We start from the raw sequence: 72,089 nt of genomic DNA on the forward strand, positions 1-72,089 counted from the left end.
TGTGAAAAATGGGTAGCACCTGTGTTGATTTTTTATGAAGGATGGAAGAATCCGTAGCAAGCATTTCTCCAAGTGCCTGAACTTGGAGCACCCTCTGGTTTTCTGATGAGTAAAACATGACTTTTCTTTTTGTTCAAGATAAAGTGAAAAGAGATTAAATAGCATGGTGATGGAAAGCTGATAACAAAGGCAAAGTGTCAAAATGTTTAAGCTATGATCATTCATATGGACAGCACACAAAAGAAAAGCAACAGAAATAACTCCTGAAGGCTTGCTTTCTTTAATATATATAAAACAATGTGAAGATAGTGCGTAGGGATATGAAAACTCATGACAAACTCCTTCCACCCAATGAGCTAACAGTCCAGACATAAATCTAAAACTAAAATGATCCAACTGTATATTGTTTTAACCATCTTAAATGGTTAAAATAAAGTTTGGTTAAAGATATGTGGTTATCCCAAGAAATGCAAATGCTGAATTTTTTCTTGGAAAATTTGAAGTAGAAAGTGTAAAATGAAAGATAAAATGTTTAGTTTATGTTAAGTACGAGTGACTGAAATTTTTTGAGATTCCAAGATATTTTTCTTGAAAACAAGATAGCTTTCTGGTTAGACATAGAAATGCAGGCAAAGAATAGTGATAGGATATTTTTACAATTTTATAATTAGTACTTGAATAGTGAAATTATTTAAAAATAAAGGTTTTCTGGTTGTGTTATAGGTAATCTATATATTCATAACTACAAAATGGCATCTGATACACTTGGAGAAAAAAATTCGTCTAGCTTCCGATATAGGATAAATAAAATTGCAATATTTAGTTAATATATGCCTTATTCTTAAATCATATCACAAACTGAATTAATAAAATATTTAATTATTAAACACATAGCATCGACAAAAATTACAACATACAGTAACTTTTATATTATGACTTTGTAATTGGAGAAATATTTGCTGTTCCATCATAAGAGAACTTAATATTTTAACTTTGTCAAGCTACCTAAAGATATTTTCCAGATAGATCAAACAAGCTTCTTAAGCTATTTTTTTTTGCTGAAATTTATGTGGAATTGAAAAGGGCCAAGAATACTCCAAGCAATAACAGAAAAACAGAGATAAATATAAGAATAAAGTTTAATCATCAGAGTAGAACTCATATAAAAATGAAATAGTAAGATGGTCGGGGGTTGTTGGGCATGAGGATTAAGATCTACTTGAGACACACACAGCATTTGTTGAGGGGCCTGGTTTCAAGTCCCAGCTTCCAGAGAATTCACCTGCTTGGAGACAGACAGCGGAGACTCGGATAGTCGGGTTCTTACCATCCACATGTAGGGCATAGGTTGACTTTCCAGCTTCTGTCTGGCTGGTCCAGTCCCAGCTGGACCAGGCATCAAGGTAGGTTGCCAACAGCTAAGAGCTCTTCTTGTCTCTGTATTTAGTATGGAGACACCTATCCCTGAGGGACCATGCTTACAAAAGATATGGCATGGAAGATAACAGAGCAAAGGTGTGACTGCGACATTAGGAAATCTGGGAATGTTGTATTATTTAAATAGCAAACAAGAAAATAATAATAAGCAAAATAATCATAAATTCAGCTAAATAGAAGTCAGCATTTTGGCTCGTAAATGCGTTTAACAGAAGGTAAAAATACAGAAAGTAAATTGGCATAAATATCTACAACATACATAGACAACAAAACATTTTTTTCATTAATATATAAGAAGTGCAAAGCAATAAACAAAAGAAGCATTATTTGATCAATAACAAATATTTTGCAATAAACTAATACAGTTTTTTTTTAAAAATGTAAAGATGAGTTGAATTTCATGAGGAATCACAAAAGCATATTCATAACGTAATAATACATTTTCATTCAATTCTGAACAATCAGTTTAGAAGGATGAGTACCAAAGTGGATATTTTAGCTGGTAAAAAAAAAAATTTTAATTCTTTGACTCTACAGTTCAACTACTAAATATGTAATCAACAGATATGATTTCAAAATATGCCATGCTCAGTGACATAAATTATCAAAAGTCTTAAAAATAGGATGCAATTAACAATGTATTCATCAGAGAGAATATACAGAGATGAATATACTGATACTCATTTGATTTTAAATCATATGCTCCACTTTTATATGCTCATTATATTATTTAATTGTAAGAAAATAAAAGGACTTCAAATATTATGATAATAATGTTTTCTGAATTAATGAGTTTGGCTAGTTTAAACTCAGCCCCCTAGAACCTTTTATCACAAAGTACTGTTCCTGGAGGAAACTGAAGATTTAAACTGACCCATTTACTAAAACCTGCCTATCAACATTGCGTTTTGAAACTACTCTTACTCTTGATCAGATTCAAAAAGTCCAGAATTCAACTATGCTATTTAAAATAGAATACAAAAAGTGCCTTTTTGAAAAACAAATGCAAAAGCAGAAAGCAGTAAGTGATGCTACAGAAGCAGAAAATAAACTAACTTTATTCAAATTCTATATTGTGGACTACCCACATAGACACACAGCACACAACATATACTTCCACGCATTAGAAAGAACAGAAAACATTAAAATACATACATGTAACAAAAAGGTATGTGTTTATAAATTAAAAAATAAATGCAATTACTGCTTGGATTACTATTTAAAAATATTGGTGATATGGACACATATCTGGAAAAATATAGTGTCTGTCCTGTCTAAAGAAATTACCGATTAACTCTAGAATTACATTCTGTAACTGTTTTCTTAAGATGATTACTTTGTGATTCATGACATGCTTAGAGAGTAAATCATAAATTTCTCACTTTTTCTAGCTAATAACATTCATCATTATGGAAAAATGGAATTATAGTAAGAAACTCATTGTCCAAACATATAACTGATAAAACGGTTCTTTGTTCTAAAAATTGAAGGTGAATGCTTTTGTGATCTCTTTGTGAAAATAAATTCCAGCTGTTTTAAAGCCCCACAGTCAAAAAATGAAAATGTGAAAATAAAACAATAAAATGTAGGTAAATATTGATTTTACCTATGGATAGCCATAAAGTGAAATAATAAAATATAAATATATTACACAACAGAAAGAAAGAAATTTAAAGAACCCTTTCTAAAATTTAGGTGCAAATGAAAAGCTAGAAAAATTAGGAGAAATAAAACTACTGATTTTAGGGGCTTAGATTTTTGCTTTCTTATCTGCAATTTCAAAATTTTGAAGTATTATTAAATGGATTTTGCATTCCTGCTTGTTGTCTAAAATTTTTATAAAACAGGTCTTTCTTGGTTTGTTCTGTTTTGTTTACTATTATTATTTTTCATGATACAGTGTTCTAGGAATAAGGGTCCCCCCCGCTTCCTCTTCCTCCCTCAATCTCCCCATCATCTTTCTCTCCCCATATTACTGCAATGGTGCAGTCTGTTAATGCAGCTGGGAAATGCAGCATGGCTGAGGTGCGGCTGCTGCCGTCCCAACAAGGGAGATCCACAGATCCAGAAGTTCCTGGATTTTGCCTTTGGCGTGTCTCAACTTTGGACATTGTGGCCACTTAGGAGTGAACCGACAGAGAGAAGATATCTCTCTCTTAAATTCTGCTCTTCAAATAAATAAAATACCATTTAAAAATGTACTTTGAAGGAGAATTATGAACAGTGATACAAATAATAAAATTCTGATTATTTTCTGAAGGAAATGCGTACTTGGAATAGTAAAAAAATTTAGCAGTTTCTTGTATCATGGGCTTATTGACTTTTTTATTCTATAGGCTCACATTTTAACCTATTTTAACCTTTTAAAATTAATTGTTAACCTGTTTAAACCTATAGGTTCAAATTTTAACCTATTCTATAGGTTATACGATTTTATTTTATTTTATTTTATTTTTAATATATATTTTTATTATATTGTTTATGTATCTGAGGTGAAGGGGGATATTGAGGGAGAATCCCCACCCAGTCTCCCACCCGCCCAAGGTCCCAGATGTGGGGCATGCTGAGATACTTGCTCAAGTGGTCTTAATAGTCTTCCAGTTATGGATCGCTGCCAGTCACATCCCTCCCAGCTCGATTAGGTCATTGAAGAAGCCACTGATTGTCACAGTCCATCATAGAGTGTTTGCCCAGTATTTCGCTGCCCAACGTTTAGCTGAGGTGGTTGATTGACCTGTTCCGTCCTCCGTCCTCTCTTAGCCAGGGCTCTGAGTCCAGCAGTTCGATTGGGGAGATCACCAAAAAGAGACTTAGAGGTATTCCCAGATCAGATTCCCGCATGTTCCAGCTAGCACCGGTTCCGGCACAGTCCATCGCCACAATCAGTTGGTGGTTGCAATAACTGGGCTGGCTCCGTTCTCAGTCCCGACTTGCACTGGAACCAAGGGTGTTGCAGTCCAGCCTGGTTCTGTCCAGCATGCACTCGACTCTTTCATCAACCAGTGGGGTCTGCAGCCCAGTCGGGGCGACCCACAATAACCGCCACCAGGCCCGCCCCTCACCCTGGCCTGCCAGTATACATAGCAGACTAGTCCAGTCTGTCCCGCTTCCCATATTATACAATTTTAAACTCTATCATATTTATTTGCTTGTATTAAAAGACAACTTGAGAAAGAGAGAATATGCCCAATCCTTGTTTTATTCCACAAATGCCTGTGACATTCAGGGCTGGCCCAGGTCAGAGTTGGAATCCAGGAATTCAGTCTGAGTCTCCCAGGCAGGTGCCAAGAACTGTCACTTGAACCAACACCTGTTGCTTCCTAAGATCTGTCCTAACTGATGACTGGGCTGAAAGTATGGTCAAGACTTGAACCCACACACTCTGAAGAGGGACATGGGTGTCCTAAGGGCTAGACCAAATGCCATCTCCCCTGTCCTTGTTTTTAATTTTTTTTTAAAAAACTTTTGTTTGTTTTTAATTACGTTGTACAGTTATCTGTTATCTTTTAGTTTTTAGGAAAAAATAAAAAGGAAAAATAGTGTGGAAATACACAAAAAGCCTCAATTGTATAGAAACTCAATTAAAAATAGTATTTTACAAGATTGCCTATGTATTGTATGTTAGTATGCAAAATGTTGATAGACCGATGGAATCCTCTTCTGTAAGTGGTAGTAAGATGCAATGAAAAGGAAGCTTACGCGTAGAATGCCACACCTCTCTGCGTGGGGACAGAGAGCTTGGTCTTCAAGTGATTTTTATGAAATCAAAATTGTTTCAAAAGCAGGAGTTTGGCACAGGAGTTAAGTTGCTTGATGCACCCTCATGCCATACTGGAGTGAATGTCTGGGTTGCAGCCCCGGCTCCATTCCTGAGTCTGCCTTTCTGCTCATGCATGCCCTGAAAGTCAGCAGGTGATGGCTCACATAACTGAGCCCCCCCAACCATGCAGGAGACCCAGATGGAGACACTGGCTCTGATTGTTGTGGGCATTTGGGGACATAATCAGTCACTGTGAGAGTCCCTTTCTTTCTAAAAACAAATAAAGTACATATAAAAAAGTTAAAAAAATTGTTTCGGTTATGAATCTAACACCTCTGTCAGTGGAACTAGATTCTAGCAATTCCCCCCCATCGCCGGAGCATGTTGGAGCGCACTCGTTCTGTCTCACTTGGTCTCTTTAGCAACGGGAGTTAGCAGGCTTCTGCCGTCTGTACACCAGTCCCACTTCAACATCCACTTTGGAATTGGTGTATTATTATTATCTCTTTTTAAAATTTAACAATCAAAATAAATACAACTACCTCCTTTTCTCACAATTTTAAAGGAAAGACCATATTACTCCAAAATAACCGGGAATGTCTATAGTTAGAAACACACGAGGTATTTTTGATATTTGGTTAAAATTGTTGGAAACAGGATACTTTGTGGATCCCTGAGAAATTCAGAAGATCGAATTTTCAGTATTCTATAGTGACGGACTGACATGCGACTAGCAGGAGGTTTATGAGTTACATCATCGTTGCTGGAATACAGAGTAATTCGGACTGATTATAGAATTATGGCCCCAGCAGCACAGGGGCTTTGAAGCACATTGCTGTAATGTGAGCTCTGTGACATACAGCACAGCCTCTTTACAAGAGAAGGTGACATGTGCACATCTTCATTTAATCACAAACATCCTTTTCCCCCGATGCATCACAGAGGCTCATGGGAGTGCACAAATCCACATTCAGGATGCACAGTGGACCAGTGCAGTCCAAGAGACAAGGTGGAAGAGCTCCCTGCAGCCAAATTGCTTTGTTTCACTATGGAGTGAAATTTAAGGCTGGACTATTTCACTCTGGATTGCTTTTTGCAACCTCATAATCTTTTTAATGGGAGTGATTTGTTAATAAAACAGTGGTAATGAAACAGAAGTATCTGTTTACAGCAGCTGCCTTGTATTTCCCGTGCTGATGCCTGCTTTCATCATTCATGGGGAAAGGTGTACAATTTGGTCTGGCATATATCAGTAACAGAAAAGCACCTACAGGAAGACACAGAAAGGCCTCATCCGTAGAGTCTAATGTCTATATCTGGAACCCTTATGACCCCCTTTGGAGTATTTCCTCAAGCTAAAGGCAATAGTTCTTGAAGCCAGCTAAATGCTACAATAAAAACATATTTTATCTTTAGCCCTTTAAACAATAATATCTCATTGATCTAAACGGTCTCTCTGCTTCAGCAATTACCACTTACGTTTTTCTCGTTTCTTGACTCGGGAGCATATATTCCAGGCTGAGCCACTGATAAAATTCTTGAAACAAAACTCCCACTTCATGAAAGATAGGTTCTTTTCCTCATTTATCTACAGAAGCTTATTTTCTATGCTGTTTGTGCCTACTTATTGATAAAATCTTTGACTTATTTGTGTAATTTGCCTAAAGTATTGAAGGCTTTCAAGGAAAACATGAAGAAAATAAACAATCACAACCTTCCCAGTTAAATGACAATACAAAAATGTATTGAAAAAGTAACACTTTAGATAATCCGAGTAAATGTTGTATTTTTTCCTGTTCTGAACAATCCATTTTCTTGTTTGTTAGCATTAACAAGTGAGCCATAAACAGTATCTTTTTCTTAAAAAGACATTCACTGTTTAAAAAATATTTTTCAGTTGGTAAAATTGTTGAAAAGGTATGACAAAGAATACTGTATGAGAAAACACACAGAATTCAATTTCTCAGATACATGGTGATGGATACACAATCATCCTCATATAACACTGAATATATACAATTCTCATTTGCCCTTTCACTTCAACAAAGCTTGAAAAATGATTCTTGTGTATGTCACTGGATGTATTCTTTTAAAGGATCAATAGAAGTTTTGCTTTTAACATCATATCCTGAACTAAAATTAATATGCAGTTTCAGTTTTTGAATGACAGGCAACCCAAGAACTTTCCAGGGCCTAGCTCAGGGCCCTCTATGTATTCTTGAGCCTAGGGGCTGTGGGTTGCCTGGGAAGGGGATTTGGGGATTTTGGGGAGGGGGGACCCCTGAGGGAGTACTTTACAGAGGAGGAATGACTTCTGGGGAACTTCCATGGAGGGAATCACTGTACTCACAGGTAAATGACGGGGCTGAGACCAGGTGGTATGGAGAGAGGAAACACGAGAACCTGTCTGGGTTGGACCAAGACATCTGCCAATGTGGGAAACCTGGGCTGAGCTAGTTGGCATAGACCACTTCCCACTGGCACACACAGAAGCTACAACTGAGAGGCTTGGCTGGCAGTGCCAAAGACCAGAGTCTACCAAGCTCTACATTCCTTTGCCCGAGTAGAGATTTCAGGAGGCAGAAAACTCACCAGTTATGATGGTAAACACTGCACTGTGATATCAAATAAAACTCAGATAGGAGATTTTTGCATGTGTGATAGAATGACCTTTTCTGTGATTGGTTCTAGAAAGGAAGAAAGACAGATTTGCAAATATACACATAGGATGGGAAAGGGATCCATTCACGTATGGGAAACGGTTGGGTTGGTCTTGGGAACAAATGCAGAATCTGCCCAATGCATGTGAATGGCTTTCGCTAATTAAGCCTCTACCAAGAGCTTGGCACAAAAACCACTACATGCTTGTGGGGTTCAGCACAAAATGGCAAAGCAGAGCTCCCATTTTAAACAGCAGGAAGTGGGAAAGATTAAGGTGATGAAATATAAAACTGAAACAAATACACATCTTGGTCTCCTCTTTCTCTACTTAGTGATTTGCATTATACGATGAAATAGTCTGTTATGCCCTATTATGTTTCCTTGGGCTTGAGGATAGCCCCTCCCTGAATCATTGCAGGTCCTCTAAGGTGACAATGCAGTGCCTGGTGCATAGCCCACCAGCTGCTGGATCCTTCACCCAGCAGCCACTAAACCAACACATTGTACTTCATAGTGAAATATTCATTTGAATTCCCAAGCCTGGAGAGCCCTAGCTTCCCAGATCAGAGGTGGCTGACAGCTCTTTCCTAAAAGTTTACAGGGGAAGGTGCCAAGGTGTTGCCCATTCGGGGTAAGATGACTACGACCCATTCGTACTATGCCTCATGGTGACTCCATGGGGTTAGCTCACCTAATTCCCACCAGTAGGGCTCTAGTCTAGGGGCGTGGAGGCAGATGAAACTGTGGCTGCTGAGCAGGGCTTGGCCCATATTCTTCCTTTGAAAAGCACAAATGTGAAGCTATAGAGAGAAAGCGGAAGAAGAGAATGGGGCGGCGGGATAGGAAATCGAAGAGGGAGAGTGGCAGAGAGGGCGGGGGAAGAGAGTGAGATCTGTAGCCCCGGGCAGTGTAAGCAGTGGATACGTGTAGCATTTGGAATGTGCCTCCCTGGAATGCAGAACTAAGATGATGCTATTTCATTCCAATTCAAATAAGATCTTTTTAAAAGCACCTGGAGTTAAAATAAACATATCATCTAAACAAGGATTCTTTCATTGAGTTACTTAGGAGCTGCGTGCAGGCCTGACAGGAAACCGATTTCGTGAGAGTTTTAACAGTATTTGGAAGATAGACCCACGGGGAGATCTGTACTTGTCCCCCCCACTGCTTTCCCTAACTGCCATTTCCCTACCCTCACTGACTAACTTGACTAAACACCTTCCCTCTTGTTTCTGTAGATAGTCTATTAGGGCTCTCTGTGTGACTTAATTAAAGAAGATATTCCCCAGAATCTAAAGTCAGAAAATGCCTATTTGCAATGGAAACAATTAGGTATTTGGGTAAAATATGTGAAATTAGGTGGAAAGATCGCAAGGACTCCTTTCTATTCCTTTGCAGAGAAATCTATTTCTTCTCTCATTCTGCTTGCGTTTACTATTGGGGTGAGGATAAACTTGTATGTTATCACACTCTTGGCCAACAGGTTTCAGCTTGGAATGCTCAGGAGATTGTTTTGTCATATTCTGCATAGCTCTTGGCTTGCATGTTATTGCTATTTTTGAGAATTTGCAACAAATTTAGGTCTTGATCCTTATATGGGAGTAAATTACTTGGGGATCCTTAAGAGCCATTTACAGGATGAATCTATATTTTAGCCATTTGATTTTTCAGAGTGAGGCCATATACTCACCATCCTTCATCATCAATCCATACCCAAGGTTATATCTCACAGCCAGTTATCACTGAAATCCCAGAGTTCATCCCTCCACTCACAAAATGTCTAATTTCTCTGAATTCTTTGAAGCTACTTGTTTTCATTGCCACACTCATCGCAATATGTAAGATCGTGCCTCTTGTCTTTGGGATCACTGAACCTCAAGGTCTTCGCTTTCTCTTTTTTTGCCTTCGGCTCCTTGGGTTGTCAACTCTATTTTCCCTGTTGGCTCTGTCATGACAGAGACCTTACAAATCTCCCTTTGATTCAATTCATAGCATTTTCTCTGTTTCTGTGGCTCAAAAATGACATAATGAAGCAGAACAACTTGTCATTGAGACTTATTTCAAATTTACTTCTTCAAATATTTTGCCAGCCAGACCTTATTCCTAGACATTTACTATTTGGGCTCATTCAGGTATTTATCCATTTTGCAGGTTTAGATTTTCACATTAAAAAAAAAAAAGATTGATTTATTTTTCCTTGAAAGAGTTAAAGAGGGATAGAAGAAGAAATGGAGAAAAGGAGAGAGGGAGAGACAGAGAGATCTTCCATCTGCTGGCTCATGTTCCAGGTGCCCGCAATGGCCATAGCTGGGACAGTCTGAAGACCTGAGCTGAGGAGTTTCCTCTGGATCTCTCACTCGGGCACAAAGCCCCAAGGACTTCAGCCAGCCTCTGCTGCCTTCCCAGGCTTTTGGTAGGAAGTGGAGGAGCCTAGACTTGAGCCAGCACCCGTATGGGATGTTGGTACTGCAAGCAATGGATTAGTGCTATGCCACCGCTCTGGACCCTAGAGTTCACATTTTAAAAGTTACATTTGCCAAGCACTCAATTCTGTCACCTTTATTTCCTTCATCCTGTAATTTACCTGCCTTACAGAAAATCTGGAAACTTTTTTTTTTTGAAGCTGAAGTTGTGTGTATTTATCTTCCTCTGGAAACTAAACAGATAAGCATTATTCAAGCCAAATTCCACTGGCCCTTTTCAAACTCCCGGGGCATGAACAACCATGCTGTCTAGTGTCTTAAAGAAATGTGTATCATGGATCATCCCTTCTGCTTCTTCCTTCAACAGTATTTATTCTTTGCCCACTCCTTATGCATATAAAAATTGGCAGTATCCCATATGTAAAATAAGAACTTAAGTTTCACCCTGTTTACGGCCAATGCTCTCTGTTCCATTTGTAGATTAATGGTTTTGAAAAGATGTTTCTTACTGATGGTCACAGGTGACTGTGCCGCTGTTACTAGCAAATGTTCACTCCACTTTGTTACCAAACACAACTATAACATGGCACTGGAAGGTCACCTAAACTATTTCCTTTTCCTGTGCTGTTCTTTACCTGTCCAACATGCTCAGCATCATTTTTTACCCCTACGTTTCTGATCCTGTTTTTAGCACCTGATGGTTGCCCTCCTCCTCCTCCTCCTCCTCCTCCTTCTTCTTTGTTTTTGTCCGTTCCCTTTCATCATAGAGGTGGCTTAGCTGTTTTGTAATTGTATCCATCTTTTCTTTTCCAGTTTCAGTCTAGGGGAACCCAGGCTGTCATTTTGATCCCATTTTTCTTGCTTATATGGTTGAAATGATCTAAAACAAAAGAGTTCTCACATTTAAGGAAGACGGGACAAAGGGCCTGGAATGATGCCTCAGTTGGGTAATCCTCCCATTGCTAGCGCCAGGATCCTATATGGGTGCCAGTTCATGTCCCCTCAGCTCCTCTTCCCATCCAGTTCCCTGCTTATGGCCTGGGAAAGCAGTAGAGGATGGCCTAAAGCTTTGTCACCTGTACCAACATGGGAAACCTGGAATTTCCAATTGCTAGTCTATTTTAGCATGCGGTTTTTCACATAAAAATTCAGTTTCATAATACTCACCAAGAGGATGTGTTCTATGGAAATAAGTAATAAATATTTAGAAATCATCAATTCACTTAAATACTTCTTGTGTTTTTAATCTTCTAATTAAGTATGATGCAGAAATGGAAAAAGCAAAGAAAAGAGGTAAAGCAAATGGAAATGAACGCGAGTGTTAAAGGTGACATCTGCTGACTATGAACTCTGGGTCACTCCTGTATATGTCCATCCCTGCATTCATTCAATCAGAATTCATATCACACATTTACTGAAAATTTTGCTGTTTTGTGCATACTGTTTCACGCTGAGATGTAATTTATTAATAAGGCTTATTTATTGGAGAGGGCCTTCATCACAACTCTCAAAAATTCATTTTCTTATGGTTTTAAAAACACAACCAGGGGAGCAAGCACTGTGGCCTAGCAGGGGAAGTCCTCGCCTTGAGTGTGCCAGGATCCCATATGGGCACCAATTCTGATCCTGGCAGCTCTGCTTCCCATCCAGCTCCCTGCCTGTGGCCTGGGAAGGCAGTCAAGGATAGCCCAAAGTCTTGTGGGAGACCCGAAAGCAGCTCCAGGCTCCTGGCTTCGGTTCAGTGCAGCTCCAGCCATTGCGGCTGCTTGGGGAGTGAATCATTGGATGGAAGATCTTTCTCTCTGTATCTTCTCCTCTCTGTATATCTGCCTTTCCAAAATAAAATAAAAATAAATCTTTAACAACACACAAAAAAAACAAAGCAAAATAAAAACAAACCCATGAGAATAATTTTTCCAAATTCTTTTATCTCACCAACAAATTGCAAATGTTCTATTGTATGCATTCGTCTCCAATTATAAAAACTGATTTCATTTGGGGAATGATACTGAGATTACATAATATAAAAAATTACACAAAATGCTATTACAGTATGCTGTTTCATATTTATCTAGAAACCTTTTCCTAAATAATAGAAACAGTCATGAAATGAAGAAAACATTATTTATTTCATGCGATTATTAAATAACACAGCACATAATTTAATTCATTCCCGAGGCATTTATTTTTGACTGTGAAAGCCTCTGAATTTCACTTTTGGGGGATAAGTTGTTCTTATAAAATAAAGATTAAAAGAGGCTAGATTTCCCTTCTTCAAATTGTTCTTGGTTTGTGTTATTCAATGGCACAATTCAATTGCAAGACAAGCAATTACTGCTGTTTTAATCTGGCAGCTAGCCACTATTTTTAAATTGAAACGGTATTTTGCAAAGTAAGGCTCATGAAGTTACAGGGAGTGTTGTTGATGTGTTAACAGGAGTGAGTTATAAGGAAAGACGATTGCATATTTTATTGTGCCAAAATAACTTTTCAAATTAGCAGTAAGTGAAACTACTGTTACCCAGAATTCAATTTGATATGTATCAGCAATACATATGTATTGAGCAAATGTGAGAAACATGAGATTAAAAAAAATTAAAAATTGTTGTAACAAGATTTAACATAAGATTGAGCCTTATCAATTTCAAAATATATCACATATGTTTCTATTAAGGCATAAGAAATTCAGAATCACTGCACATTCTGAAAAAAGTAAAACTCTTAATAATATGATACATGATGTTTGCAGCATCATTAACATACATTTTATTTCCACTTCTCCATGACCTTTTCAAAGTATTCTCAAAGTATCTTTGATATTTTTCCATTCCTGTTACAAATATTGTGTGTTACCAAAAACGATCATATGACACCTGTTCTTATTGACTGAATAACAATGCAATTAAGACAATTCACCTGAATGCTCACAGATCGTAGAAAGTCTGGGAATACAGACTCGTGAATATCATCAGGATTAGGACCCTCATGATACAGAATACAATGGTGCATCCTAGGCTCAAGTTTCTCTCCAGATGTCCAGGCAAACTCTAAATATTCAATAATCTGAAGAGATGGAAAAGATAAACAAGATGGCCAATAAGCACTACAAAATGACTCCCTTCTTGATTCACAAAACTACTGCAAGGATAGACTTATTGTTGCCACTTGCTGAATTTTCAAATGACAACAAAGCAAAGAATGATTATATTGTCTAAAAGATTAACTTTCAGATTTCTCTTTCTTGTCCTCTCAGATATTTTGATCATTTTGTTCCAAATAAGATATCAATTATGACTTTAATGAAAAATGTTACTGATGGGCTTCACGTGCAGCCTTTAAATTAAAGGTTAATATTAGTCATTTACCATACCTTTATGAACTTGCAGCCTTAAGGAGATGGTATACCATTTTCTTATCATTGAAAATTCAGGAGATGACAAAGTCCATGGCAAATTGCCCAAGACTGTGCGTCTCAAACCAGGTCCTCAATGGCATTGAGTGTCTGCCAGAGACCAAGGGATGATTGGTGGGTGACATTGGAATGCTTTCCCATATTTCACTATTGTAATAAGGGAAATTTCTGAGATCTTTGCACACACACGCTTATTTGGCTAGAATTAACATCCTCCACTCATGCCTTGTGGTGATTTCGATAGATTCATTTGAAATATATAAAAAGGGATTAATTCAATCTGAGGCAAATCCACACTTTGAAGTGTGAATATGATCTGTAGGGGATTATAAAGCTTATGAAGCATCATGTCTTGTTTACTCAGTCTCAAAAATTTTCAGAGCTCCAGCACAATGCAGTAGCCTGGTGGCTAAATCCTCACCTTGCAAACCCTGCAATCCCATATGAGCACCAGTTCATGTCTCAGCTGCTCCACTGCCATCCAGCTCCCTGTTTGTGATCTGGGAAAGCAGGTGAGGATGGCCCAAAATCTTAGGACCCTGCACCCATGTGGGAGATCCTGAAGAGGCTTCTGGCTCCTGGTTTCGGATTGGCTTAGCTCTGGCTGTTGCAGTTGCTTGGGAAAAGTAAGCCAGTGAATGGAAGATCTTTCTCTCTGTAACTCCTTCTCTCTGTAAATCTGCCTTTCTGATAATAAATAACTCAATCTTTACATTTTTTAGGAGTTCTTAGATATCGAGCCTGGTGCCGTGGCCTAGTGGCTGAAGTCCTCGCCTTGAATGCCCAGGGTCCCATATGGGTGTCGGTTCTAATCCTGGTAGCTCCACTTCCCATCCAGCTTCCTGCTTTTGGCCTGGGAAAGCAGTTGAGGACGGCCCAAGGCTTTAGGGCCCTGCATCCGTGTGGGAGATCTGGAGGAAGCTCCTGGCTCCTGGCTTCAGATCAGTGCAACACCGGCCATTGTGGTCACTTGGGGAGTGAATCATTGGATGGAAAATTTTCCTGTCTCTCCTCCTCTCTGTATATCTGACTTTGTAATAAAAATAGATAAATCATTAAAAAGAGTTCTAAGATATTATTTATTAATGTTTGATAATTCAAGATCACACCAGGAAAAATAAAAACAGTTGAGCAATAAATGAAATTTACTTTGTATTGAATGTTAAAATATGAATCATACTTATTGGAATAGGAATTATGCTTTGTATGATTCTAAAAGGCATCTACAGATTTGCTCATTGATGGCTGTGTTTTCTAGACATGTTGAGAAAGTCTTCATACCTTGTTATACCTTGTTCACATTGATTTCTAGAATTGCTCATTACTAGACCAAACTCGTATCTTATTATGTCAACTTATTTTCCAAAGGTAGATACCTGTGGCTGCAGAGCTGGGTAGGGAGAGTTTTGGAGACAGAGCCCAGGATGCATCCTGATGTGGCAAGTTATGTAATCGGAAATCTCAAGCCATTGCTTTCATCTCTCGTTTAAGCTTCAGCTACTTCTGTGGTTAGAAACATAGTTTTTGGGAGATTGGACTTTATCCAAAAATCAATTTACAACCATCACAATTTTTTAAAGCCTTCACAGAGTGAGACAAGCACTTGACACCTCTATTAGAGCAGAACTTCCAAGAATATCAGGAATCGACACACCAGTTTAATAAAGAGTGAAAAAAAAATCAATGCAACAACAAGGTCAAAGTTTAGGATGAAATAATATAAGTGAGGATATTCTTTCAGAACACTAATAGCAACATAATGTGAATTCATGGGATATTGACATGAATTAGAATCTGGATTAAACAGGAGAATCGGGGACATAAATAAAATAAAAAAGAGATCAAGTCTACTTTCAGACTTTCTGAGGTAAAAGAGTAGAGATAGAAACACTGGAAGTCATTGAAGCTCCTGACATCTAAGGCTTGAGGAAAGGACGGTGGGCTAGATGGGGTTCCAGCTCCTATGGAGAAGGTCACACACACGGAGCTGCAGTACCACCTGTGCAATACGAATGCTTTCAGTTGTCTCGATGATCACTAGGTGTCTGTGACCACAATGAAAACAATCCTGTTACACATCCAACCATTCCAGTGGCCTTGGGTGTGTTTTAAAAATGGGAATAGAGTCTAAATTTCAATCTCCAGGCTGCCTTTCATATTACACGATCCTTAGGGATTTGATTCCAAACGAAAATCCTACAAGCTAGAAAAGAACATTTCAGGTTAATTATATGTGACATTGATGAAATTGGTGTTTTGTTTTAAAGCAACACATTAGGTGGTGCTTGGAGGATTCTGTAATAGTTTAAAACAGTAAATAACAGAAGGGGGGTTCTGAACTTCTTTTTTAAAGAAAATAATGATTGTGGGTTTACTATTTTCATGAAAGAAAGTTAAGAAAGACATTTAAGGTATTCATTTAGTTATAAATTATAAATTATATTATGGATCTAAAAAAAACCCCACTCATTCTGGTTTCAGTAATTAAAAGACATTCTTTATAAGGTTCATAAAACACTTTCCTTAATGAGTCATTGCTTAACTGTCACTGATTTAAGAATCGTATGCTTCAGTTCCATAAAAACTGTCATCATGCTTATCTGGATATTCCGACTGTGTTCTAAATGGAATTTTTAAGCTTTTATGACTATCCTTAATTTGGGGTCATTATTCTTCTGACTTCATGACTTTAGCAGGTGCTATGCCCAAGGTTTGGCTAGTCCATATTTCTCAGGACAGATTCTCAGAAGCAGGAAAAAATATGTAATGGCTAAAATATAGGCCAGGCACCTGCTGACAAACAGAATTGACATGGTATCAATCATCTCAACTTCAGAGTCAGACCTTGAACATACCCACAGATTGTCTGCAGAGCATAGCACAGCACCTGAGATACCATTATGGGGTTGCTTTGGCAAACGATACTGTTGCTCCTTGATATCAGATGCCAAAGCATGTATGTCCTACTGGGGGGCTTGTAAGACTTAGTTTGAGTACTGGCTCGTATGATCGTGATAACGTTTATTATACTGCTATTTTATCTTGCCCACTATTTCACATTTTCTTTTAAGAGATGTTTTCAGTTGTAAATTTACATAGAAAGAGAGAGATTTCATAGGCTTGTTCACTTCCCACATTTCTGCAGCAGTCTGGTTTGGGCCAGGCTGAAGCCATGAGCCAGAAACTCCATTCTATTTTTTCACACACTGCTAGGGGCAACAGACTTGTGCTTCCAGGACATTGGTTGAATTTCAGCAAGCATTCTGAGGTGGGATTCTGGCATTGCAAGTGGTGGCTTAACTCACTACACAAACAACTCTGACTCCTGCCATGAATATTTTGTAGGATCTTTGTAGAAATTTTAAGTAATAAATATACCTCAGTAGGTAAGGAAAATCCAAGCAAAGCACAGACACAGAACTTCTTCTTGCAGGCGATTTGGTCCCAAATTAATAATAGTGTTTTTAAAAATCCATTTAGAACTCCACGCAAAGAATAAACTACAAAAGATGATTGAAGAAAACACAATTTTTGAAAAGTATGTCTCTTTGAGGGATATGGTTGTCGGGTTAGCCAGTGATATTAATACACAGGCTAATTCAAAGGAAAAATACACTGAGTGAAAAAATAAGAGGCATTCCCACGCAAATCAATGACTTGAGTGCAAGGTGTGGGGCTCCATTCCTGCTAAGAAAGTGTTTCATGATTAAGACCCATTCATAACACTTAAGACTGTTTCAAAGAGTGCACATCCGAGTCTTTTCTCAAAAAAACAAAGACTCAATGATGTAGGGAATTCTTAATCTTTCCCTATAGCAGAAGATTCTACAAGATTCTACACTTAAGATACTATGTCCTAAACATGGTGGAGTAAAGTACAAGACAAGGTTGTAAACAGTCAATTCTTCACTGACATCTTCACAAGACACACACACACACACACACACACACACACACAGTTGTCCCACAATGGGATCTTCTGTGAGATTAAGCATAGTTCACAGATATTTTGAAATTACCATAATCCTTCTAGAAAGTTAATCTCAGAGAGCCCAGCATGATAACATAATGACTAAAGCGCCTTGCCTTGCCCTCATAAGGATCCCATATGAGCACCAGTTCACGTCCTGGAGACCCTACTTTCCATCCAGCTCCCTGCTTGTGTCCTGGGAAAGCAGTCAAGGACAGCCCAATGCATTGGGACCCTGCATCTGCATGGGAGACTCAGAAGAGGCTGCTGGTTCTGGCTTTGAATCAGCGCTGCTCCGACCGTTGAGGCCATTTGGAGAGTGAATTAGCAGACACAAGATCTTCCTCTCTGTCTCTCCTCCTCTCTGTGTATCTGATTTGTAGTCATTCTTTGTGACATAGAATGTCTACAATTTTTAATCTAAGGCAGTTCCATGATAGTCTATGTGGACATTTAACTTCATTTTTACTTTACAGGTCACAAAAGGAAAGGGATGGTGACCTAGAATGGATTATAAGTGGTGCTGGATTCACACTAGTTCAGTTTGTATTTCAGCTTAGGACATATAGCTTGAGATGAAGCGCTGCTAGGTTCAGGCAAACAATGCTTTGCCATGAGATTCTTCGGAGGCTTAGAGAGGGATAAGGCTTTCTGCATTTGGAAGGCACATGAATCTCCCTGCAACCAGAAGACAGTCATGTTAGGCACTTTTAATCTGGACTCCAAAGTTCTGGAACCTGGGATATAAACACTTTCTTAATTAAGCACACCTACATTCATCTTGTGTTCAATCACACACTTACCTAGCTCCTGCTGTGAAGGGATTTTTCTGACATCCTTAAATCTCAAAATAATTTTCCCTTAAAGTAAATGGCAAAAAAGTGTTTTCTCAAAAAAAAAAGTTAGTAATTGCATTTAAGTTGCTATCAATAATGAAACCAGGTAATTTATATAAACTGTCCTCAGAATTATTGCATAAACTATCTCACTTTATGACAATTCCTTAATTTGTCAATTGATGAAATGTTTGCTCCTCTGATTATTCTTTCTCTGAATGGTCTGCTTTTTCTTCCTCTTGCTTCCAGGCACCCCAAAAACATTGTTTTCTTCCTCCCCCTCGTCGTCATCTTCTATTTTTTTTTTCTTTTCCACTTCTTTTGCAATTCTATGTATTTCACTTTTGTATTCACTTTGAGGTTAGACTTCTTGTAAATCTCCAGTTTTGGAAAACAATGTTGTTATACTTTGTCACATTTTATTTTGAACAATTTCATTGTGTGTATTTCTTTTTAAGACTTATTTTTACTGGAAGCAGATATTTGCAGAAACAAGGAGACACAGAGAGAAAGATTTTCTATCTGCTGGTTCACTGCCCACATGGTCACAAAGGCCAGAGCTGAGCTGATCTGAAGCCAGGAGCCAGGAGCTTCTTCTGAGTCTCCCAATCCAGTGCAGGAGCCCAAGGCCTTCAGCCATCCTCTGCTAACTTCGCAGGTTACAAACAGGGAGCTGGATGGGAAGCGAGCAGCTGGGATGTGAACTGGTGCCCATATGGGATCCAGGTGATTGTAAGGCGAGGATTCATGGAGCCATCACATGGGCCGCTTGTATTTGGTTTCTTATTAAGATGAATAACAGACATGTTTTTATTTTAGGCAGTCTTTGGTGTCTCAGAACTTTTGAGGGTTCATTAGAATTGATGCATTCTCTTTGTTTCTGTATTTGTAAGGGGCAGTGCCAATTAAAAGGACGCTCGGGCAATGAATGTTTGAGCTAAATATCATGGAGTCCCAAAGTCTGTGTCTTTTGTAAGCATCGTTCCAGCCAAGGAATCAGGGCTTATTTTCCTGAAATGAAACATGAAGTGAGTTACTACATAAATTGGCTTCCTAAAATGCCTCTGCTGAAGGACCCGTGGATGGATTGGGTTTGAACTAGCAATACTGATCTGATTCTAGAGAGAAATGAGAGGATAGGAAGAGAAATCTAGCGAGGGTGTCTGTAAACGCCTAAGCCAATGGTTCACGCTTGGGACAATGGTTCAGATTGCTGGAGGCTGGCTGGACTGATGACTGGGAACTCTGCTTCAGCTCAGAGATATTCCTCAAAATGATAAGATGAAGTACATTTTCCAGATGAAGCCCACCCAAAGAGGGCTATTACTCCAAGCTAATCTTGAGTTCACTCTGTGAAACTGAAGTTGTTGAAACTTCTCTGCAATGTTGATGTTAATTACTCAGTAACTCTACACTGGATTCAGTTCGTCTAGTGATACCTCTTGTGGAATAACATTGATTTTTCCCAGCAATGTGAATGCAGTATTGGCAGATTCTGAGTAGGGAAAAATTTTGGTATTGAGGGCTTGAGTGAGAGAGAAAGTTCTTAACAGTGTCTAGCAAATACTTCTTTATAACCAAGGTCAATTAGAAGAATTTGACTAAATGAGCATTTTCTTAATTTTACAGATTTTTACTTTCACAATTAATGCTCTTTGTTTTGGATAAATTATTTCCTTGTTATTAGCTGTCCTTACACATACAGCATTTACATGGATACACATACATGACTGCCCATGCTATTTATCACACAAACCCTGGGAAGTAGCTCTCTAAATATCAGCAGATCCTCTGGAGGCAGAACGAGAACCCTATTTCAATTTCAAACTAAACTAATTCTGTTTAAAGCCAAACTTATTCTCATATTTATTATAGCAACCTGGTCTGAGTGAAAAATTGCAGGTTTTTATTAAAAGCATTTCCATTCCTTTCCTTCCATTCCCACATACTCATAAATCAATTTCTGTCAGCCATCACAAATTTATCAGCTTTTATGAATCCAAGTGACAGTTGAACACTATTGAAATCTATAAAGCTATGTCCCTGTAAGTGGGCTAAATACAACATTGGCCTTCACCATGTCCTCTTTGTTTTTCAGAGTTTATTTTTTTCTCAGCTCATGTAAGACATCTGAACACACCTTACCTAAATACAACATCTTTCATCTATCAGAACCAAGGACAAAATCAAGGATATATATGCATATTATATGTATTCACATACATATTCCAGAAAACAGGAAAATTGAATTAAAGGAATAAGGAAACAAAATATTTATCCAATCGATCTTTAAAAGGAGAAAAATTTGAAAACTATACATGTGCATTATAATGTAGATACAAGTGTATATATCTTTGAAACGTACATTTCAGATCCTTAGCATCTTTGCATACATATGGTAAACATTAATTTTTGGGTAATAAAAGTGTGATTTAAGACCACATTCACAGCCTATGCATATTCTAAAAGTCTCAGCAGACTAATTAGAGGTATCACATTTTACGAAATGAGCATGCCTACTTATTTTCTTGCTCTCTAACTACAGTGTAAAATTTAAATAAATGAGCTATTTCTATAGCAGAAAGAGAAAGGTGAAGAAAATGGTAAAGAGAGCTGCGGTCTGACTAATAAGGTGCATGTTTTGGGTCTGTAATTTTTATGCCAACAATAGTTCTTTTGAAGGGTCACAGCAAGAAAGCAGTGATTGTCAGACTAGTAATATATGTGAAACTTCACAGAATTTATGACACCACCCCCGGCAGTCACTACTCAACTCAGCTGAGAAGATGTTAAGACATAGTCAATAGCACTCATTTGTGTCTATTATTTCTTACTGCCAGTCATGGAGCTCTGCAATTGAAATGCTCGGCAACAGTTTTCTCCTTAAATTCTAACGACGCCCTTTATAATTCTTGTTTTAATGCAGTTCTTGAACTTTAGAAAGGTTGTTCACTGCCGAATGTCAGTTCGTTAGGAAGTGCTACATTGAAAAGCCTCTTGCTTCAGGAAAGGATGTAGTACCATACATTACTCCTGCCAAGAATCGCACTGTCCAGTCATGTGCTTAAACGGTTGATCAATTATTTATCAAAGATTATTGAATGTTAACAGGTGGTTTTACAATATAGCAAATGTGTACAAGCATATCTATAAAGAATACTTTAAATGTTATGTGCAGTGATTAAATGATGCAATACTATTATAAGCAGCAATTTAAAAAGATGTATTTTTATTTGCAGTGAATGAATGGAAACATGCACGAGTTTGCACCTTGAGTGAGCACAAGGGCTGGAGTTGGACTGGTCTGAAATCAGGAGCTTGGAGATTCTTCCAGGTCTCCTACATGAGTGCAGGGGTTCGAGGATTTGAGCCACACTGCTGCTTTTCCAGGCACATTAGAAGTGGATTGGATCAGAAAAGGAACAGCTGGAACACAAAGTTATACCCATCTTGGGTGCTGGTACTGTAGAAGGCTTAACCTTCTATGCCACAACACTTGCTCCTGTAAGCAGTAATTTTATCGCCGTTTAATTACATGGCTCCAGTGAAGAACTATTTTCATAGCATTTGCTATTAAAGTTGTCAGGTAAAATTTATTTACAGTTTCTACACCACAATAACATCTGGGAATACATTTCTTCCCTTCTGTGTTTTGGAATCAAAGACTCTTAAAGCCATCTGTTTGGGTCCTATACTGTGGCCTAGTGGCTAAAGTCCTCACCTTGAATGTGCTGGGATCCTATAAGGGTAATTGTTCTAGTGCCAGTGGCCCCACTTCTGACCCAGATCCCTGCTTGTGGCCTGGGAAAGCAGTCAAGGACAGCCCAAGGCCTTGGGACCATGCACCCATGGGGGAGACCCAGAGGGAAAAACTCCAGGTTCCTGACTTCGATTTGGTGCAGCTCCGGCCGTTGTGGTCACTTGAGGAGTGAATCTTTGGATGAAAGATCTTCCTCTCTGTCTCTCCTCCTCTCAGTATATCTGACTTTGTAATAAAAATAAAATAAATCTAAAAAAAAAAATCTGCTTTTCCCATCTACTGTGAACAAGTATGTGAACCTATAAGTCCTAAAGGCATATACAGGTTAATAACTAAGTTTAGTGTACTAAATGGAACAACAAGAACAAAAATTACCAAGGATCTGGTGTTATGGCACTGCGGCTTCAACTGTGCATGCAATGTTTGTAACCGTTATCTGGGTGCTGTTTCAAGTTCTGACAGCTCCACTTCTGATTCACCTTCCTGATGGGGCACCTGGAAAGCAACAGATGGTGGCTCCCGTACTTAGAAACCTGGAACCCAGAGGAGACACCTGCATGGAGTTATCGGCTTCTGACTAGAGCTTGGCAGTGTCCAAACTCTTGTGAACATTAAGAAATGAAATAGAATGGAAGATTTTTCTTTCTCTTTCATTCTTTTCCCTTTCTCTTCCCTATCCCTTTCTATTTCTTTTGTTCCACCAATGTAATATTTGAAAGAAAATATATCTTAAAAATACCAAAAGGAGTTTTCCAATTGAACTATCATTGTTAGTTTACTATTTAAAAAATGGTTGGCAAGTGAGTACTTTCATAACCTAGATCTTGCAAAGAAAATACAGTTCTGATTTAGTTGGAGAGACTAACATATTTTGAACATCTGGATTTAATATCCCTAAATCTGGTGAATTAAAGCTAAAAGTCAACCAATTTTTTTTTACTTCATTTACTGATGTCTACTTATAAACTTATTGCACCCAACTCGGTTTCTCCTTGGGATGCAGAGCTTTGGAGAGTTTGAGATTTTGAGCATGCATTCCTCGTGGAGATCTGTCAGAGTCGTTTATGGGACAAATTATTCTGATTAGGACGAGCTGGCTTCTCAGGATTGCCATAAAATAAATCTCCATGTCTCAGCTGGGTTTCTGGTCCAGCAACACCCTCATTAAAGAAACACCACACAACGGCTACATTGGCAGCTTTGATTTTAAACACCAGTGTAGGCTGTGTGGAAACAGAATAAATCGCCTTCTTATTCCTCTAAAAGTGCAAAGAACTGGTAATTTAGGATTGAGAGGCACTCTGAGAACAATGTCCAGGATCTTGAACTACTTCTCCCCCAGGAGCAAGATACCTGTGAAACAGAGGCTATTAATGAAAAGTCTCCATTTCTCATGTTTGACAGGCAAAGCCAAATATTTTAGGAATTATGTCACCACCCTTAATAGGTAGTAAGTGAAAATACTCCTGAGTTAAATTTCATTTCCCAGTTTCAGACGACTTCATTATCCTCGCTAAACCACTCATTGAAATCTGAGAGGGAAATGGAAAAATAAAATCTCGATTTTGCAAGTTCAGGTCATTAAAAAATTTAAGATTTCAGTGGGGTTTCTGCCCAGTCATGGATCAAGTCACTTATTTTCTGGGCTATTATTCCAGAATACAGACTCTGTTGCTCAGGTTTTTAATGGAGATGATCCCTCAGGATTTGAAAAAACATGGAAGTAGACCAGTCAGGCAGCAGCAGATAATGCATTGGTGCTGAACACTTGGTGTCCAACTTACCCTTATTTTTAAAATGGGACTTTTGGGGCAGCTTTTTATCTCTTGATGGGACATCTCCAACTGTCTTTTGTGCTCACTTACCTTGAAAATATGTAAAGATATTTCCTATCTTAGAGTAAATGAATGAAATGATCTCTGTCATAAAATTCCATTACCAAAAAAATGAACAAATTTGAATCAACTTTGGCTGGACACAGAGCAGAGGTTCACAGGATCAAGAGCAGACAGTGAACACAGCTCCTTTACAAACAAGGATATAATTATGTGATACTTATGGTTGATCTCATTTCAGATCTGCCAACTGACCGCACTATCTTCCAGTGCAGAAGTTATTCCACTTATTCCAGTGGCAGAAACACTAACTCGGTGAGCTCTTTGGGAGCATTTTGATTCTTCGTTTGACTAAGGAAGAAAATGTTCAGTTCAGTTCAACATATATTTAATGAACATTTGCAGTCACTGTATTGCACACCAAGATGCGCAATGAATAAAACAGGAACTCCAACTTGCATTTGCTCATAGTCCTGGAGAACTTCTGTAACTATCAACAAAAAAGGTCATGCTCACCAGTCACGACCTTACCAACTAACAATAACAACAAAAATCAAAAGAAACTGTGAAAAACACAGCTTCAAACGTTTCCACCCAAAATAAAACCATTAAGGGTTTCAACACGAACATTTCCTTCTCCGCACGCCCTCTCCCCTTCTCTCTTACTTACAAGTCTCACTGCATAAATAAACTTACTTAAAAATTTTCCAGTTGAGAAGCAGAGGCAATGAGAATTAGGTAATTCATCCTGCTTTTCCAGAAGTCTTTTGCAGGTGTGGAAGAAAGAACACAGACCCCTGATTTTTTTCACTGAAGGCAAGAATTGAAGTAGAAGATTGTGCTGCGTCTGGCGCCAATGCCTCTTGCTTCTACAGCCTGGGATAGTTGTGTGACTGTACAAGTCGCAGACATTTGCAGCACCTTAACCAATGCACCTGTGAAATGGCCAAGAGTAACTTTCCTTCACATCTTGCAATATCGAAATGGTATAGTATAAACAAGAAAAGGCTTTTTAAGTTTCACAACTGGAAGGTGTTTTTCTTTCTAATGCGAAGAGTTCCCAAATATCCAAGATTTCCTGTATGAAGAAATAGCAAACATTTTGAAAGATCTAAAAGTGGACACAAAATAAATTTGAGTAGATTTTGTAACATTGATGTCTAGATATTCATATTCTTTGTTTTTGAAAAAGCATTATGACCTATTCTGTGAGATTTTGGTGTATGACACCTCTAAATAACACTATAATTAAGAAAAATTACCAAAGTTGATATTCCAAAGCTATTTACTGGCATGATTTGTCATCCTCCAATCTGATTGTCAAGGTACAATATCCAGTAGTGGAAGTGAATCCTGACAATGCTGCAGTCTCTTACTACAACTTTAGTGCCAAGTATTATTGATGCTGTCACAAAATAGCAAAAGTTGAAGGGAAGACAGAGTGTTTGATTCCAAGCTGGGGAGCACATTTCAACCAAGGGACTTAATACAGTTGTCACTGTAACTATTATATGAAAAAGATTGCTGCTACTAAAATAACAGATAGATAAATGAAACTCACTTGGCTAGTCAATGGAAGAACAATATTTGCTAAAAACTGAATTCTTGTGGTTTAATGGAGAATGAATTGTGTAAGGTCTGCCAATATCTGTTTTTATAATAACTCAAGTGATTGTTTCTGTAGACAGTTGTTCCTAAAACTGAACATGATTAATTTAGAATTACATTTATCTTACAACTTTTCCCCTTTATTTGAGAATCAAACAGGCACGTCCTGTCTATTGATTGATTTGTCCAAATCCTGTAACAGTGGGCACTAGGCTGAGACAGAAACTAGGAATGAGATCACAACCCAAGGTCTGATCTCCCACAGGAGTAGCAAGGACCCAACTCCCTGAATCATCTCTGCTGGTTTGCAGGATCTGCATTGCCAGAAAACTGGATAAGAGGTTGGAGCTGGGAGTGAACACCAACTACCATGATACTTAACTGTTAGGTGCCATGTTCACTACACTTTTGTCTGTAAGTAAAGAATAGATTTCATTTGTCTGGAAAATCAGAATATGGTTTCTGGATGTTTTTTGATAAGTTTGAAAGAAGCAGTGGGAGTTAGTACATTTGTCATGGGTCCTTCAGAAAGAAGTCCCCAGCCAGTTGAAGATAAGCCGTCTTAAGTGAGTGAAAGCAATTTCACAGACCACAAAAAGAGTTATGAGAATATAATTCAAAGATAAATCAACTGATGTTTGGGAAACACCAAAGGAATGGGTTCATATGAATCATCTGCCTTGAGCTTTTCTTTCAAGTTACGTCAATGGCTATTTTAGACAATGACTAAAAAGAACAAAGATCAGAAAAGGTCACATTTGCTTTGGGTCTGAAAGACCACTTTTTTTTTCTTTATCAGGAAAGAAGGACTCTGATAAAAGTTATTTTGAAAGAAGAAAGTTGTCCACCGGACAGTGATATTCCTGCACATTAGATTGAAGTGTCTGAATAAAGGTGATTTGATCTTATGACAGAATATCTTCCAGGCAATGTCTTGGAGGATGCCGGTGTCAGCTGTGGTAAAGGTATTAGCTCAACATTAATTGCCATAGGATTGTACCTCATTTATGCTTGCTCAAACAAAAAGAAATTGTAGGCAAGATTATGATATTCAAGAACTAAATCTCACATTTCCTACATTTAACATTATTGTATCATTTCTAAATGTCTTCAAAATTTGATGCTTCCTCCTAGATTGTACCCTGGAATGTGGAAGATGGTGGCTCAAGTCCTTACATGTGCACCTGAGGAGGGAGACCTGTGTAGACTTTGAGGCTCTTGGCTTCAGTCTAGGCTGACCTTGACTGTTAAGTGGGTTTGAGGATTGAGACAACAGATGGGTGATCTGGGCTGCTCTGCTTGTTTCCATCCCTTCCTTCCAAGTAGAATAAAAATCAATAAGCAAGTTGAGAGAAGAAAGGAAAAAAAGATGTCCAAAGTGATGGATGATGGTTTTATTTTCAGATGTTCATACTCCCTAGCCAGACTTAATTACTTCTTTTTTTCTTCAACATGATAAAACTACCAAACTTTTAGTGCTAAAATGAAGCAACCGTGATAATAATAACAGCAACAAAGGGAAAAAAATCTTAGTTTTTATTGCATTTTTTCTTCTTAATTTGTGCTATACCCTGTAGTGTATTTAACGAAGGTGGAGATAGGATAAGATTTTTGGAGTCTTCACACTAGATTTAGAGCCATTATTCTACTGCTAATAATAGGCTGGGTTTGCTGAAGATGACAGAATGCAATTTTATTAATAAGTAAAAATGGTAATATTAAGTGTTTCTTGGAAGGGCATATATTAAAAAAAAAAAAGTTCTGATTTTTTTTTCTTTTTTACTACTCTGTCACAAAAAAATAAAAAAAAGATTGACAGGTGTTTATTCGTCTTTTCCTGCACAAGGATTTAGATATAATTCTGATTTTAGTTCTTCTTCCTGCAACTAGAGTACAAAAGAAAGGCAGCTCATCTCTTCTTTTTTTGGCTCTGTGAAAACTCCGTGTGAATTTAAGGATAATGGTCTTGCCTCTCACGTCTACATCCTTCATTCTATGCTTACTTTAAGATGGGAACAAAAGACTTTGTATGCAAAGTTATTGTGAATATATGTGGAATTAATTTGACAAAATTCACTAATGCTGCTTAAAAATGTAACAGCTGTTGGCAACAGGAATTCATCTCACATTTTAATTTTACAGCATCACAGGACAGCATATGTGCTCGCCCTCAGGGTGCAAACTTGTCAACAGTTCATCAAAGAGCAGATATGTTCCTCTTGGTGGAGGAGAAACAATTAAGCTCGGGAATGGAACAGCTATAATCTCTCTGTTTGTTTTTCCTGTGAACTTTCACTGTCATTTTACTTTTTGGTTAACCCACTCTGGGCCATTCAGGATTTTACCTTCAAGTTTTAACCCCTGAGAATGAGTATCATGCAAGAGCCACGCTTTCAGTTTGTTAAAACCAAAATAGCATGTGGAAACTTATTTATCCATGTGATATTTTATTTATTCATTTTCAATTTTCTATAAAGATGTATTTATCTATTTGAAAGAATTGCAGACAGAAGGAGTTACAGACACAGAGGGATCCTTAATCCTGTAGTTCATTTCCAAAACGAATGCAATGGATGAGACTGGATGAGGCAGAAGCCAGGGTTTTGAAACTCTGTTGGAGTCTCCCACAAAGTCACAATTGTGTATACACGGTCACATACAACTGGAATATCTTCATTGTTTTTCCATGTATATGAGTAAGGAGCCGGATTGAAAGTGGAGCAGCTTGGACCTGAACTGTTGCTCATGTGATATTTTAATACACTGTGTGACAATGTTAGCCCCATGTTGATTTTTTTAAGCATTCAGAAGGCAGTTAGATACAGATGATGGGTAATGCTGTAAGTGCCCAAACTGGAGACCAGAGATGAAAACAAAGCTGTAGGGTTCAGCTCCAGTGTCTCACTCCTTCAGGTTTAAGATTCCCCACCCATTATAAAGGACAGTGCTAATAGTGTTTGTCTTACGGGGTTCCCCCAGGAATATGAAAGCTAAGGAATGAGCACACTCAGCATATTCTGGAACACTGTGAGTGCTTGGTGACTTGCTGTTGCTAGGATACTTGTATAAACATAAGGGCATTTTAAACACCTTCAAATCAACATATATTAAGTAGGTGACCATTTATTATTTTGATACTACTTCAGAATCATTCCATCTTTCTGTTTGATTAGTGTTGATCTTTTATTAGCGCATAATATAGGATAGTGATATTGGCTCCTGGAAATTTGGTTGGAGGGCAAAACCATGAATTTTATTGTGATATGCCTCATTCCAAATATAGGGTTTTACAGAATATTATCTAGAAGGCATTCTGGTGAAACAGATGAACTAGGATCTCATCAAGGATCTCTAATTCTATATTTTAGAGTTGCTATATACACAGTTTATTTTAAGATACACAGAAAAATGTTGCTTTGGCTTTTCTGTGATAAATAAAATTTGAGTGGGCTGAGCTGTTGAGACCCTGGAATGTGAGAATCTGGAAGATGTATTAAGGGAAGAAACATGGTAGTAGAGTGGCTATCAATGACAAGTGGGCAGACTGAAGTGACATGAATGAAAGAAGATGCTGCTGAACAGAGGTGGCTGGAGACGGGGCTCATCTGACTTTCCAGATCTCCAGAGAGAATCACACTGCAAAGTGGGTAGATCCATAGCAGGAAGAGAAAGCACGGAGCAGAAAAGGGATTTATCCCAGGAACAGCTGAAGCAAATCATGGTTATAGTGTAGGATACGTGGTGAGGGGACCTTGAATGTTTTGAAATTTAGAGAACCGGGCAGACTCTGGCATTGCTGGTTAAGCCAATTCCTCTCATGCTTGCATCCCATGAGCCCTGGCTGTTCTACTTCCCATCCAACCTCCTACAAATGCCCCTAGGAATGGAACAGAGAGTGGCCCAAGTCCTTGGGACCTGCATCTATGTTGCAGAAAAGAAAAAGCTCTAGGTTCCTGGCTTTGGACTGTCCCAGATCTGACCCAAGTCTGGCTGCTGTGATCATTTGAGGAGTGAACCAATAGATGGAAGATCTCTCTCGACTCTCTTTCTGTATTTCCCCCTCTCTGTAACTCTGCCTTTCAAATATTTGAATAAATCTTTTTTAAAAAGAAAATTTGGAGACCAGATACAAATCAATATTCTATAGAATCAATAAATCATGTTCTAAAAAACCAAAAGCTTTTGGATTTCACACAAAGAAAATAATTTGTGTGTAAGCAAAATGAACTATTTAGAGCCAATAGTTATTATCATGTATTTTTTTCCTTCTTCAATAACTTTATTTTCTTATCCCACTGTTTTACCGCTGTATGTTGGGAATTTCAACCTGTGCACTGAATAGTGAAGAAGAATACTTGGTTTTAGAATACTTACACTTAGTGGCCATACTTTAAAATGCAATTTTCATTTTTTTTTACCATAAACAAAAATGAATGAATTGCTTGATGAATTGAAAATGTTTCTTTTTTAAACCAACATTGTTTGTCTTGTCTTCTTCGTGTGGAGAAATGACAGGCAAGAGGTTCTTTTAATACCAGAATTCATTATCACTCCTATATTGCCTCTCTGTGGATTCTGGAAGAATGCAGTTCTGACTGTCATTCTTGGCTGTGGTGTTTGTCTATGCATGCTTTGAAATAGAATGTAGCTATTTTGTGTTTTCAGACCACTAAAGTATCCTATTCAAAAGTTTCTCAATTTATTTTCCTCATCTTTCCTCCCTGTTTTGACACCAGAAATTATAAGCCCATTGTTTTCTGGCCATTCTATATAACTTGAATATTCGCTTTGTTTATTTTTCTGACACCAAAAGTATTTCTAACCTACAGAAACCATTTTTGCCTCTAGGCTACTTCCCCTCCTACTCTAACTGGTAATCAAAAAAAGCTGTAAATAGTGCTACGTATTAATAATGCATAATAATATGAAAATAAACATGAAATCTGCTGAGGAAGAGTTAAATAAAATCTCCATGAAAAAAGAAAATATGGCTTACATCGGAGAATTTTTTGAAAAAAGAAACTTAGTAGAAAAGGAGTTGTGGAAAGTTCTTTGTGAGCAAGGACTCCATTAAAGCCAATAGTGCGGTGGATCAACCACACAGTCAAGTCACACAGGTGTTCTTCTGGGGTCTCCTCTGAGCCTGGAACTCAGTCTGCATCTCCCACATGGGTGCTAAGAACCCAGAGACATGAGTCACCGCCTGACACCTCACAGGGTGGACACTAGCAGGAAACTGGAGTAGAACAGAGGAGCCAGCACTTGATGCAGGGACTAGAAGTGGTATGCAATCACCATAATTGACAAACACCTGTCCTAAATTCCTAAATTGTATTTGACTTGCACACCAGTTTCACCCTTTCACTTTGTAACAAACAAAACCCATCTGATGTGAAAATGCCCATTGTGTTTATGCGTGCTAAGAATCTTCATTTGGTTAGCTTTAACTGTCTACTTCCTTGAATTTTTTGGATGAACACTGAGTTTCTGCTTTAAGTACCACGCTGACGTCTGTAATATTCCTGACATAATATATTGACAGAGGCATATTTAATGTACACATAAGTTAACATATGTTGCTACACAGTTCGGCATAAAGCGTTAGCATTTCATTGTGTTTGGTATGTTGTGTTTCATATTTTATCTTGGCTAAGAATTTAAACAAAGCTGACATATTAAAGATACAAAGAAGGTAAAAGCATGGGGGATGAGGGAAGCAGCAGCTTTGGGGAATCTCATTCTGGAGCAACTGTGTCAACCTACAAGAAGGAAAAAAGAAACAAAGGGAAAATAGTAAATAAAACAGTCTATGATGTTACTGGGAAGGTGCAGGTATTTGCAGAATGAAACTGCAGAAGGAAGGGCCTTCTTGCTTTTCACTCTCCACTCTCATTCTTTCTTAAAGAAATAAATAAAGCAAAAATTAAAGAATAAAAAAAGTGAGAGTGGCTAACACACACCAGATGTGCAAGCCGCATCTCCTTGATAGCTAGTACTTTATTACTCCCCACAACAAAACAGAAGGTTTCAGGGGGTTTGCACCTCCTATCTGATCAGACTAAAAGCACTCTGTTCAGACCAGAAAGACACTTGACTATTTACTTTCCTTCCCACTTCTGGGGACATCGTAGTTGTTGCTTCTGGTTGACACAAACAGCCAGCTCAGCTGAAATCCACAGAACTCTTAGGACACGATTTAGCACCGGCTAAAGCCTTAAGGTAAGCACATATGCCAGCCAATACTTCATGCTCGAATATTCCCCATCCACCTACATTATGAAGAATGATCTTCACACAAGTAGTTGCACTCCATTCTCTAAACTGTTTGTAAATGTTCCTGTGGCTGACTTAAGTCAATAGAACACTGAAGTACACTATTTGAGAAATCTCTTGTCCCACTTCTCAACTTCTCAACAGTCTTTTTCTATTTCTTTCTTACCTTTTTTTTTTTTTTTTTTTTTTTCATTTTAAGCAAGAGAGCTCAGCGGCATCTACCGTGCAGTTATCTGTGATCTATTGGTCCAACTCGGCTGGAGTAACGCCAGATTTCAACACTTAGCTCCCTACTGGCAAACGACTTTCCCACCAGTGGTTAAAAAATGATCACTTTTACACTTAAGCACACACATTGACATCTCCTGTCTTGAATTCCAATGAAAAAGAAGAAAAAAATAGCTCGAGAAGTCTACCCCGGCAGCTCTCTCTGGCAGGCTTGCGAAAGTAAAAGAGCATTTCCAATTTCAGTCAAAACCAACCGGTTCAGAAAAGTTCAGGCACTTCAGAAGTGAACACAGGGCTCCCTTTGCTCCCATCAGGATTGATATTCCTATCTGCCCAGTTTGCTTTGACTCAGTTCAGCTGTTTTGTTATGACTTATAGAAAATGTTGCCTCAGCTGGAAAGCGGAATCATATCACAAACGATTTTGAGAGGAGTTTAATGATGATATTTCTGTGGGACAAAGGGAAGAGAGTGCCCCCTCAGGATTTCTTTAAAATCCATAAAGCCAGGTTTTGAAAAGAACATGATTGGGATGCAGCAAGAAACCTATCCTTAACAATCCCCCGTCATTGAATTGCTTCCTGGTTGTTCTTTAAGTGGCAACTCTTCATAGCATAGGGCATCTTTACTGGCTGCAAAAACGCTAGCTTTCTCATGACACTAATGCTATTAGTTTCACACAAAGAAATTAAGAATATTTTTTTCACTCATTTTTTTGGATGGATTTTTAAACTTACAAGATTTATATTTTTATTTTCAAGGGCAAATAAGATGAAATTCTGGAATAAAAAAAAAAAGAAAACGTGGCACTTGAATGTTTTATGAAAGGCAGTGGCTGCTTTTTTTTAAACAGAAGTCACAAAAGTGGATGTAATTTTTGCATGGCGGCAGGTTATTCTGTGAGTTATCAATTTCAAAAAAGAGAGAAAATACCATATTGCTTTGACAAGGTTTTAAGTATAGTAATAATCAGGAGTCTTCATAGTTATCTATAAAAATAATCTCTAAACAGGTGAGTTGGGGCAAATGAAATACCACAGCAGTGCGAGTCAAGTTGTACCAAAGTAGCAAGTAGCAGGGGTGGAAACTGTTGTTGTTCTGTATCAGAAAGATTAGTGAAACGAGTACGGATTTATGGAGCGAACTTGGAGCTTGAGTGTTTCCAGAAATTCCAAGGAGCACCGGCCCCTACAGTAGGGATTTTGCAGATTCTAGAAAGCTGGAGTCCATGTTAGAATTCACGTTTCTAACTTTTTGGGGTGAAGAAATGAACATCTATGCTCCAGAAATACTCACTCTGAATTTAAACATCTCTAAAGTAAATGTGGTCAAAATAAAAACTGAAAGGGCTCTGAGAAATGGAGGAAGAAAAGCAAGAACGTTATGTCTTCACAAAGGAGAAGTGGACATTCAGGAGCATGCCACTGCAAACAATTACAATTTCAAGGAGAAGGCTACAAGAAAGAAACATTGAAAAAAAATCAGAGAAACTTGTCACAAGCAAATGTCTGTTGACTTTAAGGTAATTTTAGAGTAGTGGCTGATGAAGTTTAAAGATAGAAATTAAAAGCCAGGATGGTATTTGGATACAATTGTGTACAAACATTTACTAGGAAAGCAATTCCAAGAAGAAAGGATTTCACAGGTTCATACACGTGTGTTTTTGTAAACTGGTGTTTTGGGCCTAGAGCAGTGGCCTAGTGGCTAACGTCCTCGCCTCGAACTCACCTGGATCATATATGGGTGCCGGCAGCAGCTCTGCTTCCCTTCCAGCTCCCTGCTGTGGCCTGGGAAAGCAGGTGAGGACGGCCCAAAGCCTTGGGACTTCATACCCATGTGAGAGACCTGGAGGAAGTTTCTGGCTCCTGGCTTCGGATCAGCTCAGCTCTGACCGCTGCTGCCGCTTGGGGAGTGAACCATCAGATGGAAGATCTCCCTCTCTTTCTCTCCTCTTGTCTGTATGTCTGCATTTCCAATAAAATATAAACAAATCTTAAAAAAAATGTATAAACTGGTAATGGTAAAAATTTCTTACCGGAATCAAAAGGAAGTTAGGAACAACGTTATTTACAGTTCCAGAGATGAGATATATGGGAGTCATAACTCATGTGTGATAGAGGAAAATACAGTAGATTGCTGATTTACAGGAGTGTATTGGAGTGAGGCGAAATCTGAATCTCATTCCGAGTTAATAGGAGAAGATGAGCCAAAACCTAAGAGGAAAAATCATGTCTGATTCCTAGCCCTGCACTAGTTCTTCACTTTTTCACATCTTTAACATTTTAGATTAAATGATTGCTTTAATGAATGCGTCCAGGTAGATTCTAGTCCATGGTGGGATGCTCAGATTCTAGTCCATGGTGGGATGCTCATTTTGGCTCCTTAGAGCTGAGGCTCTAACAGTCCGCATAAATAGCAAGTGTAGCTGCAACGTAGTGTGGTGTAAAAGGCATGAGTGGGGAAGCTCTTCACAAAATCAGTTGAGTGCAATCGTGTAAGTTCACGAAACCCACGATCAGTGATTTATTACTTTACACTGGCATGGCTCTTAAATTAAGATGTCCAGGTTTGTTCAACGTGAAGCAGGAGCAAAAGCAGCTCAGGCATGTGAATGCCCAGACTGCCAGGGTGCTTTGCTCTGCAGTTCATTCTGTGCTTGCAACTGCTTTTCCACGTCTTTCAGTTCACAGGAAGATGTAAGGAGGAGTGATGTCACAGCTGACTCCAATCGTGTTCCTCTCACACTCTTTTGAAGGGTGGTGAGTGTCTTAACCCATTTGCACTCCTCTATGGAAATATATTTTCTGAGCCTGGGTACTTTATGAGAGAGAATTATTACTCACAGATTTGAAGGTTTGAAAGTTCAAGTTCAGTTTACCGGCAGGTGTGTCTTGTGAGGACTGCTTTATTCAATGAAGCAAGGAAGATGGTGTCCTTTCCTTGTGTTCTCAAGATTCATGACAAAGACTCTAATCCCTTATCTGAAACCTCCATGAAGGATCACCCTTGGTTTTAAGATCTATTTATTTATTTACGTTAAAAATTACAGAAAGAGGAGGAAAGACATTATCTTCCACTTGCTGATTCACACCCGCAGTGGACTGCAATGACCAGGTATGGTGAAGACCAAAACTAGGAGGCGAAGCTATATCTAGGTCTTCTATGTGGGTGTCAGAGGCTCAAGCATTTGGTCCTCTTCAGCTGCTTCTCTCAGGCCATTAGCAGGGACTTGGATAGAAAGTGGGGAACAGCCAGGACCAGAAAGCAAGCACATGGATGCTGGCATTGCAGCTTGTGGCTTGGTGAATAACACAGGCCCCGAGACTCACCTCTCCATGCTACCATTGGATTAGGGTTAGCGTTAAGCTCATGTTTCTACATATCCATCTTTGGGGACACATTCAGGCCATAACAACCAAAGAGATGCCATGGCCAGCTGGGCACTCGGGGGTTCTACTACAACTTTATTACTAGAAATTAAGAAAATTCCATCCCAGCACCGACACAGGAACTGAGGCTCGTATTTGAGTAAGTTCTGGTTCTCAGTAAAGTATCGAAAGCTCCTGTGAGTTACATACACCTTTGCACATGTTTCAAGTCCCTGATAATGGAGTCTCCTTAAAATAAATCTCCACAATGAAAATGATTGACCTGTAGAACACAGAATGTGTGTTTCAGAAAGTGCAATATCTTAATGATGCATTTCTATAAGACATCTAATTTGTGTCAGTTATATCTGATCCATCATGACATATTTAAAAATATCTGACCGCAAATGTGTTCATCAGAAGTAGCAAAGGGGCCTGTGGGTCTTTACGGGCTTAGAGGGTCTGTCATTAAGGACTGACAAATGGAATTCCATTTGCTCATTTACTTCTTTAATAAATAATTATGGAGTACCTTGCTGAAAATCTCAGAGCAGGGGATGATAAGCTGGCATGTTAACTACTGTCAGACTATTTAAAACCTTGAAATGAATGCAACATAAGCAAACACAGCACACACAAGGAACTCTCTGACTCGCGCTCCTCTACCCTTCCTTTTTGGCTTGTGCAACACCTGATTTCCAGAGGCACACAGAGTTTAAGAACGTTGCACCATCAGTTTTACCTGGATTTCAGCTCTGGAAATGCTTAAAAACAACCAACCAACCGACAAAACTCTTTGATTCGCTTTAGAGAACCCCTTTTCCACAAGGAACAACTGATCAGAGTGGGCTATTTTTAACATTTTTTTTTTCATGAAGACTTGCAATTTTCCACATCTGTTTCTGAATAATCTTTCAGTCACGGTGACAGGTACTCTGGAAGCCCCAGCCAGTCGTGTTTCTTCAAAGAGAGATAAGGACGTTGAGATGTCATTCTCCTCTTCCAAACTCCCTGAAGAGTGACAGGAAGCTGGGAAGTCCATATGTCGGCTGTGTTTTTTTTCCCCTCCAGGTTTGAAGATGAAGAAATCCTCTTAAACTATACATTAATGTATAGTAAGTGATCCGTCTGCTCCAGCTCAGAGGTTGTCAGTCTCATTGTGCATACACACACGCACGCCTTACAGCCTCAGATCGACAGCCTCTATCCTGACATAGCAGCTCTTACAGAAATGTACCTGCTTTACATATGTGACTGAAGATCCAATGTTAACACACGTATAAAAGTATTCAAGTACGTGTCATCTGCTGGGTGCCCAAAATAGTTTGCAAGTTTTCAAAAACTCTTATGTACATATCATTTGCTGGCTATTCTTTAAAGATTTTTTTGATTAGTCTTTTGGGACTTTGAATTTTTTTTCTACTCTCCCAGGGCACTGCCAAGTGAAATAATTATCTGTACTTTTATTTTTTTTTTAACACATTTTCCAGTGATTTGTGTTTCCAAAATAGGTGATCTCAGAGTGAGATAAATAAACACAGTTATAAGTCAAGTCTTCCATTGATGACAGAAAGCTGTTGAGGTGGGGTTTAGAGAAAGTTTTGTTCCCTGTTTGGGCTACCAGGCAGATGTTATTAGCAAGATCAATTGTTGGGAGTGGGACTAGGACAAGTTAAAATGCCAGGAAATCCACTGTTGTCTCTGAGACTCAGCTACTTTTATTGAACACATATTAGAACTGCTGTAAGCCTTTGGATAATTTCCACAACTCTGAAAAAGTTGATTTTGGTAATTTTTGCAATATTTGTAAAGGCATTCATGTAGAAGAAAAAAATTTCAGAAGTGCATACTCTGCTGTACTCCTTACAGCAACTCGCCAGTATCTCTGCACCTGAAAGGTAATTTTATTTCTCATTTATGATATAGTAACAAATTTGAATTACATTTTGAGGTAATTTTTTGGCAGGGGGATTGTATACAAACTAGGCTCACATCATTCTTAATCATCATTATTCCTGACAATGTAATTGATTTAGTAGTTCTTAAAATAGGGTTATATCAGCATTATAAGATTTAAAAAAAGTCAAACTAAGTATTTTTGAAGCATTGGAATTGCCTCATAGTAACTTCTAATAAAATCACACATCAACAATCTAAAGAAAAATCAACTTCATTGGGAAAATATGAACTCTTAAGGTATTGATAGGAAACAGATTGTATGCTGATGTGTTTAACCTAAAATATGCAAGGAAACCACTAATCACATTATTCTGAAGCAAGACAGATGTATTTGCTGACTATGTACTTGGATGTAATTAAAATGTAAAAGTGTCTTTGGAGGATATGGGTTGAATTCTAGGAGATAATGATTTATATTTGTCAGTTAAAATTTCCCAGTTGGAGAAGATTGCTATCTCATGGAGATAGTGTCCAGGCATATTAAAATCAGTGGTGTAGAAATGGTGTTTAAAGAAAACTTGGAACACCAGTCTGGAAAATTTAGAAACATGGATTAGTCTGTGTAATTCAAAAGATAAAGTGGCTTGTTGGGAGTAGATCTAATTAACATGTTTGTTGTTACCAAGAAAGAAGTTTAACTGAAAATTTCCACTAGATGATTTTATAATAGAGCATCTAGAAATGAGTCATGTTTTAGAAAAAAAATAATAGTTGTTCCTTTAAGTGGTATCCTAAATTTTGAGAATGAAAGCAGGCAAGGCGTAATTAAACTTCCTTTGAGGTTTGGGGCAGCATGGCAATTCATGAAAAGAAAAAACAAAAAACCTCAAGGCTCACCACCTCACAATTATTTTTATCTGATTGACTTTCTGTTATATCCCTCTTGCCAAGTTATCGTACGTGTGATCTCTGAAGTCTCAACTTGGTTGTCATCCAAAACTTCATTTGTTAGTTGGATGTTGGAACTCAGAATATTTTTTCCATAAAAATAATGTTATTAATCATATCTTGATCTTAGACTAGATCATGTACTTCTAAAAATAAATATGTGGTTAATATACAGGAATAGTGATAACAGCTTGAGTCTGAGACAGGAGAGCAGGTGGACTTGATTTAAGAGAAGAGGAGTTTCCCTTCCAGTGTGTGGGAGCTTGCCTGGTCTGGAGAAGCATTGCAAGGAAAAGAAATCTGTTTTGAACATGCATCTTCGCTCTTGTAGGCTTCCCTTGTAACTTCCTCTGGATGTCTTTCTTAGCAGAAATACTCAATATCCTCAGCCAAACTCACATAATGTATATGTATTTTAAAAAGTGAAGTTAACCTACCCTATGTACATTAACGTTTGCCAGCTTTTATGCACCTGAACCCTATTCTGTGGCTGAATGTTTGGGTATCACGTACAGGAAGTTTTGGATTGGAGTCTTGCAATACTAGCTTCCTGGTACTGTCTACTTGCGGAAACAGCAGCACACATATTACAACCACACAAACTGAACAGAAATAATAGCACGACGAAAAGAAATTTTTGATCAGGCAATGATCACAACTTTGCCTCCAACTGAATCCTTTGAGCATGTCCTATAGCCCCTGGCCATCTTCAACAATAAACCAGAATTTGTCTCCCCTTTAAGCTTCTTTTGGTTGCTTTGGTAGTTCGTTTTAATAGCAGTTTCCTGGATTGGTTCTTATCTTGACAATAAGATGCTGGACTCTATGCTTGGTATACGCTTGCAATGAAAGAATCTTGACTAAATTTGAAATGTAATACAGCAACAAGGTGGAGGAATCCACCATGGGGGGAGGGTATGAGGAGGGGTTGGGGAATTCTTGTGGATAAAATGCTTTGAATCTAGAGGCTGCCCACAGTTCATGATTGTGTCCTCGCGGTGGGCATGGGGAGAGATTGGGGAAACCCCAGAGCTTATGAAACTGTCACATAATGCAATGTAATCAATAAAAAAAATAAAACATGGTTACCTATAAAGAAATAGGGAATCAGGAAAGGTGTAAATGAAAGAGTGAGAGTGTTTCTGGGAGATGCTTCATTAACGGTGTGTCGTCATTTTTCTGAACGTAATTAGTAATATGGGAAGTTGTAGGAGAGACATTTTCTGTAGAATGTAGGAGGGGAAAAGGCAGATGTGTAGTGTGGAAACATATGATGCTATTTTTTTTCCTTAAATCTAATCCACTGATTGATTTTCTAGGAGAGATAGGTATTTTATGTTTTCAAAAATGAATTTCACACTTACATTATTCCTGAGGTAGTCATAGTAACATTTGTATATAGAAATTATATGCTGTTGAATTATATTAACCATGTATTATTCATACATGAGAACATGTTCTTATTTGAGTGAACTGTCTAGCTGAGCATTTTATATTTGTGAATTCCATTATGAGAATACAACATTTTTTTTTCTTTGGGGGGAAATGAACAGCAAAAACGAATGGTGATTTTTCACAGTTCTAAAGTGAAGTTAGTGGTTTGTCATGAGAAGGATGAGCTTAAGCATATTATTCCATAGTGCACTGGACTAGAACTGAATCCCAGCAGCAGCAGCTGTGGACAGGATGGTGAAAGCTGCAGGGTTGCTTCTCCAGGGAAGCAAGTCCTTGACCAGGGCCGGGAGTGTGGAATCGCCATTTCCTTGGCTTCAACCACCTACAGTAGATCAATGCTTTAGTTAAATGGGGGGAGGGAAAGGTCTTGGGTCCACTATGGATTCCCGCATTTCTTACCACATTTCCAGAAAGCCGTATTTTCATCTTTTTTCTGTTTTCCCATATGATCTTGGCTAGAGTCTTGAAGGGTTGTTTTTGAAGACAGTTTTCAAGCAGGTAAATTAGTGGGCTGCTAATACTGTGAGGCAAAAGTTGATTCCCTCAACTAAGAGTTTGTGAAACATGGAGAAAATTTTATGCTAATCCAGGAATACCTGAGGCCCTCAGAAGTTGGCATTGGATGGGATTTCCTCCCAGCCCCTGGAAGGACCTATTCATGCTGGCAACTTGATTTCAGGGTCTAGCCCTACATAACTTTGAGAAGGTAATTTTTGCTGTTGTTGTTGAAGCCATTCAATTTGTGTCACTTTGTCACAACCAGCTTAGGAAGCCAGCAGAATGTGAGGATGATGGGAGGAATCCTGAAGGTTAGCCAATTGAGCTGATTTAGCAGATATGAGAGGGATAGTTCATTACAAAATATAATTTGCCTTAGACACACTCAGGGGGTAAAGAGAAAGGAATTAACTTTGACCTCATTCTTCTCCCTCATGCTGACTTCCAGCCTTTCCTGGGAAGCCTGCTGATGCAGTACACACAGGTCAGCTTCAAGGGACAGAGGAGAGGGTGAAGATGTTGGAAAAGGCTTCTGGAGACATCAGAGAAAGCCACCTTGGACACCGTCCAGCCAGTCTCTTATGTTCCTCTGCCCTCGTGCTGCCTGTTCTCCTCCCAGGAGCCAGGACAAGCTGATCACAATAAAATAAAACAAAGCAAAGAAACAAGAGAAAGAGCAGGTCACTGAAAGGCTTCAAATCCTAACTTGTGCTTGATGAAAAGCTGCAGAAGAACCGCTATGGCTGTGCGTATGTGACTGGTTGCCACCTTGGAGTTCTGTCACCTTGTTCTTCCTGTCCCAGAATAGTGCGGCTGGCCTCCTCGTGTACTACTTGCTCCTGCTGCCTTCAGAAGCATCCTCATTGCAGGTGTCTGCATGACCTCCACTCTCCCTTCATACAGGTTTTAATTGAGAAGTTCCTCAGAATGTCTACCCAACATTTGAAACCCTGATTCTCCAAGCACATCTCTTATTTCCCTTCCCATTAATATCTCTCACTTCCATTGGAATGATATGTATTTTCTCAAGGACTTCTGTTTTTCAGTGTGATGAGCAATAAGTAGGAAAAACTCCACTTTCTCCTACCAGCAGCCTGAAACTGAAGAAAAGGAAGAATCAGAAATGTTTAACAGGTTTGATTTTCAAAAGTATGATTTTACAGGGTTGGTTATGACCCTCTGGACTGGAAAGACAGTAATGTGAATGTGGATGATCATAGTTTTTATAGTTATGAGCAAATGGATTCAAACTTTTGTTTGGAAGGGCAAAAGACCCAAAGTATTTCTGGAAAATTGGGCTGGAAGACTGACCCATGGCAGATCCAGATGAATCAGAAACCTGATTTAATGCTGACCGTGGTGACCATGTGGGGAGTAAACCAGACATTGGGAGTCTTCTCTCTTTTTCTGAATTCTATCAAAGGAATAAACAAATCTTTGAAAAATTAAAAATGCCAGATAGGGTATAAAAGCATGACAATAGATGAAGAAAATTCAAATATATGCCACTGTGTGTAAAAACACCATCTGAATTTCGAATACATATGTGTAAATATAGCTACATGGCAGATTGGGAAATACATATCAGTTAATAGAGAAGAAACACCATTGCTTTCTATGTTAGGAAGGAGGAAGGTATCAAAAGGAATGACATAGTGGGGGCAGTGGAATGACTCCATCTAATGCGCCGGTGGCTATGTATCAACATACATAGGTCTAGCCTCTTAGAATGTGAAATACTCCGAGTGAAATCCAGTGTAGTCTAAGGACTTTGGATGATGATGCAGATCCATCAATTACAATAAATGGACCTCTCTGCTGGGGGCAGTTGACAATGGAGACTATTCATGTGTAGGAAGAAATCCATAAAATAATCCCCATGCCTTCTGCTCAGTTTTGCAATGGAGCTAAATCACTCTAAAATGAATGTCGCTAAAACAAAACCAAACCAAACCAAAGCGAAGCTATGGACTATACTCTTTTTTCATCCTCTGCCATGAGCTCCTTCAGTCAAGGAGTATTTCAACATTTTGTTGACCATTGAATTCTCAGTGCCTAAAGTCCTGCTGATTGGTAGGCTGTGATATATATGGGAATGTGTCAAAAATTTCACGGAAAAGCAGAGTTACATGACTGGGAATTTCATGTATGTTTTTAAAATTACCCTTGTAATGGTTGAAAGAATGAATAGATACATTTTTTACTGTTATTGTATTCACCTAATCCTTATGTCAGTGTAGGTTTTTATTAGTCTATTAATTCAAAAACTGTATTTTCTGCTGTGAAAGAATTGAATGGGACAGATGGCTTTGTCATAGTTGATAGATTTATATGATGAAGAATGAGTCCTTCAAATTCAAATGTTTCAAAACTCCTGTATATCAGTCTGATTAGCATGCATCATTCCTTAATAATAAACAATGCAATTTTATGGGCATTCTGTTGAGACTTTTAAATCGGACATCCACTTTTTCTTTGGTCTCTCTTTTTCACAATCTACCTTATTTAAGGTAAAACAAGGTCTTGCATACAAGCAGTGGTGGCAGACAGAATGTATTGCTTTTGGAACAGTTTTCAAAAATTTGGCCAGTGATGCACTCTGCATTTCAACACATGCTGCTTTTGGAAGGCAAAACGATAAAAAATCTCCCCAAATTGCATTGCCATATCCATGTACAGCTATGAAGAAAAAATATATAATGCTTTTTTATTGCTATTGTTTTGTAGATGCGAAATGGTGAATCCTAGGTAAATACGTTATTACTAAAAGCCTGAAGGATCTGACTGCTTGAAATATTCCTATTTCTTGCTGGGTGTGGGGTGTCAGTAGAGATTATTATATTGATTTTGTAGCTAATAATCTTTGCCATGACTCTCTCCTGCCCAGTGTTCTTACTGCCCTTTTGTCTTTTTTATTCTAATACAAATCACTGTCATGTTTTAGAGTCACTGCTTTTACAATGTGCATCTTTTTGTCTCTCATGGCTTTCCAAGGGTAACAGCGTGTTTCTTTCTCACAGAAAGATTATATGAATTAGAAAACACAAAGAAAAACATGTGAATCGAAAGTCAATTTTTGAATGGTTTCAGTGAATTATAGAAAGTTTTGAATTTTTTTGCTGGAATCCGGAACACCTGATAATCACAAATAAATACTACTTTGGGACGAAAGTCAGCTCTTCTGATAGCAAATGAAGATTAGCGTGTTATGAAATATCGATGCTCCTTGATGAAGTTACTTCAAAAATCCGTAGAAAATAGAATTCAAACACATTTTGGCTGGCATCTTTTCAGATTCTTGCAACTCTTTCATAGCATATTTGACTCATATTTGAGAGGACCAGTCATGTGCATGGATTTCAAACCTTTTGCACTGAAATAGATTTTAGTTAATTTTCATGAACTTTCTGAGATGCTCTCGTGGTAAGCTAAACTTTCTTGCTAACAAAAAATGGTTTCTAAATGCATTTTCAGAAAGGCTGTGTCCTCTGAGGGCGAAAATTAAGTTTTTTTTTCTTTTGATGCCTGTCTCTTTTCCTAGCTATAGCCTCCCCTAGTTCTTGGATTCCAGTTGGTTTCTCTGCCCCATAAAGCTTCTTTTTCCTCCACCACCACACATTACAAACATGTGACTTTCATATGTTTTGGATGTATTGCTGCAGCATGTGTATTTTAAAAATGTGAATTAAAATTTTCTCAATTCCTTCACAAATTAAAAATCAATTTACTTAGAAAAAAAAGTTTGTCTTCTAATATTTTTGATCAGGTCTACGTGTTTTAGCAAAAGTAAGGTACAGAGCTCAGCATTTTATTGAAATAGAAGTCACAGATATCATTTGTTGCCATATCTCCAAGACACAGTTGTAAGTACAGTCCCATATTGGAAACCTCTCTTAGGACTTTAACTTTGTCTCCTTGAAAATAGTTAAAAGTAAGTGCAAGAATGCCATTTTAAGTTTGTGTAATATCCATGCATCATTCTTGGAAGAATAATTCATTTACCCAAACTCAAATTATCATAATGATAATCACTTATTGGTGTGTATATAAGAATAGTTTTTGAACACATTATGTTCTTTAAAAGTGAAATGTTAAAGTATCCAGGTCATAAGCAGAGCATAGGAACGAGCAGAGAAGGCTCTGTTTCTTATAATAGAACACTCTAAAAAACCAATTAAAATTCAAACAAAAAAAAAAAAAAGAGAAGTTTTAACTGCAAAACCCACGGAAGGTATTTGTTCCTCCAAATGTTTGTCAACTGTCTCTTCACTTCAAGGATGATTGTTGTCATGATGTGGCTCTGCTCAAGTCGTGTGTGTGTGGAGAAAGGGGCCTGGGTCCTCACTGCACTCCATGTGGCAAGAGAAGATATCGAGGCACACATGAAACGGTTCAGAGTGTGGCTGGCAGGGACTTGAGGAAGAAACTCAGAGGAATCCAGCTGGTCTGCCGTCATACTAACAACAAAATCAACAATTAATCCTCAGGGAGGACTTTAATCCTGGGAAATCCTTTATTGCACTGCTCTATAGCATGACTAGTGGGGACAGGTGCCAGCAATGAGCCTCTTGACAAATAGCAACCAACTGTAAAGAGATAACAGAATGAGCTTGAAAAGAACAAGAGAAGGCAGCGAATGAGTGGGTGGTGGCAGAGAAAGCTGAGCGGAAATTACTCTTGAAATGTGAAACATTCAAGCTGTTCTCATAATTGAGAAAGCACAGTGAATATTTGGATACACACTAAAAAAATCTATTGCCAGGAAATCATGATGACACATTTGCTATTGAAATATGTACAATAGTCTCAACATGAATGTGTTGTGTTTTCCAATTCATAGCCATACAAGAAAACAGAGGGGGTAGAAGTGAATACTTTACTACCCACAAAATACTTGTGTCTAAAATTTTGCAAAATGAAGTTAAAATAATCCCTTGGACAATATAAAATGAGTCCTATATTTAAATTCATAAATCATATGCAAGGAGTGTCTAAGTAAATAGGGAACCATGTAAAACCAAGGTGCATTTTTTTTTCCTGATTGATAGTGTGGATAGTGTGGGATAGTGCTCAAAACCAGTTATAAATGTTCACAAAAATGGTCAGTATAGCTCTTCAACACCAAAGTTTTCAAGCTTGGAATAATAAAGATGAATCTTAATGCATTAGATATAAAAGTAAAATATTTGGTGTTATTATTAGTCGCTGCTAAGTCGTCTCATGGATGTATCTACTGCCTTCACTGTGCTGCTTTTTCTTGTTATCATGAGTCACACATTTGCCTGTGAAAGCTTTGGACAGCACGTTGGGTCAAATGTCTCAAGCTATCATCAGTGATTCCTAACCCATTTACAAAACGTTCCTCCAGAATCAGAACCCCCACCTATCTCTTTTTTTGAAAGCACTGTTAGAAAAAAAATCTAGTTTTGAGTTGCTTCTCTGAAAGCACTTCCTATCCAGTTTCAAGGGCGTTGGTTGCAAACACTGCCAGCTGAGTCTCACTAAGTTAAAGTGGATTTACTAGTGGACATGAGGCAACACACAGGGATTAGAAGAAGAACCTATAACTAGGTTGCAAACATACACAAATGGCAAGTCTCAGCAGGATTGTTGGCCGGACAATGCCTTCCTTGTCAGGACCTACAGATGCTCTCGGCATTGTTACTCTCCTTGTGACTCGAATTCTGAGACAATTGATGGCTAAACTCTGGTTTGGATTACTTACCCATTCTGAATGCATCATTGTGTATCTTGTCGGGGGAAGACTTCAGCTTTTTAAAAATGTTTCTCTTTTATATCACACCTTGCTCCAGATTTCTCAGAATGGAAGAGAACCATTCTTTCCGCTCAAGCACAGCAGGCATTTAAAACCAGCGATAGTGATTCCTTGGTAGCCAAAATACCGAAGAGTATAACATGTTCAGTTCTTGCTTGTGACAATGGAGCACTCGAGGAGCATAATATGAAGAACAGCATTTTTTGAAACATATTTTGGGAATAGATTTTAGAGCAATAATCGAAAAATAAAATGGTCTGTACAAAAAAATTGAGATTAGTTCATGCAAACTAGCGATGAAATCAGTTCATTCAAGTCTGTTGATTCTCAGTATTGCCTTTTGCTTAAGCAACCCAAATTGAAACAGAAAGACTGAATTTCCCCAATGCCATGTATTTGGCAAAAATATTCTTTTTTTAATTTCTTCTTTTTTTTTTTAATGCTCAGACTTAGTCACCCCTTATGTGTGGTGGATGTAATTTTCTCAATGGAGATAAACTGATTTATGTTAGTCTTTTACTGACACTGTCTGTTAATTCTTGGTGGGGCCATGAGCCAACGTTGGTAGTGTGGTGAGAGTGGAGGCAGTGAGTTATGACCTTGCTGATTTCTTAGACGCTTCCTTCACATGTTGAAGGAATGTGCAGGCTTTTCCATTACAAATGAGCTGGTACAAACAGAGATGTGGTATCCATTAGAGCTATTCTGCAAGTGTTAGAAGGGGGGAGGCAAAGAATATTATATTTTCTATTTGAACGAGAGACAGTTGCGGTAAGTTACTTTGACCTGCATTGTGTGTGCCTGTTTTCTAAGCAGTTTTTCCTTTTATGCATAAAAATTAAACCTTTGACTGGATAGCAGTTGGTGGTGATTCATTTTTATTCACCACTGTCCATCCTGGACAGAATAATTACCATGTGTCCTGCCATCTGAGACTCTCCCTGCCATTTGGCTGCATCCGCCCTGCTGCTCATTTATGCTGAAGTTTGTACCTGCTCATTAACTGATTTGTCCTAAAAATAACTTTGAAAGTCTCTGATCCTGAGCTGTTAGCAGTTAGCCTACAAAGCTAAGGTTATAAAATCAGCATCTGGTCAGAGCTCAAAATGCTGACTCTGTTCTCATTTTAAGGCTAAGATAACTATATATATATGAATCTGCTTCTGATTAACTCTCAATGCTGTAAAGCGCTGAGGTTGCCATGAAGGATGTGTCCCGTTGCACTCCACGCTTTATTCCTTCCATCCTGGCTTTAGAATTCATCATGGTGTTGTCTCTTACACATGTGGTGAAAACCACCCCCTCTTGTCCATACCAAAAAATCATAAGCCTAAACATTTGGCAATCCTACTCTGTTTTGTGATTCAATATTTTTATGCAGAAAGAGTTTTGCATCTCTGAGGAAATAAACTTATCAATCTGCCTTAAATTGATTTCATTCTAGATATTTCAGTATTGTAGCCCTTGGCAGAGCCTATTGTTTTGGGGGGGGCAACATTTATATTTCATCTTTGAGTTAAATATCAACAGGTTTAGCTAAACGATTTCTTCATTTTTACAACAAAAACTCATTTAAAATTCCATATGTGAAAATATTCCAATAAGTATTTTTTGTTTCCAGAATATTCTTGTGAAGTGATCATTTTCTTTGTGCAACTGAAACAAAACCATTTTTAACTGTTTTGTTCACTAAATTAGGTATTTCATCCAATTCGTAAAATGAATTCAACTAATAAAAATAATAGTTTAAAAAAACATGTTAGTCCTTATGGCTAGGTGCAGCACAGCACGTACTTGAAGAATCTTGAGTATTAGCTTTTAAAGTGAAACTAAACTTAGAATAATGAGTAGAAGTGTTCATCTGCTGATTTGTCTCTTAGTTTAGTACAAGAAGCTGATTTTTAAAGCCTTATCCTGAAGAGGGGTCGATGTTGTGGAATAGTGGCTTCAATTGCTTTTGAGATTCCTATATCCTACATGAGCATGCCAGTTCATGTTTTTGCTACTCTGCTTCCAATCCCAGTTACTGTGCAAGCATTGTGGAAGGAAGCAGCTGATGGCTCCTGGAAGTGGGTACCCTCAAACTAAGCGGGAGATCTGGACAGACTTCCTGGCCTCTGGCTTCTCCCAGCTCCTGCAGAGATTTGAGGAGTGAGCTAGTGAATGGGGGAGCCCTCTATTTCACTCTCCTTTTCAAGTAGATGAAAATAAATCAATCTTCAAACATTGCAAAAAGCATTATTCTGGATTCTAAATTCCCTAGAGACAGATCCTCTGACGTGCTTCTGCTGTATCTAGCAGAACGCAGCAAACCTAATGAAGTATGTAAAAAATGCTTCTGAATGGTATTGGTAAATACTTTTAAATGTTGTCATGTTAAAATTTACAAATCTATCATGCTGTTCGTCTCTTTTTAACTTCTCAGTGATATTTCTGTTTGAGTAAAAGTTGCCATAAATGTGCAAGATGAATTTTCTAACTGAATCTTAGTTCTCTCACATTAAATTGTGGTTCAAGCATACTGTGTCCTTAATTAATGCAAAAAATAAGACAAAGTAATTTAAATTAAAATGCTTCTGATGAGATGCAATAATTAAAATTGTGCTCACAGTGAACACCTGGTTTCAACATAGTATTTCACGGTAGCTTTGAGTAGTATTTTTCATCTTCTCAGAATCTTGCAAATATGCATATGAAGTTGTGATGATGTATATAAAGTATCGTTGTCGGCTGGATATGTCTACCACAGATCCCTATGTTGAAATCTTAACTCGCAATGTGATGGTATTGACATGTAGGGTCTTGAAGGGTTATCACCTTGTAATGGAATTAGTGTCTTTGTTGGAAAATATTCCAGACTTGCTTGCTATCTCTCTGCAGTATAAGAACATGTAAAAAAAAAAATGATGAGCTGCTTCTCTGTTAGAAAGAGATCTCTCACCAGGAACTGATCATATTGGCACTTTGGTCTGAGACATCTTCCATTTCGGGTCTCCAGAAATACTGTTTACGCCATCAGGGTTGCTATGGGTGTTGCTTGTTTGTCTAAGAGACTTACTTATACACTTTAAAGAAATATACAGAAAGAACGGACTAGCCTTCATGTGCTGGTTTACTTCCCAGATATCTGCAACCTGCAGGGCTGGACCAAGCCAAACACAAATGCTAGCACCCTCAGGAGCTCTCCCCCAAGCACTCTTCTGCTGCTTTCCCAGGGTGTAGGTCGGAAGTTGGGGCTAACTAAGAATATGTCAATGTCCAACATGGAACATTAGCCTGTGGCATCACAGTCTTGGCCCCAGTATAATGTTCTTTGTTATGGAACAATCTAACACAGGTAAGTATCATATAATACAATACTCCCTTGAAATTCACTTTTAAATTTGAAGTTTTAGATTCAATACTATAACTCAGAGATGTATTCATATCACCACAAAAAAGACTGAATATTGTCTATAATTCTGCTGTATGCAGTTACTATAATTTAATTTAACAAGTTTCCATATTTGTGTTGACTCTGGATTTTACCTGCTAGGAAGGCTGTTTCATTTTACATTCATGTAGAGACATCGATGAATAAAGGTTAAGAATATAGTTCTATGAAAAAATATAGAAATGAAATTAAACATCTAAGCATGGGCACAATTAGAACTTTGTTAAATGTATGTCTTCCATCTTCTACTGTTTTCTATTCTGTGTTTCTCATCATCATCATCATTAATGAATTTTATTTGAGTCATGTTAGGCCATTTGTCTTTGTCTTAAAGATCTGTTTAATCTAGTTACTCAAATTAACATATATTTTTTTAAGATTTATTTATTTTTATTGGAAAGTCAGATATACAGAGAGGAGGAAAGACAGAGAGGAAGATCTTCCTTCTGATGATTCGCTCCCCAAGCGGCCGCAATGGCTGGAGCTGAGCGAATTCAAAGCCAGGAGCATGGAGCTTCTTCCAGGTCTCCAACGTGGGAGCAGGGTCTCAAAGTTTTGGGCCGTCCTCGGCTGCTTTCCCAGGCCTCAAGCAGGGAGCTGGATGGGAAGCAGGGCTGCCAGGATCAGAACCGGAGGCCATATGGGATCCCAGGCATTCAAGGCGAGGACTTCAACCACTACGCTATCACTCCGTGCCCAAATTAACATATTTCAACTAAGCATTTTTGACAATTATTTTTCAGTTTATTTTTTTTTTCATTTCTAGTTTAACAGCAATACATTTGTTTCTTGTTCCATTCTCTCTTATTCAAATAAAATAGCACATTATATAATTTTGCCAGAATAAATCCTCTTCACGTGTTCCAAAGTATTATTCATTCATTTTCAAATGTATAAATGTCTTCTTTTTAAAGTTAAATAATCTTCCCATATCTATTTGCTTTCTACCTCTTCAGATTGCGAAGTTGGCTGACACGTTTTACCATGCATTTCTAAAATTTTTATTATTACCTTCCTTTTATTTTAAGAATGCATGCCACAAACACATGTGGAGACACACAACACACACAGAGACATCACAAGGGAGAAGGATGGAGGAAGCGAGGAAGGGATAAGTAGAGTGGGAGAGAGATGTGTGAGAGACACACAAAAATCACTGTATTCAAACAATGGCAACAGCCAGAACTGGAATATGGGATATGTCAGCACTGAGGCACCTGCTCAATTTACAGGGAAGAGATTTCTTCTAAATGATCAACAGATCATCCACTTTGGGGACAAAGACCCAGGTCTGTGATCTCCAGCCTGCTGCCACCCAGGGTGCGTATTAGCACAAAACTGGACACTCTAGTGAGTGCATCAAACATAGGCATTCTGATATGGGGTAAACAGTTTCAAGAAGTGTTTACTCGTATCACACATTTCAAATTTAGTCAACACTACTCTATTTTTACTAAACAGGTGCCTCTTCCGGATCTCTCACACAGTTGCAAGGTTCCAAGTCTTTAAATCATCCTCTACTATTGGGCCCAGCAGCGTGGCCTAGCGGCTAAAGTCCTCGCCTTGAATGGCCGGGATCCCATATGGGCGCCGGTTCTAATACCGGTGGCTCCACTTCCCATCCAGCTCCCTGCTTGTGGCCTGGGAAAGCAGTCGAGGACGGCCCAATGCATTGGGACTCTGCACCCATGTGAGAGACCTGGAAGAAGTTCCTGGCTCCTGGCTTCTGATCGGCACAGCACCGGCCGTTGCACTCACTTAGGGAGTGAATCATCAGACAGAAGATCTTTCTGACTGTCTCTCCTCCTCTCTGTATATCTGACTTTCCAATAAAAATAAATAAATCTTAAAAAAAATCATCCTCTACTGTTAAATTAATAGAGCTGAAATTGTCTCCTTCAGACACAAGTAAAGACCTTTTCTTATAAAGTTATGTGATGACATTTATCAGACGTAATTGACATTTTCTAAATATTTTAGAAAGTATTTGTATTAAATTAATATATTGCAAGTCATGTATATATTACATGAAATATGAATATTTATATGAAAATATAAATGACATTAATACAAAGAAATATAAAGATAAAAAATGAGAGTTTGGGCCTGGCTAAGGTCCTTGCCTTGAACATGCTGGGATCCCATATGGGCACCAAGTTCTAATCCCGCCAATCCTACTTCCCATTCAGTTTCTTGCTTATGGCCTGGAAAAGCAATCGAGGATGGCCCAAAGCCTTAGGACCCTGCACCCATGTCGGAGACCTGGAAGAAGCTCCTGGATCCTGGCTTCAGATTGGCTCAGCTCCTGCTGTCGTGGCTGCTTCGGGAGTGAATCAATGGATGGAAGATTTTCCTTTCTGTCTCTCTTCTCTATGTGTCTGATTTTGCAATACAAATAAATAATTCAAAGGTATTCAAACCACTGACAACTTCACCTAGCAAGATCTAACACTCCCTGGTTTCCTCTCAGTAGGGTATTCTAGAAAGAAGTTGTTGACATTACCTGCCTGATACCTGCCAGAAAAAAGAAAAACTTAACACACCTTATGGGATAAAATGCATGGGATGTATTTTAAAATTTGACATGTGATAATGAAAACATTCCACACTTTCCAATTTTTCAAAAACAAGAATAAACATAAATGAAAGAATTATAGAGTAATGAAGAAAACATAACTTTTGGAGAAGTAATGCTTTATTAGTAGAGCTTAATAGTAATCAAGAAATCTGCACAAAAAATTTAAAGTTGCTTAGAAATAGCCCTGAATCATGTTTTTAATATAACCTCATCATTTCATATAGTAATGTAATCTTAATTATGTAGCAACTAATTCTAAATCTTAACAATTAAATATTTGTCAATAATCTTCACAATGGATTTTTTTTTGTTCTTGCAAGGTTACATGAATAGCATTTTATGAGTGTATAATTTGGCCCATTTTCTCTCCACCAGGAATATTTTGTATTATTTCATTCTAGAATACATTCCAAGAAATCCTGCAGCCAGAAAGAAAATTATGTGTCACTTTGGACAAGTCCTAAATTATTCCAGATAGAAAAAAGAAGTTTATTTGTTTTTCAACCATGCTGAAAATGTGGTGTGCTTCTGGTTGGTTAAATGCTGCTTGAAATATTTGTAATTGTTTTCTCATTTTCTGCAACACGAGACTGAATAATGAATATTTTCTAGCTATTTGCTTATTAGATGTTGTCAATCTGCAAATAACACAAAACCAGGACAACGGGAACAGTGCAGCACGCTTCTCCTCTCTCTAGCCTGCCATCTGCATCTGCCCTCTTGTGCTTGAAGCTCCCTTTGCTTCTCATCGAAGGAATTTTTTTTCATTTCTATTCATAGACTCTTCAAATCCCAAGATTTCTCTTGAAAATCTAGGTGGATATGAGGATCCCGGCTTTGCATTCTGAGCAGCTATTTTCTGAGCCTATTATGTCTCAAATATTATGTAGCAGAGCAATCACACTTGGTTCAGTTTCAGAATATTCAGTTGCCCCATGAGACTCATTGATTAAGTATCAAATTTACTATTCCAGCTTATGTAGCATTTATTTGTTTTACAGATTTAAGCTTTGTGTGCCATATACTCCTTATGGGAAGCAGTAAACACACAGTAGTTATTCAAAAATATTTATGCATTTCAATTCAGTAAATATTTATTGATCATTCGTTTTCTGCAGATTATTTTAACTCCTGAAAAGGAAAAATTTGCAATGGAGGAAAGCATTATACACAAAAGTAACATAATTCGTTGTATAAGCAATGTGTAATGAAAAATATGGAATCCAGAGTGATGATTCTTTTATTGCCTGGTGCTATTTGTGAACTTAAAAGTAGCAGTTAAGATTCAATAGATTTTCAAGATGCAAAGACTTGGTTAAGCATTCCGGGTTAAATACACAGTGGAAGGAGTCTGTTGTGTAGCGTAGTAGACTAAGCTGCTATCAACAGAGACGGAATCATGTATACATGTTTGTCTGGGTCTGGCTGCTCCACTTTTGAGCCTTGGGAAAGCAGCAGACCACCCAGTGCATGGGTTCCTGCACCCACATGAGAGTTCTGGAAAAATCCTCGTGTTCCTGGCTCCTGGTTCTTGTCTCCTGGCTTCAGACCCATCCAGCTCTGGCCATTGGTGCTATCTGGAGAAACAGCAAACAAGATTCATACCTTGGAACAACAGTGGACAGGATCTGTTTAACAAACAAATTCCCCTTGAGATGAATGGGGGTACGACCTTACCGGATTTCGATGACTGACTGAAACCAAGACTGAAATATACATGGGGATATGAACCTGGAAAGTACTGATGGTTATACGGACAAATTTTATTTGAGTTATGTAGTCAAGGTATGATATACACTTCTGAACAATGGAGTGATGCTTCACAAATAACGGCTTACGAGGTTGTATTTACCAACGTTGGACAAAATATATTGAGTGATTTTGGAAAGAATTTGAATTGGATATAAACTATTGGGAATTATGATTATAGACCATTCTGGGCAATATGTCACAAAGACTTTACATATGAGGTCACTTCAAGACATTACATAGGATATGGGATTCAACAGAAATGGACATTTCCATGAATACTGAATTCCCCATAATATGGTGAATTTTGTGAAGGATGAAAGTTGAATGATATTTCAGATTTTCAAGGAATAAAACATGGTACCAGATATGAAGATGCTACTGAAGGAAGATTCCAAGTTATAAGGATTTGTTAAATGAAAGAATTTTGATATAATTTTGTCAGGGAGAAGAGTGTGAGCAAATGGTCTCGCAATGACGTGCAATGAGCATTTATGAATCAGATGGTTTCTCATCATTGCCTACTCCTGGGAGTCAGGGGTGACATTACAAACAGCACTGGGCATGGGAAGACAGCTACCAACATTCTCAGGTAAATATCCTACCTAGGGGAAAAATGAGCCCAATGTGGTAGCCTAGTGGCTAAGGTCCCATCCTTGCAAATGCCGGGATCCCATAGGGGTACCAGTTCTAACCCTGGCGGCCTTGCTTCCCATCCAGCTCCCTGCCTGTGGCCTGGGAATGCAGTGGAGGATGGCCCAAGGCCTTAGGACCCTGCATCCGCGTGGGAGACCTGGAAGAGGCTCCTGGTTCCTGGCTTCAGATCGGCTTAGCTCCAGCCGTTGCAGACACTTGGGGAATGAATCAACGGACAGAAGATCTTCCCCTCTGTCTCTGTATATCTGACTTTCCAATAAAAATAAAATAAATCTTAAAAGAAAAGATTCTCCCTACAGAATTTTATTATTCAACTAGGGAAATTGGTATTAAAGTTTACAATCTCACTAACAAAGTCCCCAAACCAATAATTTCTACATTATTTGAAGAAATACAATTCTTTAAAACCTGCTGCCCACCACCTGAGTCAGAATCTGCAGTCAAAGGATAGCCAAGATGCTTTGTACGCCAGTTACCAATTTGCTATGATTTACCTTTTAATACACTAATATTATCTATGCCACTTAAAAAAAAAAAAAAAACAAGGGCTGTTACTGTGGCAGAGCCTCTGTAGGCTGAGCCTTTGTCTATCGCGCCAGCATCTCACATAGGTTCTGGGTCATTTCTGATCCAGCTCCCTGGGAAAGCAGCAGTGAACGGCTCAGGTCCTTTTACCCCTGTTTTTATGTGAGAGACCTGGAAGAAGCCCCTGGCTCCTCGCCTTGGACCATTTAGCTCAGAAAGTTGCAGTCATCTGGGGAGTGCACCAGCAGATATCTTCCTCTGTCCTTCTTTCTTTCTGTGCAACTCTGGTTTTCCTATAAAAACAAGTAAATATTTAGACAACTCCCTTCCTAATAAAAAAAGAATATTCTGTTGAATATTCTATAGATGACATACTCAGAAAATCTTATTTAAATAGTAGGGTGGGGCCAAGGTGATTTTGTTCTTTTGCTTAGTATTCATAAAATAAAGACGCAAGGCTGACTTGAGAGCCTTGTATTTTGTTTCCTACGTGTCAGATTCCCGGGGGAATTTTCTTTTTCCTAGATTGCTTACAACAGCTGTTAAATGTTATCCTAGGAGTATGAACAATGTTTTCTTTCTCTAAATGTATTGCAAGATAGAACAGTGGTTAATGAGAATCTACAAGAAATAATCTACGTGACTGGTTATTTACTTTAAGTTGGGACAGTTTGGAATGAGGTTGTAGAGTGTCACCATAAACAACTTTTAGAAAGTACATTAAATATCCATATTACCAATATACAACAATCTGTTAGGATTAGAGTAAAATTTTTAGGCATCTGGTTTTTTTCCTTCTGAGCTGATACAGAGAGCTACCCTGTTTTGAGGGACTATATAATGACAGCCAATGTGAATTGTTGCCACACTCAATTTGCAAGGGCAGAGTTTCAAGCTAGAATAATTGCCTATTCCACTCCAGAGATGGGCTGCTGACTGCTTCATTACCAGCTGCATGAACCAGGGCATGAGCAATTTCAGACAATGTGAACCATGCTCCTTTACACTACGAATGGGCACCAGTTCCCAAATCTACTTACTCTCTGTCCCCGGAGACGACAGACACATTTTGCTTGCTGAAAGGTGCTCTTGATGGGGCTAACGGGGATGTGCAAACACACCTCCACTCCATGTCATATCATTCTGCAGAGGGAACCATTAACTGTGTCCTAGCAGCAGGGCGGCCACATGGGGGAATCAGTGATTTGGTTTCTTCTGTTATTAATTTTTTTTCTGCCAAGATTTATACCACTTCTAAGGGAAAAGGACAATTATTGAATCTAACATTAAAGTGGTTTACACAGTGATAATGGCATGTCTCGGGCCAATAAATATGACTAAGAACATTGAATCTACTAGTTAGCATTTTGTTTTCAATCCAAATTGTTCTGGAGCGAAGCTCGTAGGCCCAGGGAAGTAACTGCTTTTAAAAAGTAGCTTCAGTTAAAACTTGGTCTAGTTGATGCAAGCTAGTATAAGAACTCTTTGGGGGCACAGTATGTTGTTGTTGAATTTAAATTATTTATAATGTGCCAAATGTACTGCCTGAATAACTGAACCTCAGGTAAAACCAATACTGGTTTCATTTTGAGTCAGAGGAAACATATTCTATCTGCCTGCCTATTTATGCCACATTGTGTGTGTGTGTGTGTGTGTGTGTGTGTGTGTGTGTGAGAGAGAGAGAGAGAGACTGACTCACATTGTAGTTTTTGTGTCCACCACCAAAATTAGAATTATTTTTTCAAGTATTGTAACACCTTTGTGTATCTCTCATACTTCATTCTTGTCCTTCCCAGATATAAACCATTTCTTGAATTTCACATGATAATTTTTTTTTTTTGATGAAGCGTATCTTTTAGAAAATGTTTTTCTATTTGGCAAGCAGAAAGAAAGACAGAGAAGAGAGAGACAGGAAAAACCAGAGAGAGAAAACGAACATTCTCATACTCTGGTTCTCTTGTCAAATTTCCGCAGTGTTTGAAATCGGGAATTGGGAACTCAGTCCAGGTCCTCAATGTGAGTGGTGGAGACTTAATTATTTGAGCTATCACTTTGTTGCTGTGAAGTTTGAATCAGCAGGAAGTTGGAATCAAGAGTTTGAAGCCAGGAGTTAAACCCAAGCACCATGGAGTGGCACATAGTGATTCCAACCTGCATCTAAAAACCTTGAATGAACAGTTACCCCATACCAAAGTTAAACAATTAATTTAATTCACATTATACACAGTTCAATCATTTACAGCTTTAGACCTGATGCTGTTTGTGGTGTGAACAAATATGTTCTACTCTCATCTAAACAAAATTTAGAGCATCTTTGTCACCTTAAAAGGAAACTTTATTGCATTAACAGTCACTGTCTAACCACCCACATAACTCTGATAGAAAAAAACAATGTCTCTGGCCATTACTTGGAACTTGTTTTGGACCCAGAAGCTTTTCTTCTTAGCTGATGTAGCTTCTATCACAGTTTTGATTCCTTTTGAGAATCAGGATTTTGTGCCTGAAGGCTTGAATTATTCCATACTTTGCTGCCAATGGCAATATAAATTCATGTAATTCTTGAGGCTAGATGGGCAGAACCAACATTTTCCCAGGGCTGTGTTTCCTCAGGAGATTGTAGAAGAGCCTCCTTCAGTTTGCAACCCCCTCCTCCATCTTCTCATTCAATCGTGACATTTTCTTTTTGTTCAATCTGCATTCTTTTATAACACATATGGGGCATATGGGGCACACCCAGGCAATACAGAAAATTCTGTTCATTTAATGATTTTAACTTCATCAGATGTGAACAAATGACTTTTACCATTTAAAAAAACGTGGACATGTCGTAGAGATGAGATCACGGATAATTTTGGGGCGGTTTCAACAAGGCAACATCCTTCTATCTCCACTCTTTAAAGGGACTCTGTCTGGGAGCAAGAATGTGGCCACTCTGTCCTGCAAAAACAGAAGAGATCCACATCAGCTCTTGCTTTGTCGTCAAACTGAACCTGCAACAAGTGCAAAGCGGTGTTCTCTTGTTTCTACAACTCTGATGGGCTGTGGGTGTGAGGGACAACATTATAATGTTAGCATGGATGCTGATACTGCTGTGAGCATAAGAAATCTGTTTCAGCTCTGAAAGCCTCATATGCATAAACTTACAAATGACACTATTTATTTTTGTCTAAAATCCAGCTGATCTATATGCAGGAAAGCAAAGGATAAACATATGCTTAGGGCTGTTTTAAAATCGAATGTTTTCAAAGATTTCTATGAAGTTTTTTTCACAGCCCAGATGCGCTGTCATTCCACAAACAGCTTTAGGAGTGCTTCTGTGGTGTGGTAGGACACAATGTTAAGAATTAGGTAGGGCCAGGTTTAAATCTTGACCTTCATACCTACCATGTTGATTTATTACCAATTATTACATCTGGTCCAAATGTGGAGTTATAATAATCATATTTTGTGAGGTTATAATGAGAATAAAAAATAATTCATTAATTTGTATATACTTGTAGTAGACACCTTAATAAAGATGAATATTGCTATAAAATTAGGCTATGAAATGTTAATGAAGGCAGAAAACAGAAACATTAACAATTCAACTTTACAACTTCAGAACCACAAATCATTTGCATGTATATATACATAAATATAACATATGCTCACACACATGCATATCTGTATTATGAATGACATATTATATGCATAATGTGGTTCATCATATATATATTAAAGACACTTTTGTAACATAGTATTATTATTTTAGTGATTTATTTATTTTACTTGAAAGTCAGAATTTCACATGGAGGAAAGCCAAACAAAGATCTCCCATGTACTAGCTCATTGCTCAGCTGGCTGCTGTGACCAGAGCTGGACCACTTCGTAGCTGGATCTAGGAACTTCCTCTGGGCCTCCCCTATGGGTGCAGTGGCCCAAGGCCTTGGGTCACCCTCATCTCCCAGGCCTTTAGCGGGGAGCTGGGTCAGAAATGAGGCAAGTGGGATACAAGGTTGTGCCCGTGTGCGGTGCCAGAGCTACGGATGGAAGATTAGACTGTGCAGCCTTTGCTATGGCCCTGCAACATATTATTTATACAACATAAGCCCCAATTTTTTGAAGTCCAAAGATTTAACATCAGAAAATTTATTTTATCCTACTTTATTTTTCCATCAATATTTTGAATCATCTGTATTACTGGAGGAAATCTTTGAAGCTGTTTATGAAGCTCTCGTAAGAAGATTTGGGAAATACATATTTTATCTTAAAAATATTTATTTTTTATTGCAAAGTCAGACATACAGAAAGGAGAAGAGACAAAAGGAAAATCCTCCATCCGATGATTCACTCCCCAAGTGACCGCAATGGCTGGTGCTGCGCCAATCCAAAGCCGGGAGCCAGGAACCTCCTTCAGGTCTCCCACTTGCGTGCAGGGTCCCAAAGCTTTTGGCCATCCTCGACTGCTTTACCAGGCCACAAGCAGGGAGCTGGATGGGAAGTGAAGCTGCCAGGATCAGAACCAGCACGCATATGGGATGCCAGCGCATTCAAGGCGATGACTTTAGCTGCTAGGCTACTGGGCCAGGCCCAATACATATTTTCACTAGGGAATTGTATAACATTCATTCATATGAAGCATGTACTGAGAGGTAATAAATCACTAACAGGACAATTTTCATTCCCTTAAATAAATGGACTTAAATGTGAAGGCAGAAAGTATTCTGGGTGAAGTACAGAATAATTCAGATTATTTTATTATAAATGTTAGACTGTAACGTTAAAAGCACAAATACAGCTAGGTCCGCTCTTTACCTAAGATAGGTACACACACAGTTCTGCTTTCAGCTTGTACCCTCAACAATTTCATACTAGGAACATATTTTAGCATTTGAAGCCGCACCAGTAGCTTTTTTTTTTTTTTTTTTTTTTTTTACAAAATAAACATTTTAATATCTCATCTTGGCAGAGACCTTTAGGGAAAAATAATATGAAATTGGAAAAAATACCAACATGAAACTAATAAAATAAGATCAACTAAAGTATGACTCTGGCTGCTGGGGCAGAGTGCATAGTGTACAGACACATGGGCGTCGAATGATGCCGGGAGCAAGGTCTGTATCAATGGCCTTGAGGACTTTCGGATTGTTTTGAATTTGGCTGTGTTTCCCTTTGCTCTGTGTTTCTTATAAAATCAGGTACTGGTTGGATCAAGCAAATTAATTATTGCCTGTGTGACGTACTCATCGGGCATCTGCATTACCAACACATTCTTTTCACTGCTTCTTTAGCAGGAATGATGGAATATTATCAACAGAATGGGTGTCAAAAGAAAAGGTTTGACAGCCAGAGTTTGGGTGGTGACCAGCAATGATCTAAATGGGCTTAGGCTAACCTTTCCCATAACATTTTATATGTTACATATTAGGTTTTTCTGTCCAAAAGGATGAATAGATACAGAGATGGCTTGCAGACAGGTGAATGTTACATACATAAAGAATATTTTTAAAAATTATTTATTTTACATGTGTTACAGAGAGAGAAAGGGAGACAGAGTGAAATCTTCCATCTGCTAGTTTACTTCCCAAATGGCCACAAAGGTCCAAAACTGGATGTCAGCGGCTTCTTCTGGGTTTCTCACACGGGTGCAAGGGCTTTCGTTGTCCCCTGCTGCTTTTCCAGGCCATCAGCAGATCACAAGTGGAACAGCTTGACAGTCCAGGGAGAGAATTAGCAAATCCCAAAAGGTGTTTTACCTTGTCTCTTTTCTTTCTCTCTCAACTAAAAGAAAATTCTTAAGATTTATAATAAAACCAGGCACAAAATGATGGCCCAGTGGCAAGACCCTTGCCTTGCAATCATCAGGATCCCATATCGATACCCGTTTCTGTCCTGGCTGCTCCACTTCCCATCCAGCTCCCTGCAAGTGGACTGGGAAAGCAGTAGAGGATAATCCAAATCCCCGAGACCTTGAACCTACGTGGGAGACCCAGATTAAGCTCCTAGCTCCTGGCGTGGGATGGGCTCATGTCCAGCTGTTGCAGTCATTTGGCGGGTGAATCATTGGATAAAAGATCTTTCTCTCTGTCTCTCCTTCTTTCTCTAAATTTGTCTTTCCAATAAAAATAAATCTTTGAAACAGCTTATAATAAAACCATTGGCAGAAAAATAAGAACACAAAACTGTTACACTGTGGAAAGCTATATTGCAATAATCTTCCCAGCTTACCACAGTAGCTCATGCCACTCCAATACCAGTGGCTCAAAATATTGGTGCTCTAGTTACACAGAGATCCAAGATAATGGAAGATTCTTTCTTCCCAATCATTCATGATCACCTCAAAAGAGAAGAACAAAAATACAAACTGCACACTGATTTTTTTGAACTTCAGCTGGGAAATAGTGCATTCCTGCTAACATTTCTTTGATGAAGAAAGCTGCATTGACAGCTAAAATTTTATATTTACAAAGTTCAGAGAAAACTTTTGTCCAATCCGATGTCTGGAATGGGGAGGAAAAGACAGCATGAATGTGTGCTTCTGCTCATCTGATATGAGCAAATACATGCCTCACCTTCACGAGGTAAAACACATGTATTCTTTCTCAAGTAGACAAAATATGACTACCCCATCTATTTACAGCTTCAAGCCTGAAACTCAGAGTATTGATATGACATCCAGCAGCATCAACTGCAGATTTAATGATCTGCTCCGCCTATCTAAACTTCAGTAACAAAACGGGAGCAGCCGTGGCGAACAATTGCATTTGGAAAGTGATGACAAGTATCAGCAGGTCTAAAATTATGAAATTCCCTTTGTTTGGAGGTTTTGAGGATGTTGAACAATGAAGAACATACAGTTTCTTAATTAGGCATGAATTCTGCTCCATTATAATGACTTACACTACCTTGGCTTTGACCTCTGGACTTTCTTGTTTTGCTACTTTCTTCTCTATTATATTTCTGGTTAAGTCATATTTGAAGCGGGCCTATGATAATGCACCTCATTGGGGCCTCAGTAGCTTTAAACCCAGCTTGAGTCTTGTACAAAATGAATGAGTTACCAGTCATTGAAGGCTTAAAACTCATAGGCGTTTTGAGTATGAATTCATTCTCGAGGAGTAGAGCAAGGGTATAATTGCCAAAACTTTTGCAGGCTTTTATATACTTAATTCTAGTTAGTTCAATGAAGAAAGGCAATTAGAAGAATTTTTTACTTTACCTAATGTTTTTTGCATTCTTTTTCTTTAATGAGTTAGATGCTTTGAATTATACAACTTTTCTTGGAAATCTTTTAATCTCATTCTGCTGTTACTCTTTTCAACAAAAATGATGTCTGAGGGACAGGACAAGGCTGGAGGGAAAAGCAGAGAGTTCAGGTGAGGGACAGGATTGGAGGGAGGTGATAGGAGAGGGGAAGGGTTCCTTCATTGGTTAATTTCCTAAATGACTTCAGTGGCCTGGGCTAGTCCAAGGCTGAAATCAAGGTGTCTGACATGGGTGGCAGGAACCCAAGTATTTGGGCTATCCTCTACTGACTTCTCTTGCACATTAACAGAACATTGGGTGTGAAGCAGAGTAGCTGGCACTGAAACCAGCTCTCTGATATAGATGCCAGCATTTCAGGTGGCAGCATAGCCAACTGTGGTGCTATGCAAGCCTTCAGTTGAAAGAATTTACTTAACAGTCTGATTTCAATAAAGCCCCAAGACACCTTAAAAACATTCAGAGGTTATGACACAGGGTGGTTGATTAGTTATCAGTGTTGTATAACCTATTTTTCTAAAAATCAATGTCTTGAAAAACACAGATGTATTATTTTGCAATGTCTGTGAGCAGAACATGGTCTAAACATGTTCTGTGTATTACAGTTTCTTGTAAGGCTATAATCAAATCATTAGCTAGTGCTGAGTCTTATTTGGCCACTTGAATAGGAGGGATTTTTTTCCAGTATTTATTTATTTATTTATTTATTTAGGAAAGTCAGATTTGAAAAAGAGAAGGAGATACAAAATATCTTCCATTCACGGTTCACTCCGCAAGTGGCCACAAGGCCCGAGCTGAGCCAATCTGAAGCCAGGAGCTTCTTCCAGGTCTCCCAACTGGGTACAGGGTCCCAAGGTTTTGGGTCATCCTCTACTGCTTTCCCAGGTCACAGTAGGGAGCTGGATGGGAAGTAGAGCAGCCAGAACAGGACCAGGTGCCCATATGCTCCTGGGAGATGCAAGGTGAGGATTTCACCACTAGGGTACCGCATTGGACCTAGGAGATTCTTTGCTAAACTAATTTCCAAGGATGTTGAACAGAGGATCATTCTGCCGGTTACCTGAGAAACCCAAGCTCATTTTCTTGCCATACGTATGTGTCAAGCATGACAATGTACTTTATGACAGCCAGCACAATGCCTTCAGGTCAGGAAAATTCACCATCTTAGATGTGGCAATCAAGGTTGTAATGTGAATATTTTTGTCACTGTGTAGATACAAATTATGGGCTTTGCCTATACTCAAGGATACTAAGAGGAGAACATTATTTGTGTCTGTTTACAAGCTGCCTACCACTGACTTGTTTCCTTTGTCAATGCCCAGGATTTTAATTTCATCTTTTGTATCTTTTCTTTTACCATTTATAGTTGCAAAGAAATCTCCTCTGCCCAAAGTGGGAATTTCTATACTCAGCTATTTCAGGACTAAGCTCTTGTATTTCACTACCACTTGCATTTTGGCCAACCCTCTGTTGTGACCAGTATGACCATCACATTTCTAATGATCCACTTTGTAATCTCTGTCCTGAGTATGCTGTCCAGTAGAAACTCAGAGCCAAGAAAGAATACGTGGAAATCCATCAGCATTCTGTGTCCATGGCTCCAAAAGAGCCAGGTTCTCTCCTACTCAAATATTCAGTGCCATGGGACATTTTTCTCTTTTAATTTTATAAAATCCTTTTCCAGGTAAGGGATTCATCGCTCTTCTCTCCTTTCTCCTTCCTCATTTTCCCTCCTGCAATTTTCCCTCCGTATTATCACAACAGTGTCGTACCTTGGTAAAGGTTATAAGTTTACCTTTCTGATATTTAAATGTATCATGATAAGTACAGTCAAACATAGTTCTCCGGTATGCTAGGCAGGCACTAAGAGGAAGTTCCATTCAATTTTCCAATCTTTCAAACTTCTCTGAAGAGTCAAACTCCAACTTTGTCTTTTAAAATCTATCCTGAAGGCAGTGGGGACCACAGACCTCACAGGCCAGAAGTCTGCTCTATCCATGTATCTTTCTGTTCTTGATTCCAAAATGCATAGATTTCAACATGAACCTTTGTTTTTGAGATTTTGAATCTTTGCTGTCATTCTATTTTGATCAAAAGCTCAGGAGTTTGTTTTTATTCTGCTTTGGAATTTTTGTTTTAGCTGCCAAGCTAGATGCGGGAGAGAAACAGATGATAAAAGAATTACTATAATTGAAAGATATGAGAAAAATCAAAGCATTTTCTTACAAAATATACTATAATTTATGCTTCCCTTTATCTCTTTGCTTTATGTCTCTTCCTTCATAGATTATATTTTATACACTTTGAATTCTCTCGTTTTGAGAATTATATATTCTGTTATAAATCTCCTACTTGTTATTTTTCATTTTTTCAAAATCACTTTAATCTTTTTTTTCTTTTTATTTCCACCCTTTCAACTGCAAGTGGCTTTTAAAGTTTTCTATCTGCTTCTGCTCATCCTTCTGACTTACTAAAAATGCTTTTTATCTACACCCTGTTTTTCTTCTGCTCTGATAACTGCAGACTGCAGATAAATGAGGCCATGACTTATGACAATTCTCAGCATCAATGGTTTGCTCCCCAGATGGCTGCAAAGGCCAGGTCTGGGCTTGGTTGAAACCAGGAGCTGCAAATTTCTTCTGGTGTCATAGCGATAGCTTTACCTTTATACCACAACCATAGCCCCTCATCCTAATCTTGATGCTCCAGTTATTACTTGGAAAGCAAAGTCATGTGCTCAAGTCCAAAAGCCAATTTTTGGTGCTATATATATGTATGTATGTATATATATATATATATATATATATATACATATATATATATATATATATATATATAAAATTGACATGTTTCCTTATATCATTTTCAATACATAATTTGCACATACTTACAGAAGTGCATGAACTGTAGAGTTGTCTCTTTTCCTGTACTGTTATGAATTTTTATGAGAAATTTAAATCCAAAAAGTAACATAGCTAAATAGTAGTTTTCTTTTCAGGAAATTATTACGTTAGGATTTAAATATCTTTCAGGTGATGATTATGTGTGGCTGTGTACGTAGAAAGAGTATCTGTGTTTATATTAGGGTAGTAGTTAAGAGTAGAGATGCAGACTATGTTCCAAAAGAAAAGAGGAATTGCTGATCATGTTTAAGACTTTTTAATATATTTAGAATATCACTGAATCAGGGCATGGGTCTTATTTTTTCTTTACAAAGCTTCGAATGTCTAGAGAGACAAATATGTATCGTTATAACCTCTAACAATGTTTTCCTAATAGTAAACAACCCCAAATGCTACATGCAGTGGGGATTGTGACCCATAGAAAATGTTCAGTTTGGTCTTATTCAATTATAATTGAGTTATATCTCTAATTGAATTGTGATTCACATGCACAGCATACTATGCTTCAGAAAACCAAGACAGATTCCATGATTAATTCTCATACAACAACGTCAAATCAGAAGAATTTGGGATGCACAGGATTAATTAAACTTCTGTAAAATAAAATTTAAAATATCGGTAAAATTATGCATATTTATGCATAGTAATGTTAACTTGCAAAGAGAGAGGCATCTTTAACATATTCTCTTCCTTAAAACAAATATTGAAGAATAGAGAAGAGACTAAGACAGAGAGGATTCTCCCATCAGTGATCACTCTTCCAATATGATCAGGCCAGACCTGGATCAGCCTGAAGACAGAAGCTTGGAACTCATGCAGTTTCCCCAAATGTTGTAGAAAGCCGGTAATTTCAGCTTCCTCTTCCTCCCAAAGTCTGAATCAGCAGGAAGTTGGAGTCAAAAGCCTGGTACATGTGGGAACCGTGACCTGCTTGTGTGGGTGTGTACATCTTAACCACTAGGCTTAATGGCCACTTCACTCAAATATTTTGGAGGTTGTAACAATATATGTGAATCAAGCCAACCGTAAGGTACACTAAGGGAAAGATGAATACAGGTTGAAAGGACCCAGATCAAAGCATGATCCAGACAAGTAGGTCCCTGCCTCCCGATAGAGTATCCAGATTGAGATAAGAGCTCCCTGCATCAGCCAAAATAGCCATTGGGGGCATTCAAGAAGTCACCCTGTTGATAGGACTTTTGACTACCTGATGGACACGCTCCCCCTCTTAAGTAAAAATCTAACTTAAAAAAAATAAACATACTAAGTTGGGATTTCATGCTTTCCTTTTCAAGTAAAGAAGATTGATTATTCAAAACACTATAAAGCATGGAGATTAAATATCAGTTAAAAGTCTTATTAGCCCTAGTTTAGAGCTCTGATTTTTGAATTAGCACAAAAATAGATATTGGATTAACGTTTAACCTGTAAATCGTGGCTCACTGCTGTGACACCGTGCATCATATACCCTTTATGATTCCTTAGAAACTATTGTTTTGAAAGATGTTTTAAAAATGTTTCCAATACAAGTACAAAATAATATAAAAATGATATAATAGAAAAATAAATGATGAGGTACAGAGAGAACATAATATCCTTTTTTATTATTAGCTGCTAGTGTCGATTAGTAATTATTTATGTAATTTTTAAGATGTGTATTCTTTTTAGCTCTTTCTGGCATCACGGATGGTTAACAAGCCCTTCCTAAATGGTTACCAATTCCTTGACCACAATGTTGCTAGACTGACTTGTTAATGTCAAACTTATGTTTCCAGTTCTTTCACAGCCACAGTTTCTCCAGCTTTAAAAACACACACTTTACCCATGTTAAATATTTTTAAAAAACCAACATACCACTCTTACCCTTTCTACTAATGTGTTAACCACATTCCTAGCTTCTCAGCTGTTATCCTCACCCACCCTGTAAATCCTTTACTGTTGTGAAATGGAAACTTCTCACTCACTAAATAGCAACTCTCTATTGCGCCATTCCTGAGAGTAATCATCTTTTTATCTGCTTATTGTTCATATCCCCTGCAAATTTTCCTAAAGGACTATTACCTTTTATTTCTTCACCTCTTTATTAGAATTATTTAGCCTTTGACTATAATGTAGATTAGCACTTACTCTAAAAAAATAAAAAAATATTTTTAAAAGATAATTTTATATCTATTTGTTATTTTATAGCTATATTTTTGTATCAGTAAAGACTCGGTTTGTGACCTAATATATGATCTTCCCTGGAAAATGTCCCATGCACACCTGAGATGAACTATATAACACTTGTGTTGAGTGAAGGGACATGTATGGAGAATACTGTGAAAGCTCAAACAGAATGGATTTTTAAAAGTTTATTTTTGTGGAAAAAATATGAAATTTATGTAGACTTGTTTTTTTCCATAATACACATTTTCTATGAACTTTTTGAAAATCGAATATTTTAAAATTTTTTTTTTGCTCTTCTGTGTTATTAAGTTCATTTCCTTATTTGTATTCTTTGAGGTTGTTCCCTTCATTGCTGCAAAATCTTCAAGTACTATAATAGTTTTGCTTATTTGTTTCTTCAACTCTTTTTCCTTAATGTATTTTGCTTTTATTACTAGAATAAATATTATTAAATCTGTAATAACTTCTTGTTCAACGAAGTCTATTGTTACTACAGAAAGTCCTTATTTGGTATAAACTGTTAAGTTTCCTTCTGGACACAGGAGAGCAGCTGTCTCTGTCCTTTGGTCTAGATTTGGTATCCTTTCCTGTTTTGCAGTGACCATAAGCGTCTGTGAGAAGCCCAGCTTAGCTCAGGTAAAGACCACTGTTTTTATATAAAGTAGATAAGAACTAATTCAGTTTAGAACGTCCAAGAAAATTTGGCTGGCCAGTAATCACTCAGCCTGTACCACTGGCCAGGCCCCTACAGGGCTTTTGCCAAGCTCCTTTTTAAATGTTGGGCATAAACATCTGATTACTGTCTATGTTCTTCAACTGAATGAAGAACTTTGAGGAAGACTAGCAGCCTTCACAGTGGAATATTCTGACGTTGGCCGTGTTGCTAAAATAGAGGGCTTGCAGGTCCTGTTCTCTGTGGTCGCAAACCACGATTCAGTGCCAGAGCTGGCAGGACTTCTAGAACTTTGTGCTTCATCAGCTTTGGGTACCACAAAATGTCCAAACCATCTCTTTCTATTCCAAGTAGGCTCACCAACTGGTCAGATGGTATACGGGCATGCAATCACCATTCCACCATCTTAAAAGGAACTCTTCTGGTGGCATAAACTGTTATGAAGTTAACCTTTACATTACTTCTTCCAATCTTGTTAGCAGAGTTATCAGATTCTTTCACCTGACTTGTCTGAAATGGTGCACACAGGGAGGCAGGAAAGATACCATCTATTATAATTCTCATTTTAACCCATTTTTCCAGTAATGATCCTCACTGTGTTTCGTAACATTAACACGTCTGTACTGCTTCACACCTGACAATAGATTATATAGCAAAGGCCATTGAAAAAACTCTGTGAGATCTTAAATGTCAACTTCCTAACCTGGATAATTTTCTTCACTTTAGACATCTGTGTGATAAATTATATTGTTGAGCACTTTTCTTTACATCATGAGATAAAAAAGCTTTTGAAAAGTTTGTGGTTTGGAATAACTTATCGATGCTTTGTGTTGATGAGTATAAGATTCCTAAGTAGTTAGATCAAAAAAAATTTTTTTTCATGAATTAGAAAGAGCTGTTCCACACACTCTATTTTTTGACCATTGCCAAGGTAGAAAATGTTATTGTCATCAATATAAGAATATTTATAAAGCAATAGTTCTATAAATATCTTGACAACACTGTGGATGAGAAAAAGCCTCTTATAGAAACAATCATTGGCTTTTGCTCAATTTTGTAAATCATCGAGATAAAATGCAAGAAAATTTGGAAAACATGTCTTTTATCTGGATATGGGAGGGAATTTTTGTTAAACTTCTAGGTGTAGAGTTGGATACCCAAGATTGCTGTAAAAAAAAAAAATTGGACAGAGGCAGTCATTTTTAAATTCACAAGTGTGCTATTTAAACTGTTTTCAAAATTGTTCTGTTCAATGAAAAGCTAATGGATCTGACATAGCTACCAAGGAGTAAATGCTTTTGATTTTCCCATCTTCACACATCAGAAGGTGATACGGGAACCACACTAGGTTCAGGAGGAACATTTTTATTCCAAGTTGATTTCATTGTTTTAGAGTCGAAGCTACTATTCCAATTAATCTAAGTTTGAAAAAAGACTTACAGAGTATAGTTCACAAAGTGTTACCTCGTAGAAAAAGTAAGCAAAAGCCAAGGGAAATACTACATTCATCAGAGTCTAAGGAACGTGTGGAAAAATAACCACAAATGGCAAGAATCCTGCAGTATTCAGAGAACTGGAGGGATAACAGGCCTGAGAAACAGAAGGTGCTAAGAAGTTAAAAAAAAAAAAAAAAAAAAAAGGTTGCCAAACAATGCAGTCTAAGTTTAGTTGCTAGGGGGCTGGATCTGGTACAGTAGTTTAGGTCTTAAATACATTTGAAATATTTTCCTAGATCAAAATATGTTTAAATGTTCACACCATCAGTACGTAAATGTGTTAAGTGCACACACAATATTCTTATAAAGAATTCTTTGTAACACCTGCAGAAAAGATAGCTAGTATAGAAGAAATGAAAAACTGTACAAAATTTGCAATAATATGCAAAAAACCCTTTTATACAAATGAACTACCTGCATTCCTACATATTTCTACTCACAATGTTGACCTTTAAAAAAAGGAATTCCCATGAGTGTTGGAACCACAGTGGTTTGGTCTTCACTGCCGTCTTCAAAGGCCTTCATTAGCAGTGATGCCAGAGTCAGGAGTTTAGAATCCTACTGGAGGTGGAAGAGACTATTAACTACAAGGCTAATTGTTAACTCTGCTGCTTTTAAAGTGTTACGAGAGGACGTTCTCAATGTAATAAAAATTTAAAAATATATATATCTTCACGAGTACGTTGGTTCATTTTAGGAAAAAATACTGGATATTTTCAATTTTTAATGTTGGAGGATGCCACTCAACTATTTTGATAACATTCAAATTTAAATGCTTATAGATTTAGACGCAATTACATTCATGTAAAGAAAATTGTTTGATTTACTTTCTACAAAAACTGTTTGCTATATTTTCGACAAAGAATTTGAGCAGCAAAATGCTAACCCTAGTCCAGTGTTATAATTAAGAATTGATCATCATATTCTTCAACTTTTAAAAGCGTATTTGCTGGGGCTCAGCATGGTAGCCTAATGGATAAAGTCCATGCCTTGTACGCACTGGGATCCCATATGGCTCCAGTTCATATCCCGCAGCCCCACTTCCCATCCAACTCCATGCGTATGGCCTGGGAAAACAGTCCGGGACAGCCCAAGATGTTGGGTCCCACACTTGCATTGGAGGTCCAGATGAGGCACCCCTGCTACTGGCTCAGCTCCAGCAGTTGCGGCCACTTGGGGAGTGAGTCAGCAGACAGAAGATCTTCCTCTCCGTCTCTCCTCCTCTCTGTATATCTGACTTTTGCAATAAAAGTTAAAAAAATATTTTTTTTAAAAAAGCGTATTTGCCCTTTGAATTACATGAGGATGGTAATTATGTGTTAATGCACTCCTTTCAAAGATCCTGGACAGATACTGGTAGACGATGATATAGCTGCATATTTTTCATGTAGTTTGTACTTAAATATTACTAAATGAAGAAAAAGGTGGCAGATATAAACTTATCATATGTCAGACACTCTGTGAAGTCTTTTACAGATATTATTCATTTAATATTCGGCACGCTTCTTTTTTTTAAGATATGAAGGATGCTATTGTTTTTGAACAACTGTAACATTTGAGCTAATCTCATGAAATCCATTTTCCCAACTCAAAAAACCTAGAGTAGTAGAAATCAGAAACCTGATTCTAGTACCAGTGGGCAGTGCTTGTTACTCTTAGTGGATATTTCCTTCCCAATCGCCCCACCTTCCTGGTGCAGAAGCAGAATGAGATCATTCATAAAATCACTTCATGAATTTGATGGTATGAGAGCAGCCAGATCTTTCAGATTTTCTGAAGAAAGAACATCACTTTTTTTGACTGTGATGTATTTATTCATTATTTTATATTTTTGAGATTTATTTTGTTTTTATTGCAAAGTCAGATATACAGAGAAAAGTAGAGACAAAGTGGGAGATCTTTTATCTGATGATTCGCTCCCCAAACGACTGCAACGGCTGTTGCTGAGCTTATTCAAAGCCAGAAGCCCGGAGCCTCTTCCAGGTCTCTCATGCAGATGCAGAGTCCCAAGGCTTTGGACCATTCTCGATTGCTTTCCCAGGCCACAAGCAGGGAGCTGGATGGGAAGCGAGCCCGCTGGGATTAAAACCAGTGCCCATATGGGATCCTGGCATGTGCAAGATGAGGACTTAAACCACTAAGCTACTACATCAGACCTGACTGTGCTATATTTATGTCAATTGCTGTAAAATATTTTTGACAGTGAAATCAATTATGCTTTTAATAAGGCAGTAAGAGAGAAAGACAATGAGTCTAACATTTATAACAATAGGAAAAAGCATATCCTTTCTATTTTATATTCCAGGAGTTTATCTTCCCCATAAGGGTGATAAATATCTAACGACAAATACCCTTTTAGGAATTCAGAATTAAGGGAGCCTAAGAAATAATTTAGAGAGAAGCAAATTGAATTTCTATTTTTGTTTGTGCTTGTTAAAGCGCTATGAACAATGCAAGTAACATCTTAATAAGTAATTACAGTGGAACTTTGTAGGCTAAAGGTGTTTTCTATAAATGTTGA

This window comes from Ochotona princeps, chromosome 28 (assembly GCF_030435755.1).
Source record: "Ochotona princeps isolate mOchPri1 chromosome 28, mOchPri1.hap1, whole genome shotgun sequence".
NCBI classification, from domain to species: Eukaryota; Metazoa; Chordata; class Mammalia; order Lagomorpha; family Ochotonidae; genus Ochotona; species Ochotona princeps.